Source organism: Prosopis cineraria, unplaced genomic scaffold (assembly GCF_029017545.1).
Source record: "Prosopis cineraria cultivar Desert tree isolate PC_DT_omini unplaced genomic scaffold, ASM2901754v1 PC3, whole genome shotgun sequence".
NCBI lineage: Eukaryota > Viridiplantae > Streptophyta > Magnoliopsida > Fabales > Fabaceae > Prosopis > Prosopis cineraria.
The window spans coordinates 39,801,653-39,866,817 of NW_026555334.1; the positions used below are offsets into that span (position 1 = coordinate 39,801,653).

At 34.8% G+C, this 65,165-nt stretch overlaps 5 protein-coding genes across 7 annotated transcripts; 3 read left to right on the forward strand and 2 right to left on the reverse strand.

Annotated features, from left to right (window-relative positions):
• Positions 1-9,262: 9,262 nt before the first annotated feature.
• On the forward strand, positions 9,263-25,792 carry LOC129307440 (protein virilizer homolog). Its single transcript, XM_054948401.1, is given in 30 exon segments — positions 9,263-9,519; positions 9,815-9,903; positions 10,074-10,197; positions 10,745-11,398; positions 11,510-11,875; positions 11,964-12,068; positions 12,241-12,423; positions 12,704-12,845; positions 12,982-13,163; positions 13,267-13,352; positions 13,448-13,496; positions 15,314-15,380; positions 15,482-15,640; positions 15,643-15,959; positions 16,062-16,161; positions 16,769-16,902; positions 17,444-17,511; positions 17,597-17,813; positions 17,989-18,204; positions 18,320-18,475; positions 18,562-18,615; positions 18,723-18,934; positions 19,015-19,084; positions 20,547-20,656; positions 20,658-20,834; positions 22,369-22,549; positions 22,627-24,003; positions 24,139-24,954; positions 25,057-25,128; positions 25,587-25,792. Coding segments are annotated over 30 exon segments (6,579 nt in total). The 5' UTR covers positions 9,263-9,444; the 3' UTR covers positions 25,608-25,792.
• Positions 25,793-28,948: 3,156 nt separating this feature from the next.
• Positions 28,949-32,341, forward strand: LOC129306580 (BTB/POZ domain-containing protein At3g05675). Of its 2 annotated transcripts, none has more exons than XM_054947257.1 (3): positions 28,949-29,198; positions 30,337-30,396; positions 30,636-32,341. In XM_054947257.1, the coding sequence occupies exons 2-3, from the start codon at positions 30,385-30,387 to the stop codon at positions 31,968-31,970; spliced, it is 1,347 nt and encodes a 448-aa protein (XP_054803232.1). In that variant the 5' UTR covers positions 28,949-29,198; positions 30,337-30,384; the 3' UTR covers positions 31,971-32,341. The 2 variants fall into 2 exon arrangements, with proteins under 2 accessions (XP_054803232.1, XP_054803231.1); XM_054947256.1 differs by having other exon boundaries at positions 28,949-29,161.
• A 126-nt stretch (positions 32,342-32,467) lies between these two features.
• On the forward strand, positions 32,468-34,464 carry LOC129306581 (dof zinc finger protein DOF3.5-like). Its single transcript, XM_054947259.1, has one exon. It carries the CDS (start codon positions 33,306-33,308, stop codon positions 34,191-34,193), a length of 888 nt encoding a protein of 295 aa, XP_054803234.1. The 5' UTR covers positions 32,468-33,305; the 3' UTR covers positions 34,194-34,464.
• Positions 34,465-36,856: 2,392 nt separating this feature from the next.
• Positions 36,857-38,651, reverse strand: LOC129307231 (E3 ubiquitin-protein ligase PUB23-like). Its single transcript, XM_054948126.1, has 2 exons — positions 37,260-38,651; positions 36,857-37,168 (listed from the first exon to the last, which is right to left on the reverse strand). Exons 1-2 carry the CDS (start codon positions 38,452-38,454, stop codon positions 37,104-37,106), a joined length of 1,260 nt encoding a protein of 419 aa, XP_054804101.1. The 5' UTR covers positions 38,455-38,651; the 3' UTR covers positions 36,857-37,103.
• A 13,127-nt stretch (positions 38,652-51,778) lies between these two features.
• Positions 51,779-56,431, reverse strand: LOC129306285 (BEL1-like homeodomain protein 1). 2 transcript variants are annotated; one of them, XM_054946786.1, is made up of 6 exons: positions 56,127-56,431; positions 54,924-55,023; positions 53,827-54,719; positions 53,123-53,496; positions 52,968-53,028; positions 51,779-52,872 (listed from the first exon to the last, which is right to left on the reverse strand). In XM_054946786.1, the coding sequence occupies exons 3-6, from the start codon at positions 54,676-54,678 to the stop codon at positions 52,066-52,068; spliced, it is 2,094 nt and encodes a 697-aa protein (XP_054802761.1). In that variant the 5' UTR covers positions 54,679-54,719; positions 54,924-55,023; positions 56,127-56,431; the 3' UTR covers positions 51,779-52,065. The 2 variants fall into 2 exon arrangements, with proteins under 2 accessions (XP_054802761.1, XP_054802762.1); XM_054946787.1 differs by lacking the exon at positions 56,127-56,431 and adding an exon at positions 55,254-55,421.
• Between the last annotated feature and the right edge of the window lie 8,734 nt (positions 56,432-65,165).

Below are 65,165 nucleotides of genomic sequence, written 5' to 3' on the forward strand. Positions count from 1 at the left end.
TTAATATATTATAAAAAAGATATCGCCATGTTTACTCCATACCATTAAAATTATCAATATAAAAATACTTTAGTTTTAAATAAGAATTGTAAGTATTAAAATTATAATTGATATAATTAATATAAGTATAAATTATATTAATATAATTAATATGTTTAAAATAAAAAATAATATATATAATATTCGGGACGGGACGGGACGTCCCGATGGTAATCCCGTGTCCCGTCCCGTCCCGAACCCCTTTCCTGTCCCGTCCCGTAAAGTCCCGTCCCGATTATTTTCGGGCCGGGACAAGACCCGTCCCGATATGATCGGGACGATACTGGGCCAATCGGGACGGGTCCAGATTGAACACCCCTAATAAAGACTGTACCATGAGTTTCGTGGGATCCCTAATTCTTCGACAAAATGTGCTAGGTTTCAAGAAAAAGGCTTCCACTATTCTGACACTATAAATAAAAGAAGAAAATATAGAAGAAGCAAGTCAACACTCCATCAAAGACTCGCAAATTTTACATTCGTTAGTCCATTTTAATTTTCAGTTTGTAATCTTTGCACATTTCAATAAAAAAATCATATACTTGTTCTATCAAAGTCTTGTATCTTTTTACATTCAAGTAAATTGTGGTAAAGGAGCTCGGGACCTTTTATTATCAATTGAGACTTAATGTCTTTGGCACGTCTAGTATTTATTGTTCACCACGAATAGAAGGTAAGTGCTTTCTAACTATTTTTCTATTTTATTTTTATTGTAAGGTTTTTTTAAATATTATCATAAAGGTTGCTTGTGGATTACTTGTTCAGAGTTATTTTTTTGTGAATTTAATAAACATTTTGTTTTCTAATGTACATCGGATGTAAACATGAGAAATCATCACTCGTCGTCTTTTTTTTAATTGTATCTTTGCCTTTGTAAACTTATCTTATTTATGATTTTGTAGAGGAACAAAATGCTATTGAAGAAATACGAGCAAAGAGGAAAGTTATTTGTATTTATGGTATCATACTACCTTTAAGGATGTAATCTATTGTGCTCAAGAACCTTTTGAAATTTTACATTGTATCAATCCAAACAATGATTGAATTTTAACTAGTTTGTAATAATTTATAATTTTACAATGTTTAATAAATTTATGCTTTTTAGCGTTTAAATTGTCTTAATATTATTTTGAATAATGACTTATTATAAAATTCATTCAAAATGAGTCTAATTAAGGAGGATATTTTATTTAAAAAAATTAAGCTACATATAAGAATGCTTCTTGGGAAAGCGCTCCTGTAGAGCTGCCTACTAGAGCGCTTCTCCTAAGAGCAAGTGCTTTTTGGAAAAGTGCTTCTATAAGTAGCTCTATAGGAGTGCTTTCCTAAAAAATGCTCTCTTAAACCTTTTTTTTAAGTTTATTAAGATGCTTATGGGAGTGCTTTTTCCATAAGCGCTCCCGTAAGTGTGGCTTATGAGAGCGCTTAGAAAGTGCTCTTGTACAAATGGGAGTGCTAGCTATAGGAGTGCTCCTAAAGACAAAAAATAAATGCTTCAAACTGTATTTTTTGTTGTAATAATAATATCAAAATTTCATTAATTTATTTTACAGAAAAATTGTTTAAAAATAATTAAAAATTTAAAAGTTATCTTCAAACCTCAAATCACCATTTCATATCCTTTGAAACATTTATTTATACTCAAATAAATATTTAATAATCAAAAACCTATCCTAATATCTCAGATTTAATGTAAACTCAATCATATAAGTCTAATGTTTAACTTATAGATTCTTAAATCTGAGTTCCAACATCAAAGAAATATTTTATTACATTTATTATACCTTCAATAACATTTACATTTATTTTTGAATCATCATAACCTTAAATTCACTATCCTATAAAAAAATTCTCATAAATTTTTTTTCACTATACATCAAAATAATACTACTGCTAGATAGTTTTAAATGAGTGAAAAATATTTATGAAGCGACCTTAAAAAATGAAAGTCATTTTATATGCCTAAATGATCTAAAAATTTAGAACGTTATCTAAATAAAATGAACAATATTGTATAGAAGTTGAAATGGAAAGGAGAAAAGGCGGACAAAAATTGTGAGGAAAAATGAGAAGGGGAGGAAGAATATTTATAATAGGACATGGATCCTACAATCATTTATTACTTATTATTTATTATTATATATTATTTTTTAAAACTAAGGGAGCAACAAAAGTCCTAACCACTTTTCCGTGGTTTTGACTTTTTCCCTTTATATATAATAATAATAATAATTAAAGTTAATAAACATATCTTATATAATTTTAAACCTAAATTTAATTCATATTTAGATGTCTAGAATATGTGATTAATTCTAATTAACTTCAAATATAAATTTATTTATTCTAATTCTAAATCTTAAAAGAATATGAATTTTTAATTTTGAATCCCAATTTCACAATATATTTATTATCTAAAAATTAGATTGTTACATTAATGCCACTAAATTACATGAAAATGACTATGAATTATATGTAAATTAACATATGGAGAAATTCACAAGCATATCTGGGGAATAATTTACATGTAATATGTAGCAAATTACATGAAAATTAAACACATAGAGAGCACACTATTGTCATTGTCCTTGAATTACATGAAAATGACTAAGCCATAAATTTTACACCTTAAATTAGATCTCTTACACCATAAGCCAGAAGCCTTGTACTAAAGCCATATCTCTTGCACCCAGACTAAAACCCTCACACTCAAGCCAAAAGCCTTACACCTAAAGTCATAACATATACATCTTAAATGAGAAGCCTTGCACCTAAGTCAGAACCTTTGCACTCAAAGCCAAAATATTTGCACCCTTTGGTTCTGGTACCCCAAATCAAAGAACATATTATGGGGAGTGAGAACAATATTATGCTCATGTTAAACTATATTCTACCCTATACAAAAAATAAATAAAGGAATACTCATAATAAGTTATCTCTTTTTAATTATTATATATTTTATAGCGAGCTATGTTAATAATGTAATATGGAGGACAACTAAATTGTCCTAGAAAAGAAAGTAAATGTGAATAACAAGAATGAACAACAATAATTGCAATGAATGAATATTAATTTCATTAGGTTTAGTTTATCTTTTTGTCAAGTACAACCAAAATGATAAACAAAAACTATAGGACATCCTATCTTAAAAAAATATACCATGAGGGGTTAAAAACAACATCATGCCTATGTTAAACTACATCTTATCCTATATAAAAAAATAACGGAATGGTTATAAGTACACTTCAAAGTACAATCACAATTTTATTCAATCTTCCAGATGAATCCCTTGATTAGTATTTCCTTATAGCTCACTTGATTTATGATATACATGTAAGAGCTTTTTAACTTCGACTTATTTTTTCTCCTCTTTAGACAAAACCTTTTGCTTCGGTGCATCAAAAATATTATACCTGAAATGAAAATTAATACCCATCACACATAGGTCATTCAAGCATTAAAACACAATACCCACAAAATTATTGAACATTATGTACTTAAACATCTATAGGACACTTAAATTTGAAAATAAATGGAAAGATGAGGGAAAATCAAATCATGTCAAACACATATTTAAAATTAATCCGGAGCCCAATTTCATGTCTAACAAAAAGAAAATGAACACATTATGAACAAGCAATGGCACTTTCATACACATATGCATACACTTCCACATTTTAGATTTATCTTTTGCTTTTAATCTCCAAGAGTAACATGCACTTGAACTAATAAGCATACGAGCTTTTATAAAGTACACGCATAAGATTGTGATGTCAGTTCTAAGACAATCAAAATTTAGCTCCTTATTTGGGCAAAAGCTAACAATGGAAGAGAAATCATCTATTCATATGGTGAGATTTTCATGCTGATATAAAGTGTAAAAGAGAAATACTTAGAAGCAAGTAAACCAAATGAAATAAAAACTGATAAAATTTTGACGTTGATGTGTAGAAATCCAAAGTCATATCCTTCTGATTGGTCTGTTCTATGTTTATCCTCCTTGGGTATTAAAACTTAAGGACAAGACTACAATGGAGCTAAGAGTGCCTTGGATATTGCTATTGCTTTTAAAGTTATTAGCGTTTAATAATCTCCAGTTGCTTCAGGAGCTTCAAGAATATCAATGCCAATCGATAAGCCTAGGCCAGCAATTATGTTTGTTGGAGCTACCATGCATGGCTACAAGCCATGTTTGTTTACCAATGGAATAGCCTATAAATAACAATTTAAAATAAATGCATAAATAAGACATGTAAATGAGAACATTGGCATCAATAAATTATATTGCAAATATGGATATGTTACATCTGTTTTTCTTATTTGGGATGAAACATGATGTGTTTTAGTATCCAATTATTTTACTAAGTTTGTGATCAAAAGCACAAAAAGACATAAATTTCAAAGTATATAATAATAACTATACTTTTACTAGAATAGTCAATACCATAATTATTTTCAAGTTTTAATTATTGTTAAGTATTTCCTAGAAATAATTCACTTTAAGTGCCTTTCTCTGAGGTAGCAGACTATACAAATGGACCATGCTATATATTTTAGTTCCATTAACCAGTACTTCTATGTTTAGTTAGTAAATGAACAAAATATGATAAAAATTTAAATAACAGTACCACGCCCTCTTAGAAGGACTACATTAGCTATATTCTTTCCTTCCATAACACGTTTAGCATTCACAGAATGTGCAACTAGAATCTTAGTTATTTCTTTAGAAAGCTCATTAACAACAGCTATAGTATGGCTTTCTTCTTAAGAATTATCTAAAGATTTTGCTTTTAAAAGTAACTAGTTGTCCTTCAATAGATTAGTTTTTGATATATTTCTCGTAACATCATAAATTTTAATTATTAGATTACTAAGGGATTAATTAAGTTTAATTATGGTAAATTGAGTGATTTGATGTGACATGTGGCCAAAAAGATATAATAAGCATATTTGGTTGTTATTTTAACCCTTATTATGGGTCTGAAGTGAAGTTTAGTCACCCAAGCACTAAAGGAAGGAGAAAAACATAAAGGATTGTCTCTGTGTCACATGTCGTGGCATGTAACACATCTACTGCGGTGCACATATGATAATGAATAAGGAAAGGCCTCTCTGTACCATGACTGCAGTGATGGCTAAAATTTTTGATAAACTGGTCATGAATAAATAGAAAATCAGAAGGAGAAATAGGAGAAAATGAAGAGCAAGCAATCAAACTCTGTTAAGGTTTGCCAGATTTGTAGTTCTGAAGTATTTTAGAGTTAGTAACCACTTGAGATAAGTTCCTAAAACCCCAATCTTCTTTTCTCTTCTATTTTTGTGAAGTTTTGATTAAGGTTTGACAATGAAAGATGATTTTCAGTCCAAACAGGTTATGAGTTTGAACCCATTAACTTAAATAGAGTTAATAGAAGTAGGTTAAGTTGTTTAAACCCTACATTGATAATTTTATAAATTTTTGGTGGGTGAGTTCCATTAATGTCCAAAAATAAGGCATTAAATGTGATTTATGGGGAATGGTTAAGGCATTAATGGCAATGTGGAAACTTATTAAAGCTATTTAATGCTAAAGAAAGTTAATACATCCAATAGGTAGGCCTAAATATGAGAAATATGGGCATTTGATATTTTAGAAGTGAAAAATGAGAGTTGAAAATGTATTGTTGACAATGTTAATGAGCTTAGAATTTAATTGCAGATTAAGCCTTTGGGCGCCATATTTGGCTTATGAATCAAGCTTGAAAGCTAATTATTGAGGGGTAAACTTTTTAATCTCTTAAAGGTTTAAGATAATTGAGAGAACCTTACTTTAAGTAGTTGTTTGTTAATTGTAAAATGTGCATATTAGCATGTATGATTTGATTTTGAATGCAAAAGCATGTCATGAGCCTTAATAATTGCTTGAGTTATGAATGTACATAATGTTTTATCTTGATTTGAAATGTAAAATTAAAGTCAAACACGATTTTCAAAACTATGAATATGTATATATTTTGGGACGAGAAGTGTGATGTCGTGTGATATGATAATTGCTTTATCGGTGAAGAAATTGATGATTTAGTAAAGTGAAAAATAATTGTAAAAATATTATGGATGCTCACTTCAGTAACGTATTATTGTGAACCCAATGTGCTAATAATGAATAAATGAAATTGTGAAATGAGTGAGCATCGTTCATGACATAATTAGTTGGTAAGAGCTTGCCTAGGGAGAAGGGTAGTTAAAAATTCATATGATATTTTTGACTGCCTTCAGATACACAAGAATATAACCTTGTCCCATAGTTTGTTGAGGGAATAGAGCCTAACTATCTCCACCAATTTATTAAGGAGGTCAACTTAGGGTATACGATACATTAAAGATTCAAGAGTGAGGGAAATCATAGTCCAAAAGTGAATCTTGTGATCTTTGATTGGGTCATATTTCATAATTGGTGAGCTTAGATAGTTCGATCATACGGATAGTACTTTGTTTAATGTTATAGCCCATGGTTTCAATCGAAGAAAATAAGAAGGGTATAAGGATGATTTGATCATACATATGTGTTTATATGATGTGTCACATGATTGTCTAAGTTTGTGGCAAGTCATGATCATAAATTGGGTCATTGTCGCATGTTAGTATGTCTTATGGCAATGTACTGTGTGATTTGAGATAAAATTTATGTATATAAGTTAAACGAGAAGTGACAATTTTGTGTTACATGTGATAACACTTAAGTTTTGAGAAAAATCAACTTCAATTATGTGCATTTATTTAATTGATATACAAATGTATAGGGTAGGTATACATTAGTTATTGAGTAGCTAGATTCACCCTTTTATTTCAATAATTTACAAGCTATAGCTTTGGTGCGGAAAGGGAAAAGACTCTAGAGGCGTAGAAATCTGAGCAGTTATATTGTAATGCCTCTTTGATTCATTTATTTTATATAATAGTTTAAATATTATTAATTAGGATACATTTTTGTTTTACACTTACATTACATAATTGTTTATGATGCCTGTAAAGTATTTTAAGCCCTGAGATTTTGTTTATGATAAATTATAAATATTAATAGGGCCAAAATACTAGTGCATGTGTAACAAATTTGTTTTAAACCTGTTATGGATAATTTTTGATAAAGTGCAATGTAAAACTCCCTTATGTTTTTTTGTATTAAAGGGTTGAGGGGTGAAAATTTTATATAATGGTGTATTTGTGTATGTGGTATGTTGTATGGTTAGTCCTATATCCAATAAATATAGCCTAGGTGTTAGAAATGACTTTTGGCATGTGTATGTGATTTTGGACACCATTTTGTTGTAAAAATTGTGAAATTGTATTTGAGCGTCGAACTTCTTGGTATGACTTGATTTAAAAGTGAAACTTGTGCCATTAGCTAGTTTATAATAAAAGCTTTTTATAGATACCTAAATTATCTTATTCGAATGTTAGATAGAGAATAAGACACACCGAAAATTGCTCATATCTGCTGTCATGAATGTGCAACAAGCCATAGTGCATGGTGCCTGCACCACAGTGCGTGGCAAGTTGCAGTGCATTGTGCACAAGTCGTGGCACATTGTTATGTTTTCAGAACTTTGGGATTTTTCAATCGTTTTTAACTCTTTTTACTTTTTTGAGGTATCTCATACTTTCGTAATATTATTTTACTCTGATTAGTTAATACATGGTTTCTAGAGTATTTTAAACTATGAAAACCTGGGATCTTATTTTCTTAAATTACAAACTTTATAATTTTCCTCAGGGTTGATCCCTTGATTATCATGGATTTGAAATGTTAATCATATTTAATAAGGGGGATATTTCATTTCCACTCAAATTTGGTCATTTGACAACCATGCCACATCTATGTTGTTGCATACCCATGACAAATATACTCTTAAAAATAAAAAATGAAAGTTATTATTTTTATTGAGCAATTCTACATTAATTTTTAAATTCTAATGTTTCAATCATTCATTAATCAACCTATGGGTTGATAGTAAAGAAAATATTAAACAAAATCCTTAAACTAGATAAAAAGGAATAAAAACCAATTACACGAGACTCCCCACTCTAAAGCAAAATTGAGTTTATTAATACATAGAATTGCGCTGCTATTAGAGGCTTTGTTTTGAAAAAGGAAGATATGAAAAATGATGCATCTTTCTATACGAAGTAATTGCATTCCGTGGAAATTAAATGTAAGAAAATAGCAATACCAGGTATCAGCAACGACAACAAATCAAAAGGATTGATTTTGGGCAAAGATTGCAATATGATGAAGCATCGGTCATCGATAATAGAATTTGAACGCTAAGCATAAGCAGATCCGGCATTCAAATGATGGAATGGCGAGTATAGATGTAAATGATGGACGACATGAGAACGAGCGGTGATGGTGGAAGAAGGAGCAGAGGCAGAAGGCAAGGAAGACAAGGGACAACTTCAAGAGGAGGAGTGATAATGGAAGGTAGACCGCTTAAGAGCGAGAATGGATTTCTGACATTGTTCGTTAACATGATGAACAGCGAGGAAGTATTCAGGTGAGAGGTATTAGGGCATTTTGGTCATTTGAACTAATTGCTTTATAAATAAAATATTTGGTTTGGTCCTTAAATTTGATCTGGTCCTTGAGCATAATTTCTGTTCTAATCAAGTCCCTTTCACTAAATTTATTTATTTATTATTATTTATTTATTTACGCACGCACACGATGTACCTTTCCACGGGCGCGCGCATATTTATAGAGATAAATATTTAATTAGATTAGGTGCATCATGTCATGTGTAATTTATTCAATAAAAACATAACATTTAATAATATTAAATATAAATTAATTTTAATATTAATGAGAGTAGAAGGAAAAAATAAAAGAAATCAAATTATGCTATCTGTTATAAAAACAAAATCAATTAAAAAAATTCCATACAAAATTTTAATTAAATTATTTAAATTATTTTAATTGAATATATTACAAAAAATATGATGCATTTAATCTATTCAAATATAAATATATATATATATATATATCTATATATTAGGGCTCGTTTGGGTAACGTTCAAAAACACGTTCAAACAATATTTAGAATGTGTTTTTGTCTAATCCAATAAATAATTAAATCTCCAAAATACACTTTTATAGGATATAAATTAAAACGCAAACACACCTTTAGTGTCCCTCCCTTTCATCTAAACAATTAAACATTGTTCAGATTAAAAAAAAAAAATTAAACATTGTTAACCGGAAGGACTGACAAAGGTCTCTTGCCCTGGGAAATCGGCGGCGAGACTGAATGGAAGTCATAATTCATAAATCTCCACTAGCGCTCCAAACCGAGGCGCCATAAACCCTAGACACCGAACACGGGAGATTGAGGTGCATGTTTCGTGATTAGGAAATCCAAAGATAGAGAACTCCACATGGGTCGACCCGAACCATGCGTCCTCTTTGCTCAAACTTTCGTTCACCCCCTCCTGGACGAGTATGTCGATGAGGTAACTTCGCATTCTCTCGTGCTTCCATTTCATAATTATTTTGAGCTTTATTTCATCGCTGAAGCGCCAATTGGTTGTAATGCCAAGTACGGTTTCAAATTCTGGTTAGGTTAGCTGCTACTCATCTCTTGTTACCCCGCCCACAGTTCCATGTGTTGAAAATTTATGAATAGCGAACTTCAATTCATATTTTAAATAGTGCTGTACTTGGGCAGTATTATCAGCTGGTTTTGCTAGATTTTAGTTGGCTGCCTTGGTGACGCCTCCCCCTTCCCTCCGAAAAATTTTCTTGCAGGTGATTTTCTCAGAACCCGTTGTCATCACTGCCTGTGAGTTCTTGGAACAGAGTGCATCATCGGTTGCCCAATCAGTAACCCTCGTAGGGTATGGGGTTTTTGTTTTTTGTTTTTGTGTGTTTTGGTTGTCTGATTTTTCACTTGTCTTTAAACAAATTTATTTAGTTATTGCCAAAGTCTTTTTTCCTATCACGCACTGCAAGGATGTTTCTGTTGAACATTTTGTAATCTATTTTCTTAATCTCTTGTGCTTTTCAGAGCTACTTCCCCTCCATCATTTGCTTTAGAGGTATTTGTTCATTGTGAAGGAGAGACGAGGTTTAGGAGACTTTGTCAGCCTTTTCTATACTCTCACTCTTCATCAAATGCGCTAGAAGTTGAGGTATTTACTGCATTTCACATCACTGTATACACTGACAGTGTTAGCCAAACACAATTGAAGGTTTTTCTATTTACCTGGATTTTCTAGAAAAAGGGGAAATTAAACATTCAGTCCTAGTTCTGACTCGTTCAACTCAATCTCTGAAGTTTCAGCCTTTCAATCCTTTGGTCCCTCGTATAGTCAAATACCCGGTCCATCAAGGACCAAGTTATAAACCAGCTGTACTTACCAGTGGATTAAATAGCTAAAATTTTAGGGATTTAATTGCACCGAGTTGAATTTTAGGAATGGAGTGTCAAACTTACGAAAACTAACAGATTAATTTTCCCTTAATAAAAATATAATGGTAAGAGGTAAGAGTATGGAGAAATATGACTTTGTCTCAAAACAATGGGAAAAATAGTTATATTATTCAGGTTATTTCCAAAATTACTTTACATGTTTTAATTAGTGATTGTTGGATTAATTACCACCTTGACTGTTCTTGATATTCACTGAGAAGCCTACTCAGCTAAATTTTTGTTGCATTGATTGTTCTCTTGACCAGGCTGTTGTAACTAGTCATCTAGTTGTAAGAGGAAGCTATCGGAGTTTGAGCTTGGTTGTTTATGGCAACACAGCCGAGGATTTGGGCCAGTTTAACATTGAATTTGATGACAGTGCGTTGACTGATCTCGTTGATTCTTCTGAAGGGAGGCTTGAAGACCTGCCTCTTGCATTAAATTCTGTGAATTCAACGATTGAGGAATTGATTTCCTCTTTAAATGTATTGAGTATTCCACTTCCTGCAGCAGACATCTCTGATGGGTTCAAGCTGTTTATACAGACAATGTTGAAGATTCTGGAGTTTCCAGAGCTTGGGGATGCTGGGCATAAAGTTGTAAGTACAGTAGTATCAGCAGTCTCTTCTTATGTTTCCACTGAAATATGCAATTCAATTAGAGGAAGATATCAGATGTCAGAGAGATCTGAGAAGTTTGGGGAGTTGCATAGTATTGTTAATGAAGCTAGAAAAGAGCTTCTTGAAGTCTATAAAATTCTTCAGAATAAATCAGGCAGTGCATCTTCTGAATGGTCATCAGAGGGCAGTTATTCTGAATCAGAGGCTGTTATGTTGGACTCCAAAGAGTTGGTGGAATTGTTTAATCGATACTTTCATCTTACCAAGGGATCTACACATGTAGATCACTGCCTTTTTCAGGTAATCTGTTATTTCTTCTCACCGTCTCCGAATTCATTGATAAAGTTAGAATCAAAGAAATGTACTTTCAACTTCTCTCATTTTCTTGCCTTTTTATATACTGGAATGCAGATTGAAAATGTCCTTCTAGGGTTGAGCTTGGCTCTTCTACTGTGTTCTGGTAAAGAGAGCTGTTTTCATTTTGTTAATGATGGGGGAATGGAGCAGATTGTGACATATTTTTCCAACATGCAAAATTCAACTACTACTATGCTCCTGCTTCTTGGTGTTGTGGAGCAGGCTACCAGGTATTCTGTTGGGTGTGAAGGCTTTTTAGGTTGGTGGCCACGTGAAGAGGAAACTATTCCCGCAGGTGCAAGTGAAGGTTATAGTCAGTTGTTGAACTTGATATTGGCAAAGCCTCGTCATGATGTCGCTTCTCTTGCAACCTATTTGCTCCATCGTCTGCGGTTTTATGAAGTTGCTTTAAGATATGAGGTATTGCTTTCACTGGTGTGGCTAATGTAAATGTTACCTTACTTTCTTTGACTTTGTCATTATCCTGTGGTAATATGATCTCTGCCAGTCTGCAGTTCTGTCTGTGTTGGAAAGTGTTAGTACAGTTGGAAGGGTTATGAATGCTACATTGAACACACTCACTACTGCTCAAATGCAACTCGAAAAGCTACTTGTAAGTGTTAATTAATTGACTTAGATCATGTTAACTTATCCTTTGTAGTAGTAGCTTGTCGTAATTTATTTCTTATCATCTGTAAATTTAAATTAGATCATTTATTTGTTTCATGCTAGAATTTCCACATGTGAAATTCTTTGTTAATGTTAATTGACAAGTACTAATGCAGAAATTGATAAATTCACGTGGTCCGATTGAAGATCCTTCTCCCATGGCTTGTGGAGTTAGATCATTATTTACTGGTGCAGCAGATGGATTGTTGTCATATAAAGCAACTTCTGGCCTAATCAGCTCTTCAAGTTGTTGCTTTTCAGATTGGGATATTGACTCACATTTGCTGGGACTGCTGAAGGTATATTTTTTAGTCAGGAAAATACATTGAGTACTATGAAACTGTTCCTGCTTTCCTCCTCTTCAGATTAAAGATGCAGCTTTTCTTAAATTTTGCAACTTCTCTCTTGCTCTGTGACCCCTATTGTGTGAATGTGGACAATTCTATGTCCATACAATCCTTCACTGTATTTTTAGTGTACTTGAGTGCTGGGATTAATTTGTTCTACAACTTTTCTTGTTATATGGTATATTGACATGTGCGCACGTATGTGCAACTTTACACCCTACATTTGAGACAGGAGCGTGGTTTTCTGTCCTTATCAGCTGCACTGTTATCATCATCTGTTCTGCGTATGGAAGGAGGATATGCTGCAGAAATATTCATGGATATGGCATCATCAATTGAAGCGGTGATCCTTTCATTACTTTTTTGTCGTTCAGGTGGGCTCCAATTAGTTTTAAGACATAAATACACATGCAGATGTACTTAGACACTCACTATTTGGTGGATCGTGTACTAGGAAGAAGCTAATGATATAACCAAGCATTTATATTATTTTGTCTTTCCCCTTTCTAGGCTTGACATTCCTGCTACAGGATCCTGAACTGTCGATGATCTTAATCCATGCTCTTAAGGGTGGTCATGTTGTCAACAGGGAAGATTGTATTCCTCTTCGATATGCATCTGTCTTGTTATCAAAAGGTTTCTCATGCAGTTCACTTGAGATAGGACTGATAGTTGAGATGCATTTAAGGATGGTTAGTTTCACTTAACAAATTTATCCTTTCCACATCTCTCTTCCTCCTCCTCCCCTCTTCTATTTTTTTCATCTAATTGTGGTTATTCTTATTCCTGGACTAGGTTAATGCAATTGATCGCTTGCTTTCGACAAGTCCACACACAGAAGAGTTTTTATGGGTTTTATGGGAGCTTTGTAGTCTCTCTAGGTGGACGTTAACTTATTATTATTTTTTTGGATTCATTTGAATCTTATATATGCCTGTAATGGGAGTTTCCAGCTGAATATGCTGACAACATGCAGGTCTAATTGTGGACGACAAGCTTTGTTTGCTTTAGGATATTTCCCTGAGGTATGCACACATTGTGCTGTTGGAAGCCCTATTATACTGAGTTGGGAAGTTCATGATATTTGAGTTGATAGCCTGAGGCACACTCATTGGATTTGAAGCAACGAATTATATTATTTTACAAATTTATAAATTATAAATGAATCTGCTTGGAACAATGATTTTATTCTCCCCTTTTTTGGCAACATCTTCTGTCGGTGTGATGTAGCTGAGTAGTGTAAACTAATTATATTTTTCTTATCATGTTCCTAGGGTCTATTTCTTTCTCTGTGAAAGTGCTCTTTTCATGATTTGAAATGCAAAGTTGATCCTTTTGTTTGAAGAATATAACAATGCATCATATGAAATAAAGACTTTCATTTATTATTTATCTGGAAATAAAAAAATATGTACATTCTTGGTTGTATATATCTGGCATAATCACATATTTTGATATTTGACATCTTGTTAGAATGTAGGCTCACTTTCTTAATACAAGTTAATTTTGACACTTTAAAAAAATGGTAGGAAATCGTTTGAAAGAGTTTGGACACTTACAACGAAAATCACGGGAGGCACCTATGAGGAAAGGGGAATAGATGACTTTGAGTCCTGTCAAAAAGGTAGAGCAAAGCTAAAGAGAACACTTTCGGAAGTTGTTGAGCGAGATCTTTTAATTAACAATATTTTCAAAAGCTTAATAAATGATAGAGCACAATGGCGGCATATAATCCATATAGCCAACCCCACCTAGCGAGATAAGGCTTGTTGTTGTTGTAATATTTTTATTACTAATTTCAAATACACCTTACATGAAAGATTTAGCTCCGTTTATTTACCCAAAAAAAAAAAAATTGAAAGATGCATCCTCTAATTCTTGGTTCAAAATGTAGGACATTTTGTAATAATTAAATCACTTTTTTCAATTTTATCCTTTCTTGTTTAATGTGGGGGTATTTAATGTAGTTGTATCATTATTAAAAGCCAGGATAAAAATGAAAGTGCATTTCATTTTTTTATGATATAAAAATTTTTTTTTTAAGATACATGAAACCGTTGAAAGTGTTTTATAGTAAGGACCAGAGGGAGTAAATAATTGATGAATTTTAAGTGGATTAACATTTGTGGATTTTTTTAATGCTTGTATATTCCTCCCTATCGTCTTTAGCATGATCTATGTGTTGTTACATTTAACAAATAGGATTGACATGTAGGGAAATGAGAGCTAATTGTCAAGGTGACAGGAGTATGTTTGAGTTAGAAGTATTTGGACCAAAAAATATTTGAGTTAGAAGTATTGGGTCATTATTTGTTCAAAATGCAATTGTGTTGTTGCTGTGGAACACTTAAAGCTAGCCCAAGTGGAAACTGACCCATGTTTTCCAAAAAACGGAAATCTTTATTTGATTGGATAAAGCTCTTATCTGTGAAAATGCTTATTTTCTGGGAAAAAATAAAAAACTTCTGGGGAAGCTAAAATTTAGCTTCTGAGAATTGCTGCTCTCAGTAGGAAAACAAGCTGGCCATAAACATCTTCCATTTTCAACTTATTCAAATGAGCCATCTTTATTGTTTTCCACTTTCAAATAATTGAAAACGAGGGATAGAACTTCCTGGAACCCATTTTCTATCAAAACAACCTAAGCTTTTAAGTTTTGATTTCTGGATGATATTAGTATTTTTTTCATCAATAGCAGAATATAGCTTCCAGCACTTTGAATGGAAGTTTTGTTATTACATGACTGGCGTTGATATTTGTGCTTGATGTGTTATATTATAACATATGAAGTTTTACTATACTAAAAGATTTTAATTTTTTTAATATGATTCTTTTCTTGCAGGCTGTTTCCATCATCATTGAAGCATTAAGTTCTGTCAAGGAACCTGAATTTGTTGGCAAAAATAGTGGTATTCAAGTTATTCTATTCTCTCTCTCTCTCTCTCTCTGCAGTAATGACAATTTCTTTAGAGTAAGTTTGAAATTCTTGTGCTTATCCTGTTGCACACAGGATCATCACCAGTAAACCTTACAATATTTCACTCTGCTGCTGAGATTATTGAAGTCATTGTTATGGATTCCACATCATCATCTTTGGGTTCATGGATTGGGCATGCCATGGAACTCCATAGAGCCTTGCATATCTCCTCTCCAGGGTCCAATAGAAAAGATGCCCCTCAAGGCTGCTGGAATGGATTGATGCTGGTGTAGTTTACCACAAACATGGGGGTATTGGTCTGCTCCGTTATGCTGCTGTATTGGCTTCTGGAGGAGATGTGCAGTTAACTTCGACTAGTGTCCTGGTGTCAGATCTGACTGATGTTGAGAATATTGTTGGCGAGCCTTCTGCAGGCTCTGATATTAATGTTATGGAGAATCTTGGAAAGTTCATATCTGAGAAGTCTTTTGATGGTGTTGCTCTTCGAGATTCTTCTCTAGCGCAGTTGACAACAGCATTTAGAATTTTGGCATTCATTTCTGAAAACCCAGTATGCAGTAGTTTTCTATTTTGAGTTGTTCCAAGGGTAATTAAAATTTTTTCTCAATACAACTTTTGTTTTCTTTGTCTTATGAGTTTGAAATCAATGCAGACTGTTGCTGCGACTTTATATGATGAAGGTGCAATAATAGTTATCTATGCTGTTTTAGTCAACTGCAGATTCATGCTTGAGCGGTCCTCAAACAATTATGGTGAGCCAATCTATGTTCTTGTAATGCTTAATGGTTTATATGATTGCTAGCTATGTGATACTTTGTGTATGAAATCATGATATGGTCAACTCTCTTATTGTTGTTTGACAACACGTCAGATTAGGTAGCTAATGTGATGAGAAGCAAGCAATCTAATGTATTTCAGAGGATAATTTTTAAAAATTTTATTTTCCTTGTACTTTTTTCTCTTTATTGATGGTTTTTGCCTTGTATTTTTTTGGTGAAAGTTATCTTTTTAGTGTTGATGTAGCTGGTCTCACTAAGTGGAATAAGGCTTGTTGTTGTATCTGCTTAGCATTGATTAAATAGGATATTCCCTGATATATTATATTTACTTTTGATCAGCAAGATAATTTTTCTTGATAGTTGTCTTATTGTTCTTTATGCTCACAAATATATGGACCACTATATATCTTCATTGGTATTCCGTATCATATGCAGCCCAAAGCCTCATGATTTTTTATTGATTGTCACCTGCCAGTCTTGTAGCTGCATGCTAATTTATATTCTATGGTTTAATGTTCCATACAACATGTTTCGCCCCACTAAACTTTATTATATGCAATTGGACAATTCTGTTGAACAGATTACCTTGTGGATGAGGGTACAGAATGCAATACTACGTCAGATTTACTCTTGGAACGTAACCGTGAGCAGAGTATAGTTGATCTTCTAGTGCCTTCTTTGGCTCTACTGATTATGCTTTTGCAGAAATTGCAGGTTTGTCTTGTGGAGGTTCTGTCTCTTCTTACCATGGTGCTTGTTGTAAATGATCTTGGTTGGAGTAAATATTTGCATTCAAAACGTGTGTTTTAATGACTATGAGAGTATTGCAAATTATTTTCTAGCATTTATTCAGTTTTAGTTTGATTATCACTCATGGTTGACTAAATCTTAGGTTACCTATGATTTCTGGTTATCTTTTTCAATGTTCTTGGCCTCTTGGGCATTGCTGTGGATCAGTAACACGTTTGCTGTTTTGTGATGTAAACTTGTGAAATCAAGAGGAGGGGGTTATAACATAAAATGGAAAATTGTTCCTTATATGTTGTTTCCGGTCAAAGGCTGCCTTTTCATCAATTGTTCTCGGTGAGGTTTTATTTCTAGGGTTCTCTAGACGTACAAGTATACACCATACATTTGCATTTTGACACTCTCCACAATAAGGAGACATGAAAGGATCTGATTGATTTAGAGATCCTTGTGCAACATGAACCATAGAGGAATTCTATTCTTGATTTTGTTTGGTTACAATTGATAGGAAGCTAAGGAACAGCATCGCAATACAAAATTGGTGAATGCCCTTCTACGGTTACACAGAGAGATAAGGCATGTTCTTAGTTTCATTTTGGTTTGATTTCAGTTTAAGAATTATGCTCTCATCTTTAAAGTGATTGAATTCTGTTGATTGTAGCCCCAAGCTGGCTGCATGTGCAGCAGACGTATCCTCTCCATTTCCTGATTATGCTATTGGTTTTGGAGCTGTCTGTCATCTCATTGTGTCATCCCTTGCTTTTTGGCCTGTACATGGCTGGAGTCCGGGTCTTTTCAATACCCTTCTTGCTAGTGTTCAAGCTACTTCACTGCTGGCTTTAGGTCCAAAAGAAACATGCAGCTTGCTTTATCTTTTGGTATGCAACAGTTATTGACTATACAAAACTTTGGAGTGAGGGTTATGGTCATGTTTCTTTAAATGCTTATACCATGCTCTAAAATTATTATTTTCCTTCAAGATGTGTATAGAAAGATACATGGGATACATATCTTGATCAATTCTTATGCTGCTATTGCTTTTTCTGTTGCAAGAGTGATTTATTCCCTGCGGAAGATGTTTGGCTTTGGACTAGTGGAATGCCTTTGCTAAGCGTCCGCAGAATGTTGGCTGTTGGGACCATGCTTGGGCCTCGTAAAGAGAGACACGCCAACTGGTATCTGGAATCTGGACGCCCAGAGAAGCTGCTTTGCCAGTTGGCACCGCACCTTGACAAAATTGGCCAGATTATACAGCATTATGCCATTTCTGTATGTAATTTCTGCTTACATAGTGAACTGTTTTTTTCTTGTTCTAATGGAGATGGGTTTGTTGATGCAGCTTGTAAATTCTTGTTCTCTTGTGTCATTCTAATTTCCTGAGCAGGCATTAATGGTCATTCAAGATCTGCTACGTGTTCTCATAATTCGTATTGCTTGTTTAAATACTGATTATGCATCTGGGCTTATAAAGCCAGTATTGTCATCAATTATTCATCATGTTTCTGAATCATCTCCCCTATCAGATGCAGATGCGTACAAGGTAAAAGTCCTTTTCAAGCTCAAAATTTGGATTTAGTAATTTATCTTGCTTGGCACCTTAATGAATAATTGTCCTTTACTTTTCAGGTTTCCAGGCTCCTTGATTTTCTTGCCAGCTTATTGGAGCATCCACTTGGCAAGGTGCACTTGTAGTCCTTTAGGATAATCACCACTTATATTGAGCATTACCATAGTAGTAACAGTCAAAGTTTATATATTACAATGATGGCCAATTTTCCCTATGTCAGGGCCTATTATCAAGGGAGGATGCTCTTCAGATGTTAACAAAGGTGATGGAGAGATGCTTTGGTGTTAATGATGTAGATAGAAAGCAAACTCCGGACAGTATAAATTCTGCAATGTGTAACTTTAATTTCTTCAGTTGGTGTCTACCAGTATTCAAGTTTATTACCCTTATTTTTTGCTTGGGAACTCCTCAACCTTTAAACAAAATGGATGGGTGAGTTGATATTATTTCCTAGTTACTGTTTTTTTTTTTTGGGCCTAACAGCTGAGCATTGAACTCTGGTTGTTGGCCAGTGAAACTTCGGAGAAACTGACTGCTGAAGAGTGTCCCCTGATTTTACGTCATCTATTAAAATGTTGTCAGGTGACTCTCTGAGCCTGTCCATATATGCTGCTAGATCTATCTTGAATGTTCGTGTTGGTCTTTATAATTTTTTTTGGGAAAGTTTATTTTTAGTCCTTCAAGTTTTAACTCGATTGTGACTTAGTCTCTCAAATATAACTCGGTGCAACTCAGTCCTTAAACGTGACTCACTTGCAACTCAGCTCTCAAGCTTTCTATCATTTTATATTTTTGTCTTTGTCATTTAAAACTCACCTCTTAAGTTATCCTATGTGGCAAAAAACGTTAATAACACTGTTAAAATTTTTTGCATTAGCTTCCAACTCAACTGCATGTGGCTTTTTTATAAAATTGAAAAAGAAAGGCTAGTGCTGCTGCTGTAGAGGATGGACGAAGAGGAAGGCAAGGAAAGTTTGAAGTGATAGTGCAAGGTTTGAATGTGGAAGCCTTAATCACTTCCTACTCGGTTATCCCTATGACTAACTACCAAAGTTACTAATTGAAGGAAGGATGGGGAATAGCCTTGAACAAAGAACATAAACGCATAAAATAGACTGAGGGAGAAGAACAGGAAGGTAGAAGAATGGATTGACAGAGAAGAAAAGAAGAGTAGAAGGAAACGTGAAGGGTGAGAAGGAAACAAAACAAACTCATGAATGACAATCCAGTTTGATGGAGAAGGAAACCTACATCTGAAACGATGAATGGGATCAATGGAGAAGGAAACCCAGATTGATGGATAAGATTGAACGGGATCTCTCACTAATCCAATAAAAACAAACAGATCCAGAAAAAAAAGGAAAATAAAGCTTTCCAATGAGCCATATCGATTTGCTATAGATTGATGTACCATTTATCTTTCGTTTATTGCTGGTGGTGGTGGTTTCTAAGAGGGAAGAATGATGAAGGTAACTGATGAAAAACGGAGGAGCAGGTTTGCCGGAAATGGTGGAGATCCCCTGTCTATTAGTTGTTTGTCGCCAATATCATTTGTTTCCTCGCCCATCTTGCTCTATGTCATTCTTGTTGATCTTGCTCTTTGCGTTCTGTTTTATGGAAAATCTCCAACTCCACACACTTAAAAAAAAAAAAAAAAATTTTCTGATGTGGAGTTTAGAGTCTAACATGGAACTGAGTTGAAGCAATTTTAATTTTGTCAAGTATCAGTTGTACCACATCAGATTACTCAAGAAAGAATATAAATCATTCATTAACAATAGAGACTAAAATTTTGAACATCTGAAAGTTGAGGGACTGAGTCGTGTCGAGTTATAGTTGAAGGATTAAGTTTTAATTGAGTTGAAATTTGAAGGACTAAAAGATTAATTTTTTTCTTTTTTTTATGCGTATGGATAGTGCTTATCATTTTGAGGCAAGTTGGGATCAAACTTAGAATATCTGTTTATCAAATATCAGTTTATAATCAAATCCAAGTGCTTGTATCAGTTGCTTCTTTTATGATAATTAAGGATTTTATTTCTAGGTCCTCCCTGTTGGAAAAGAGTTAGTTGCTTGTCTTATAGCTTTCAGAGAATTAGCTTCATGTAGTGAGGTCGAATTGCTTTTGGAGCTATACTTGAACCTGACCTGACAAAGATTTCGACTATTACGATCATAGTGAAGCAGAATGGAGAAAATGCCCTCCTTTACTTAGCTGTTTGATTATGTTGTTGAGATCAATTGATACCCAAGAAGGTTTACCAACTTTTGTAATTGAAGCTATCTATGCACTGTCAGTGGGATCTCTGCGTTTTTGCATGGATGGGGAAAGGTTAGTTTTATTGTTGGCTTCTGCATTGTTGCATTCAATTAACTTTACGTTCTTTAACATTCAGATCATCCAAAAAAATGTCGTGCATATTCATACTTCAATTTACAGGAGACTTTTTTTTGTCAATGTGGTTTCAAAGGCCGCATGAAATGAATTTGTTTAAATATTTTATCATTTCTTCCCTCACTTTCTCCCCTTCTCTAATTTCTTGATGAAAGTGAGGATGATAATTGCTTGTTTAAGGGGGAAACTGTCTGTGGAAATGTGCTCTATTACCATTAAGGTATTAAAAATAGGACTTGCCATTGAATTAGTTGAGGCACTCATTTAAGGTTCAATTTCAAACCATGGCCGAATTATGGTCAAATCAGTTATGAGTAAATTAACATATTCTAATTGTATGCTAACTATTTTGAATAAGAGAGGCAAAAAATAATGATCGAAATATATAAAAATTGATTTTAAATGAAAAACAAGAGAAGTAAATGAAAAAATGATTAAAGATAAGAAGTAAAAATATGATTTTTAAAAAGTTAATAAACATTTTATTATTTAAAAAATAAAAATGAAATAATTATTACATATAAGATATCTATACTGTATATATGTATTTTATAATTTATTTCATAATATATTGGTGCATTATTCTTGTCCATTTGCTCATTAATCTTTTTCAATGGTTGTAAGGTATGGGCATGCATCAAACATAACTTAGAAATATCATTTAATTTTTTTTTTTAAAAACGATTGATTGGTTCAAACTGGTTTGTTGGTTTTTCTTGTTTTGAACTGGTTACAAATTTCCCCTTAATTCCAGACTCAACTAGGCACCGGTTTTGCGGTTGAAACAGCCAGTCTGATCTCAGCTTTGATACCCTGATTACCATGGTGTTCTGGCCAGAGACATGGCTCATCAAAATTTACTAGCAAGTTCATTTTATTTATTGACTTGCGGATTAACAATGCATGTAATGATGACTGATATTTACATGACTCCCAAAACTTGAAAATACAAACGTTAGATGATTCCTGCCTGACCTGTTACACAAAGTTGGGGGACAGCTGTCATTTGGCCTATGCTGCCAAAAAATTATTGAATGTGCTTATCTTATCAAACACAACTTACTAAATGAAATTCTTCAGCAGAAGTCTTGATCTTTAACTGGGATTTGGTGTTAATGCTAATCTGAGTCAGGTAGTCAAAAAATGATTTACTTGTTATCATTCCAGAAGACTCTGAGGACAAATATTTGATGTGAAGAGCTAGATGCTAAAACTAACGAATGAACAATGCAAAAATTTTGAATCTACCTATCATTCACAAATTTCCTATTATATAAATGAAGGAATTTTTTCTTTGAAGGGTCCATATCTTACTATTTATATAATTCTGAACATTATTTATTTTATATCTTCAAATTGCTTAGTTTCTATCAATAAAAGGGATATGGTTTAGTGGATCATCTAAAGTATTGTAGTGCTATTTCTTTGGTATTTTTGAGCACATTGGACTTACAGTTTGTTTGTTGGTTAGTTTAAATTCCGACAGAGTTGTCACATTGAAGCACCTTTTTGGGCTTTCTGATGATATGACAAGATCAGCTGACTTTCCTGGAGAAAATATTAATTATGTGGTAGATTTAACTTCTCTGTTCAGCTCAAAAATTACTGTGGACAGCTGTTTGAATGCCTCCGACAGACAAATCATGTTTCAGGTACAACTTTTTTGCATCACACTTTCTCATGTCTTTGGGTTGTTTGTAACTTCTGCCTTTTTATCCTTGATTTGAAGGTTTCCAAAACTGTTGAATCATTGGCCTCAGTCTTGCAAGGGCCTGTTGGTTCAGGGAAGGTGGATGATGGTGTTTTGCCTCAAAATGATATTTTAGATTTTTCAAAGACAGATCTGATGCTTGAAAACAGTGTTGAGAGGATTGATGATCATCTTAATCTTGGCGGGCTTGGGGATAAATTTCTTTGGGAATGCCCAGAAACATTACCTGATAGATTAACACAGACGAGTGTTAGTGCCAAAAGGAAACAGCCTTCAATGGATGGGAACACTAGGCGTGCTCGAGAAGGTTCTCAGGCTGAGATTTCTTCTCAAAATGCATTTTCAAGGGGTATAACGCAGTCTTCTGTTTCTTCTGGTCCTACTCGTAGGGATGCCTTCAGGCAGCGCAAACCAAATACCAGTAGACCACCATCTATGCATGTGGATGACTATGTGGCAAGAGAGAGAAATGTTGAAGGTGTCACTAATGTAATAACAGTGCCACGAGCAGGTTCTACTGGTGGTAGACCTCCATCAATTCATGTAGATGAATTTATGGCAAGACAAAGGGAACGTCAGAATCCTTCTGTAACAGTAGTGGGGGAGGATGTGGGACATCTCAAAAATGCTGCTGTGAATCCTACAAACGGGGAGAAGTTAAACAAATCTAAGCAATTAAAAACAGATCTTGATGATGATCTTCAAGGAATAGATATAGTTTTTGATGGTGAGGAGTCTGACCCTGATGATAAGCTGCCCTTTCCTCAGCCAGATGATAATTTACAGCAGCCTGCCCCAGTTATTGTTGAGCAAAGTTCTCCCCACTCAATTGTTGAAGAGACAGGAAGTGATGTTGTTGAGAGTAGTCAGTTTTCACATATGGGTACTCCATTAGGTTCTAATGTTGATGAGAATGCTCAAAGTGAATTTTCCTCAAAGATGTCAATTTCACGTCCTGATGTGCCCTTAACTCGTGAATCGAGTGTTTCATCTTACAGGAATTATGTTGAGCACTCTGATGACTCAAAGAATGTTTTTCCAGCCAAGACATCCAGTGGATATGATTCTGCAATGGTGACAAATAGTTCAGGATTTCCAGCATCACTTTATAATAATCTATCCACAACATCAGTGCAATTGCCTGTTGATCCGAGGATGGCTTCCCAAAATTTCTACTTAAAGAACAGCCCCCAGCATGGTGGTAATGTTACAATTGTTACAGGTTCTCAAGGACTGTATGATCTGAGATATTTGTCAAACCAGCCTCCTTTGCCCCCCATGCCACCTCCACTAACAGCCTTACCTGTAATGTTGCATGCTTCTGATTCTATTCCGAGCCAGTCATCCCCATTTATTAACTCTCCAGCAGACACACAACGTCCTGTGCCATTTCAGGTTGGGAACTTTGCCTCTTGCATATATATATTTCTCTTATCTTCTGTTTTTGTTATATGAATCTTTTTTGCTTCCCATCATTTCTTTCTCATTTTTCTGCACCTATCACATTCATATTGCTTCTATTTTTTTCAGGGTCAGACAGAATATTCGTCTCCATTTATCAGTGGTTCATCTGCGATGTCGTTACCGTCTTCCCTTCCCTTATCAGATTCAAAGTATGCCAGGACTTCTGTGTCTTCTCCTGGTGGACCTAGTAGGCCTCTTCCCCCACTTCCTCCTACGCCACCTCCTTTTGCATCAAGTCCATATAATTTGCCATCTGGTAAAGCTTCTGCTACCCAACCTTCTGTATATACCCAGAAAAGTATTGGGACAACTGAAGTTCCGCAGGCATCCATTGCACCATCAAACGATGCCTGGTTAGGTAGTCAGTCTGGATCGGGGGTCAGATTGTCATCTTACCCTGTGAACCCATTAATGCCTTCCTTGGGGTTCAGTAGACCATCTTCCATTCCATTGACTGTCTATGGTAATACCCCAAATCAGCAACACAGTGAAAACCAGCCAAGCACCGTGCAGGGCATCTCCATTCCTCCGGCTTCCTTTCAGTCAATGCCTTCTGTTACACAGTTGCAGCCCCTGCAGCCTCCCCAGCTCCCACGCCCTCCACAACCTCCCCAGCACCTTAGGCCGCCTATTCAATCTTTACTACAGTTGGATCCTGGTATGAGTGTTCAAAGTGGGGTGCAAGTGCAGCAAATACAGATGCTGCAGCAGCCGCAGGCTTCTATGCAGACCTATTACCAGACCCAATCACAAGAGTTCTCACAAGCTCAACAGCAAAGGCAAGTTGAATATCCTCAACAGTTGGGGGATCCTCAATTGCTGGAGCAACGAGATTCTGGGATGTCTTTACATGAGTATTTCAAGTCTCCAGAGGCAATCCAGGTTTTTTTTTAATGCACTATTTTTTTTTTATGTAAGCGATAATCACATTAAATTGGCCTGGCTTTAGTCTTCATCATTGTATTGCTCTTTCTGATATGGCAGTCTTTGTTGAGAGACCGAGACAAACTTTGTCAGCTCTTGGAGCAGCATCCAAAATTAATGCAGATGCTTCAGGTGGTTATATTTATTTGTTTCTTATTGTAGTTCTAATTTCTTATATCTGCTAATTAGAGCGGAAGGGGAATGGTTTTATGCACCCAAGAAATAAGGGTCAAATCTAGTTATTTGCTCTGATACAGAAGAATAAAAATCTGCTGGCAATTTAACTCTTGCATGTCTAACTTCGTATGTGTCCGGATATTCGGGATAGTAGGTGATGGTTAATTGTGAAAAGTGGTAGTACTGCTTGTTGGTCTAAGTATTCACTTTGTTGACGATTCAGATTTTGGCTTGCTGTTGTTGCGTTTCCTGTAGCACTTGCCTTATTTAACTATCCCGCCGGAACGCATCTCATTTTCTAGCATGCTTCTAACGCTAGCTGAAACCGGATGAATTAAGTGCTGGGTGTTATGAAATTTATTGGAGGGTATTTCCTGCGATGCACTTGGACTGATGATGATGTTTTTATACAGGAGAGGTTGGGGCAGCTGTAGGTTGTAGCAGCATGATGTCTCGGTGGAAACAGCGACTTCTTGCATTATTCGCTCTTACAAATGCACCAAGTCACGTGATAAGATGTGCACGTTGTTTTGCACCAATTTGTACCCTTATATGTATATTTATTTATTGTACATAACTATTTCATTCCTCCTTTATAATATAGTTTTTTCTTTTATAATATAGTTTTTTTCCCCTGAAAGGCAATGGAAGAACCATACAAAAGAAACAGGGACTGCCAGCCTCTCAATCTAACTCCCAAATTTCCCTACATCCTAAGGGGCGTTAGTATGGAGGGGGTTGGTACTTGGCTTCCAAAAGATAAATTTAACTGACAGGTTTCAAAGAAATTTGTTGAAAGAATTAGTTGCAAATATTAATTTGAGCACTTATAAATGTGTCGATACAAATTAAGCATTTAAGCCATTGCCAGTGATTTGCAACAAGGGAATGTTTATAATTATTTAAAGCAAAATTTATAACTTATTCCTCAATAAAATATTTTGGGACTTTATTCTTATTAAATTTTTTTGGGCCCAATTGTCATTATCTTTTATAAGAGAGTTGGTAGAGATCATGAGGAAGTAGTAAAGCCAATTCTTATATTTTCAACTCAGTTTAGCACGAGTGATGTGGATTCTTATTCTTTAAGCAAGTGGTTTGACGGTTTGATTCTCAACATGTGTATATCCTTTGCCATCTCAATTCTGAGGAAGATTAATGTTTGTTGTTGATCGAGAATGCGCCTTGTCTTACTTTTTTTTTTAAGAGGCAGTTAGCATTTGTATTACTTTTTTTCTATGGATGTGATTCAAAACAATGTCCTGGGCCCTAGTGAGATTCATCTTGATTTCATTGATAAGGCTGTGTCTTTAAGTGGGGTGAGAGGTGTTGCTTTTGATTCTTATCGCTTCTGCAGGGTCCCTTGTGACCGCCACTTGTCAACATCCATCATCCTAACATATTCTGATGCCTTAAAGAATGCCATCGATTGTAGTTTTAGTGTTATCAACAGAGTCTAACTTTTTCATGAAACTTCGATACAATTTTCTTGAGAATCATGGATCCAACCTACGCATGAAGCTTATAGTTTTCAGTTTGATTGCCTATTGGGTTGGGAATGGTTATATGGAATGGGTTTGAGCATGAGTTTATATATTTCATTTGTGTTCGTACAGATCCAAGTACTACAGAAATACGGAGTCAAACCTGTGACTTTATGTACATTATTGTTGGGTAAAGCTGTAAATTTGGCTTCAAATTATTTTTTCAAGAGCATCTAGTAGCCTAAATTATTAAATGGTGTAAAATAAATCACAAACTTTTAAAAATGGAGCATCTAGTAGCCTGTCATTAACTTTAACTAACAGACGTTATGTGGGGTCTACAATGACATGTGGCACGATACGTCAGCATGATAAAGGTGCAAATTTAGTTGCAAACTATTTTGCAAGGAGCGTTGGGTAGCTTCTACTATAAAAAAATGGATCATTCAACACCTTCCTCTCAATTTTGATCAAACATTATTTATTTTCATACTCATGAAGTTCATAAAGCATTAATCTCTCTATCTTCTTGCCTTTGTTTTTAATCTCAATTTGAGAAGAAGAGGTTCAAAGAGTTTTTATCTAAAGATATTCACGAAGATGATACTAAGAAAGTAGAAGAAATAATTCATGACTAAATTAAGCTATAATTAAACTTTTTACATGCATAGTACAATTAAGCTTTTACTTTATTGACATCCCCCTCATGAATGTTTTCAGATAAGAACTCATTGAACCTTTTCTTTTGAAGCTTATATTGAGAACAAATGCAAGAAAATTGGAGAGATTAATACTTTGTGAGCTTCATAAGTATAAAAATAAATAATGTTTGATCAAAATTGAGGGGAAGGTGTTGGATGGTCTGTTTTTTTATAGTAGAAGCTACCCAGCGCTCCTTGAAAAATAGTTTGTTGCTAAATTTGCACCTTTACCATGTTGACGTGTTGTGCTACGTGTCATTATAGGTCTCACATAATGTCTGTTAGCTGAAGTTAACAACGGGTTACTAGATGCTCCATTTTTAAAAGTTCGTAATTTATTTTGTACTATCTGATAGTTTAGGCTACTAGATGTTCTTGAAAAAATAATTTGCGGTTGAATTTGCTACTTTATCCCATTATTGTTTGAAGAGAAAAGTATACAAGTTTTTCTATTCCTATTAAAGTTTCAATTTCATATTTTATTGGTGATAAATGTTTTTCTCAACAAATGTGAATTTCATATCTTTGTAATGACAACTCGAAGTGAATATTTTGCTGGAAAACATTTATGTGCTGCTTTTTTAAGCTATATTCCAAATAGCTCACCAAAATAAGTTTTTTCAAGATATCTTTTACTCGTATGTGTTTAGTTTAAATTCTCCCAACAACTCCCTTGACCCTTGTACTCTTGACAATTTTCTCATGGTTAGTCTGTAAGGTTCTCTTTAATTATTTGGGAAAATTTTGAAGAAATGGGAATGAGAAAATCAGAAAAAGGATGAAAATGATAAAAAATAAAATGAAATTTTAAAAGTACATTTGTTATATTCCAGAGTTTGAATACAATCTTGATAAAAATTTATTTGATGTGAAAGATTTTTTTAACACTATTTGATATAGAAGAGTTGAATATAAAAAAAAAAATAAATGATTATGTAAAATAATTTTTATAAGTATAAAATAATAAAATAAGATTTAGGATAAATTAATCATTCAATTTTTATAATTTTAATTTATTCAAATTTTAATTCTTAAAATTTGACTCGGTATATTTCACTTCTTTCTTATAATTTTAATTCAGCTAAAATTCAATTGTTGAACTACCTTTATATAGCTTAGTTCTTATGTTTAACTATTTAAAATATTAGTTTAAATATTTTAAAAAAATTACAGAAACTGAATTTATTTTTAAAATTTAGGAATCAATGTTTTAAATTATTAAAATTATAGATACAAGGTATATTGAGTTAGAATTTAAAAACTATCTCCTTTAGTTTTATATATAAATCACATTTTGAAAAGAATTCAGTATCTTTTTTTTAAATCACCTTATATAAAAAGATGGATCATTAATTGTTTCTTTTTAATTTTACCTTTTTATAATTTTCCATTAGCAAAGAATAAAAGTTAGGTGGAAGAGATAATGTTTTAAAGATAATATATTTAATAAAAAAAAATTGAGATTTTTAGTTATAGGCAACATCAATAATTTAACCATCTTTTATTTATTTTAATAAAATAATTAAATGTAATTTATTAAAATTAGAAGAAATAAATTTCAACCAAATCAAAACTAGGAAGAGTTGCGAATCGAATCGCACAAGATTCAAGTTTCGAGGCATTGACGAATTAATTTTCGACGATTATCAAATTCTTCCTAAAATAGTTGTGACCCCCATAAACCATTCTCGTCAGTCGCGGATCCATTTCTATTCTTCGACGAACAAGCATTTCCACACTCCGTCAGGAGCCATCCACCGTTGTCAGCCTTGCGTGGTTGTGCTCGGGCGAGCAGTGAAGAAGGTTCGAACCCCTGGGCCTTTTCTACTCCCAAAGTCCTGTGAGATTGATTTGTTCAAGCTTTGAATCTAGATTTCAATTTGTTCCCCGCGTCATCTGTTCCTGCGTGGCTGTTCTTGCTTTGTTTTAAGTTTTCCATTTTAATTTCTTTGAATCTGGTCATGCAATTGTTTGAATATCGACGCTTTTGAATTTGAAAATATTTACATATTCAGTTTTTTTACTAGTTTTTGCTTAAATGGTGTGTTATTTGCTATTTTACTTCTTCACTCTTCATTTTGATTCCAGCGACTTGTATGATTTGGATTGTGATTTTTGCAATGTTGGATTTGTTGTGTATTGACATTCTGTTTTTTGATCTTTTTATGTCACCATCAATTTTGGAAAATTCTCAAGATATTTGTGGTGTCACTGGTGTGTGATCTTGTAAGTTGTAAATGACTTGGCTCGAGTTATGTCAAAGTATCTGGAACACAAATTAAACGTGTACTATATCAACTATGCATATTTCAAAGATTTCACCGGGGGCAGATGCCCTCACTGAATGTAGTATAGGTCCGCCTATGGTTTACTCTAGTGAATATTTGTTTACTTGTTCTACTTTCTCCTCACTCTGTGTACGTAGCCTTTCTTCAGTTATTCTAAATTTCCAGTGTCTACTATTATAAGCAAGGAATTTTGTCTGCTTGATTACTTACCGTAAAGTAGAAGTTTTATCAACGAGGTTAATTGTTTTTATTTCAACATTGTTATTTAAGAATAATTATCTGAATGTAGATTTATGGTTTTTCATCTATCCTTCGGTCTTGAGATAAAAAGGCAACAAAACATAGTGCTTTACTAATTGAGAATGTGAAAGAGGTTAGATGGTTACAGGAGCTCCTTATCTGTGCAAGGAAGCCAATATTTACATTGAAAATTTAGGAGTTCATACAAACATTTACACTTATGAACTAGTGCCTAACATGCATTTGTTTGTCCTCTTTTTCGAGGCTTGTCAGTCTGACATTCTTGCTTGATCAAGTAACTAGACTCTGGTATCATTCTGCTACATCTGACATTGATGGTTAGCTGAGAATGTTTCTCTTATAATAATTAAAAGATTTGATAGGTCTCTTACTAAGGTGATTTTGTGCTACTTACATGGAGGTCAAACTCTTATGATTTTATAATTGCAGCTTCAGGTGCTATGATTTGTGAAGAATTGGCTACTGTACTTGACTCCAATGGAGTCTGCTGTATGTTCTTTCTTCACCCTATCTCCATTTACACTATTGTTAAACATCAATGGTCCATCTTTTCAAAGCTCTGCCTTTTCAAGGGTCAATTGACTCGTTTTGTGTGCAATTCTTGAAATGGAATGTTTCAAGGATAAAATAGCACATTTGTAATGTATCTCTTCCATCTCAAATTTTTCTTTTCAAGTATCTGGTTTCAAAATCTTTTTAAGCCTACAACACTACTGTCTTTTCTGTAGGTTAGAGATGCAAAGATTTCCTGCACGCTAGGTGATCGATCCACCAGTGACTTAGTTGTGAGGTTACGCACACAGGATGGTCGAGATGATTGGCTTTACTGCCACACAAAAATTCTTACAGAAAAATGTACATATTTTAATGACAGGCTGTCTGAGAACTGGCCAACGTGTCAAATCATCGATTCACGCAGTTGTGTTGAGGTCTTCTGTCAGGAATCAGATTTTGATTACCATGTGAATCTTATACGCCTTCTCTATGTTGTCATAGATGGTTCTGTTGATGACCTGTGGCATGGTGTTAGAAATGCCCTTGGCATTCTCCAGGTGGCAGTTGAGCTTGGATGCCCTGAAATCATTACTGCTTGTGTCAGCTACATAGAAGCAGTTGCATGGGAAGAGTCTGAGGAGGAGGAGATTTTAAAAATTGTACCTCGACTGGGATTACAGGCTGAGCCTATCCTAGCTAGACTTCAACCAGTCAACCAGTCAGCAATTGTAAGCATTTTTATCTCAGCCATTCACTTTGCTACATCATCTCCTCCACCATCATTGAATGATCTTAAATCTTCAGCTCAGGAGCAACTAGAATACATGCTAACTGAAGATGATGATGCCCCTTTATTGACAGCTGATGACAACATAAAATATGAGGTGAAAGAATGTGTAAAGAAACTTTTTGCCAGGTTTAACAATTCATTGGCAATTTTGTTGTGTGATTCCACAGAGTCACTTTCTGAGGCAAGGAATATTCAGTTTTTCCAATCCTATTTGACCGATTTATCATGGGCTTGTCAGATATTGAATAAGTTGGAAATAATGAGGGAATTTGTGGAGAGTTGGTTTGATGCATCCGAAAAGATAGTGAAGGTGCTTGAGCTAGGGATTTTAGCAACTGAAATCATTGAGATAAAGTTGCGAGCCATAGAAGTGACATCAAGGGTTCTAGAGGCGATTGGTTATGGAACTGTAATATTGCCAACTGCCAAACGCCTTGAGATTGTGAAAGTGTGGCTTCCGTTTGTGAGGATTACTAAACCTATGATTGATTCTGTAACAAGGAATAGTGATAATGCTCTGGCGCTCAAATTTGATGGTGAACTGTGGCAGTCCCTTGAATCGACTTTTGTTTCTATCGTTCTGGCATTGCCTTCAGGGGACCAAGCTGAGGTTTTAACTGAATGGTTAGCAAACGACTATGTTCGGTATCCGGACCTGACAGAAGCTTTTGAAGTATGGTGTTACAGATCCAAGGTTGCAAAGAGAAGGCTATCGTTGCTGGGAGATGAGCATGGTGCAAGCAACTCGCAGTTTGATCCAGGACGACTTCTCCAGTGAAGGCATTTAGAGGAGAATGTTATCCTGTCTTTGCCCCAGAGCGGTAATTTCTGAGGCATCTCATATTTATTGTAGTTCCAAGTGCTAACTGTATAGAGTGTAATTCTTGGAAAGAATGATGTGCCAAAGTAAGCTTGGCCTTGATGTATAATTTACCTTTTCAGATCATGCTACTTGCGTGAGTTAAGAAGTGAGTATGTATTCGGCTCCAGAAGTCAGAGACCTTATCTTGTGAACGAGTTAACTAGTGTCTTTGTAGGTCTTTTTTGTTTGTTTGAAAAGAGTATCTGTAGTGGAAAAACCATACATGAACTGTACAAGTTAAGAAGACATCTCTCTATGAGGAAATACATCAACAGGCTTACTGAACTCATGCTAATGTAAGATCAACATGGCCTAGCTCTATCCACTACGCTCTAAAATGCCATCTGAACCTGGATCAGGAGGCCTGCTTGGAAGGGAGGGCTGTGTAGTTTCATTTATGCCTCAATCTGGATTCTTTTCAGCGAGTTGTATCGTAGGTATCTGCTAAAATTTAAAAATAGACATTATCATATTGTAATTAAAATGGAAGTTAAACAAATCAGAGGCGTCCAATTATGCATTTTATGCGCGTAGACCGTCAAGCTACACGAGATAGACTGCAATGTAACCATTGAATTATGTTTAATTTCAGAGACATGATATAATGAATTCACTGATGAGGATAAATTACAGATTAAACCTAGCAGCCTTTTTTTTTTTTTTTGAATTAAACCTAGCAGCCATTGAAGGAGAAACCCAATGGAAAGTGACTTCTACCTTTGCAAAAAAGGAACAGAGCCCCCACCAATCATTGAAGGAATGGTTTTAGAGAAAAATGTGCTAGTAAGTACCGCGCAAAGATTTCATTTTTCTTAAGTTGCAAGAAAGAAAGGATCAGATAGCAAAGACATTTTACTCTTTCCTACTCAAGAGCTGTGGTACCCAGAATTTGCATCTGTAGTGAAACTGTTTGTGTAAATATGGAAAGTAATAAGAGGAGGTAACTTGGGGGAGCGTTTCTATTGGTTGCAAGGATCGGGGGATGAGTTTGTGTTTGTAGGGATGTGCTTCATATTCTCGTATTAAGGCCTTGTCTGCTGTGGAAAGGAAACTCGAAATGAAATTGTGAAACCGAGGCTTTTGCTTCCCCAGTCACCCTCATCTCCGCCAATATGAACATGCCACGTATGCCAAACACCGACACCGAGTATTCGGAGCTGTGACACACACCTGGCCAACTTACCCTCATGCAACCTCATGTGATGATGGCTTGGAAGCAGCAGACATTTCCAAGATTGGCTCTCATATATCATGTGCATCTCGATACTAACTTCAACCCAACGCTCAATAGTCAATATAACTCTTTCTCCACCTCTTGACCTTGTCTTCACTTCGCTCCCTGAGATAGAATTGCTTCTCAGGGCTGTTGATTGGGGCAGATGCAGTCTGCTGAAGGTAGAGGAGGTGATCATGGAGGGTAGTGGGTGGAAGCCTAATATAGAGATATCACCGAACTGTCCCAGGTGTGGGTCTTGCAACACCAAGTTCTGCTACTACAATAACTACAGCTTAACTCAACCTCGCTACTTCTGCAAGGGCTGCAGAAGGTACTGGACCAAAGGAGGATCGCTCCGCAATGTTCCCGTCGGCGGTGGCTGCCGGAAGAACAGGCGTGGCAGTAAGACCTCCTTCAGACAATCATCCATGGATGCTCTTCCTCCCAAGATTTCACCTCATGATAATTGTGATCCTTCAACAAATCCATCTTCATGTGGCTCCTCGGGGCTGTCTGATGCTCCAAAAATTGATCTTGCACTTGTTTATGCGAATTTCCTCAATCAAAAGCCGGATTCACCAGCACCAAGCGTAGAAGTTGTGGGTTTGCCCCGAGATGATCAACTTGGTGTTAGTGGGTACTTGACAGAATCCCAGCTGAGTGAGAGCAACCAAATGTACCTGTGCGGGTTCAACTCTGTGCCGCAAAATCAGGCAGATCATGGAATTGATCAGCGTTGTAATAGACATGATGCTATGAATTTTGAGTTGCCACCATTGCCAGGTGAAGAGGCAGCCTTCAATGATATGATGTGGTCCAAATCTGGCCCGCACTCCTCACAGCCCCCTCTTTTTGGTGTTGATGCTCATCACGCCGACTTCTTATTGGACAATTGGAGCCCCTTCGATTTATCCAGGCCTTAGACACAAACTGTTTCCCTTCATTGTTACCCTTGTTCTGCTTTTTAATATGTATATGATGAATGCATCATGTGTAATTCAAAGACGTAAACAGACACAGTACCTCTTCGGTGCTAGCCACATATATATGGGGAACCTCTGTTCTGATAAGCTCTAAGAGCTCTTGAACACATTTTCTCTATGTACCTCAGTTTTGTCTTGTACTTTCTGGTGTTTCATGATTCTGGGGACAAAGCATTTCTTCATGTTCACTAGTTGAAGTTTTTTTATACCATATTCATAGTTATTCAGGTCTGATCTTGAGTGAGCTCCAGATCGATATGCCATAGCTCCTCGATCGGAAACATTACTTGATGATCTAGAAAGAAATGATATCTTAATACGTGCATATATAACAAAAGATTACACGATATTCAAAATATTACAATTTTTAGAATTTTAAAATATAGATAGAGACGTGTATCTTTAACTCTGCATGGACACAAACACGTAAATCAATGATGAAAATACATTATTTTACCTAAAAAAATGAGATATAGAATAACAGCGTCGTGAGTTTAATTTATAGTCCGCGAACTGGGTAGGCTTGAAGGCAGACTTTTAAGCTTTAATGTTACATAAGCCTAAAACCTCAATTTGACTAGTATTCGGATCCTTTTACAAGTAGTATCCCTGGAAATTTCATACGTCAACTCTATGAAATAATTAATAGGATCGTCAAAACCTGCTTGCTGGTGGTTAATCATTAAGGTCAATGTACTGAGGTTTTTCTCATTTTCATGTAATCAGTTGCCAATTCTCAAGAACTCCTTTCTCTCCCTTCTCTCTCTAAATCTAAACTCGATTTAAACAGTAATTGCCAAATCGATGATGTTAATATCTAAGATATATGCCAAATTCATGAGCCTTGTAAAGTAGCGAGCTGGCCACGTACGTAAACCAAGCTCACCAGAGACGACCAATTACGGTTTTTTTTTTAAATAATTTTTTTGGTTCACGGGAAAATATTCAAAGTTTGAAAGTAAAGACTTGGAAAAGAGAGCAATCACAGACTTCAAACTGTGTGCAGCACGTGATCCCAGAAAGCACATGATCCAAGAAACTATACTCCCACGTACTATCAACTTCGAGTCAACAAATGTCCATAGTTTATATAATATATATATATATATATATATGAGCGCACAATATTAAAGAAAAAAGATATTCATTTGGCTGCCCAGTCGGTTGAGGCGAAATTTGTTTGTTCGTTTTTTTTTTTAACAGTTATATGTACGATACCTTAACCATGATTATATTATCTTAAATCAGCGGAAAACCGAAGAGCCCAAAAATAATATTAAAATAAATCAACAAGCAGAATTGATATTTTATATTGGTTGATTTGTAAGAATATTTGTCATCGATAGCGCGTATTAAATGACCCGCATGGCTTCCTCGTTATTCAACGTTGATCCAGGCGCTCTTTATGTTTGTTCCATTTATTACGTATTTTCAGCTGGTCAAGCATCCGCGCGCTCGCCATAAAGTTTCTCAATGCAATTATGTATTCATGGAGTTATTTTCTACAAGTGTGTACCGCAATTTTCTTGACGGAACACGCACAAAACTAATTTTGCTTCTTAATTAAGAGAACAAATTATACTAATTTTCTCTGGACAACCACGTGTCATTCACATTTGTGCACGTACGTAGATATAGATTTCTGCGTCAATTGGCTGCGAAGACAAATTATGTAATAAATCATCACCTGCGTGCATGGGTGAATGTGAAACCCCAAAGTGGTGAAACTTGTAAAACACATATAACCAGAGGGGCAAAAGCTTTTGATGTTGCATGTTTGCATATTTTATTTTCGTTCAATTTTCTATCCCGTTCAACGTTCATAGTTAGCTATTGCTGTGTCATATATTCCAGAACTCTCTCCCTAATTTCTTTTTAATCATTTAAAATTTATCTCATCAACTGTTCTTTAAATCGCGAGGTTTGATCTCGCTACTGATTATATATATTTGATCAAATTTTTCTCTTTTTCAAAAACTAAAGTGGCTAAATTATAACCATTGTGTGTTATTAAAAAAAAAGTTCCAAAACTAATATGAACATATGGTATATACTGATTTTAAATAAAAAATACCTATTGGAATCAGATCCCCCTCAAATATACCAATGCATACATGTTATATTATTTTTTAATTAAGAGCTAAACATATTTTTTTACCAATGCAGAGACAGTTAAATTTACGGTTTGAACTATAAAATATATAATAGAAAATGTAATAAATATTTTTTCAATAATTAATTCCTTCCAGTGGGTATTTCAATTCTACTTTGATATTAAATTTTGTGCATATATTCTCACAATGGCCAGAAGAATTGTATTTTCCAAATTTAAGTATTTAGTGTAATTGTAAAATATCACCAAAAAAATATTTTAGTGAAAAAAAAAGAACTCGGTTATAGTCCTGTTTTTAAACAAATGGATAACCAGAAATTAATAAACTAAATGGATCTTGTTCTGGCAATAGTACATTACACGCGCACATCCCCAATCACAATATAGAACATTTTTTAAAAGTTTTGTTTAGTTTAAAATATATATAATTAATTTTCTAACTATACCCCTATTTTATTTATTATTCTTTTTAAAAAAATGATGTATTAAAATTTTAATTGTCATTACCAAGACACTTATATAGATTATTTAATGAGGATATAATTGAAAAGATGTACTTTTTTTAAAAGAAATTTAAGTTTCAATTAACATTTTTTATAATCATAAATTAGTCATCAATGCCCTATGTTGTGATTTGGAAGTAGTATATGTTACATTTGACAGCTAATTAACCTTCCCTTAATGTTGGATTCTCTTAAACTTGAGCAGGGAAACCCAACTTGATACCTAGCCTTCCCTTAACGGGCCATGCTTGATGCCCGTGAATGATTGTTTATAATCTGTACTCCCAAACTATATGTTTCTGTACAAAAGAAAAAAAAAAATTGGAATGACTTGAAATAGAATCAAGAGAGGAAATCCAAATCTCGTGGGCGATCAAGCCAAGTACGAACCCAAACTGGTGGGTATGCATGAAGTATTATTGCACGAATGAGCAAGCAGTTTGAGAATCTCTCTAGCTTTCTCTTTCGTCTTGCTTCCGCTCTCCACTTGCATCACCAAACACAGCTTCACCACCACACCCACCTGTATCATTTCCTGCACAACACTCGGAGTCGCCGAGAACATTGAAACAGACAGCAGAATCCTCACCGCCCTCTCGTTCGCCATCGTCGAAACCCTCAGAATCTTTTTCGACACGACGGCCAGCCCTGCCCCGTGGCTCAGCAGCTCTGCTCTTCCCTCCGCACACCCACACAGGATATCCAACACCACCAGCATCATCTCACACACCTTCCTCTCCTCACAATTCAGAAGAAGTTCTATTAATTCCCAAACACACCCTACTTTTACTGCCCTGTACCTGTTTCTCCCCCAGGGGCAGAGTTGGATCAGTGTTTGCAGCGTCGCATATGTAGCCTGCTGGGAGATTTGATCTTTAAGAACTTGTACCAATTCAACGAATAATTCATATCTTATGTTGAACAAACGTGCAGAATCAGCCACTTGGAACATTGAATTCAGTAAAAGAACCGCGCAGGCTCGTGACTCGAAGCCTCCCCTCTGCATGACTGAGGTTAAGGAATCAATGAACCTGCCGTTTCTGAAGGCCATGAGAGATTTTAAGCTAGCTTCGGACACGTGGAGGCTGTGGAGAATGCTTAAGGCCTCGTCCTGGTTAGGCTCCTCCTGGGACGAGGCTGCGGATATAACAGATGCTAAGAACTCGACAGCGCCAGAGGCTTCCATGCAGCGTCTGTTAGCCTCGCTGTCGGAAGCGATACATTTGAGTTCTCCGAGACACCGAGTGAGGGATTGAGGTGATCGGGAAGCGTCCCTGATAAGCTTGGTAATCTGGGTTCTGGTGATTGGAGGCTTGGGTGTGGGAATCCTTTCGATGCCGTGAGAAGCGTTCACGGTGCACCAAGCCTGAATCAATCGGCGAAGGGTGTGGTTAGGGGTGAGATCGATGTCATGCGACAGGGGTTGTTTAGTAACTGGGCAGGTCATGTTTTTGCCGGAGAAGAGCCATTTCTCAATACTCTCACGGTCGTAGGTGACACCGGTGGACACAGTCACGGGATCCTTCATGATTTCGAATGAAACGGGGCAGATAAAGAAGGGTGGAACGTCAATCTCGTGATCCATAGGATGGACGAAAAGGCCGAAAGAATGGATTTTGGTAAGAGATAGAAAGACAGAGGTAGAAGGAGAGAATATGAGAGAGCTGAAAATGGGTTAATGGTTGGAGTTGGTTGGGATTTAGTTGGGAGAGAAGGAGAGGGGGAAGCGGTGTTATATATAAGGGAGGGCGTGTTAGGGCAGTGTGGAAGTCGATAAACGCAGAACAAACAAAAAGCCTCCGGAGAGAAAGAGGGAATTGAATGACTATTCAAAGGGAAGGGCTCAAGGAAGGACAACTGTACCCAGTCATCATGCGATGTTATGGGGATGAAACGCGACGGTGTGGAGGTATAATAAAGGCACACGTGGATTTAATTGGGAGACCAGGTTGGCTAATTCCTTTGACTTTCTCTCTCTAGACGCCGGTTTGCCATTCCAGTTGGTTGATGGGTTCTTCAAAAGTGGGTTTTGACTGCGGCCGGTGGATCCTATTCAATTCTGCAAATTCCTCCCTGCTCCTACTATTCACTCTATTTCTTTCTCATTAATTGTTCACACGCTTCCCTCATCCCTTGCCTGTGAAAGTTACATTCTTCAAATGGATATTTGGACAAGATCTTGAGTTTGGGAAATAGAGTTTTGAAAATTACCAAAATAAACCAAACAATGGTTTGGTGAAAGTCGATTTAGTAAAAAGTTTTTGAACGGTTAAGAGTTAAATCCGAAATCCCAGTCTATTATTCACAGAGATTAATTCTTCTATTGAATATTATAATTGCCAGCGGACTTTACATGTGCTTCTATATTTTTATCATGGGATGACGTTTTTATAGGAATGCAAATAAAAATTCTGACCGTAACTTCCTTGTTGCAACATGAAAATATGTTTGATGCTATATAACATAAATATATTAAAAAAATTAACGTTAATCATATAAATATAATGTACAAATTAAAAGAACTGTTAAAAATCCATTGATATCTTCTAAAGTAAAAATAATTACTTTTATTCTAATATTTTAAAAAATTTATAACACTCTTGATAAAAATGTTATATTTTTTAAAATTTTGATTTATACAAACTATCAAAATAGTATCTATAAAAGATAATTAAATTTTCAAATATTTTAATAAGTATCGTTGATTTTTTTTTGTGCTTGTAATTTTATGTCATTAACAAAAAAAAAGATTTTTTTTTACATTTTAAGAATTTTTATCTAGCAATCGCTTGCATCAAGGATCGATTTTATTCTCTACATGCAAGAGAGATTATCCTTGCTGTTAGCAGGGTCTATTTCTAGTGTTCACCAAGAAAAGACACAACCAACTAGAGCAAGGGAAAAACAAACAAAAGATAACAATCAATAAAAGTTAGTTCAGTTAAAAAAAAAAGATTTAACCATTAACCCATAAGATCAGGAAATTAAATCTCGTTGTCGATGTGAGGATCTTATTGATGAGTAATTTATAGATATTTTTATACGTTTTTTAAATTTAAAAGCATATTCTAACCTTGATAAGCTCTTGAACCCAACTCATTTAAACTTTATCCAACTCCCAACAAATAAAACATAGCATATACTCTAATGAACCTGCATCACAAAACTTCATCGATATATTCTCTTTCTTATTCCAATTTCACATTTTCATTTCTTGCGGGGGACTTTACGTTTGAGCATCTTAATTATTTTTCAGTAAATTTTATTATAACTGCCATATGAACAGATTACTAAATATCTTAGATGCACAAAGTCAAACAAGTGTGAAAGAAATATTATTACGATAAGGAGGTTTGAGCTGTGTAAAAAGTTATGGAAATATGCCTTTGATATTAACCGCTGCTGAATTGAGTTACAAGAGAACGCAATCAGGTTAAACTTTATTATAAAATCAAAAGTACGTAGAATGGATTAAAATCTGGAAATAAACAGAGTTCCCGAGTGATGAACATGAACTAACAGAAGATTTCCGTTTCCCCACTTTTTCACGCGACACTGATTAATTAATTGCCCAATTGAAGAAAGGGAAAGTGGATAAGAATAACCATGAGCATTGATTTTGCAATGCACTTTACACAATAGCCGTTCTTAATTTGTGCCCTGGAGCCAGACTTTCAAATTAAAACGCATCGCTTTCTAATAATTTGTACTGTCTTTCATGGAATAAAAGTGGATTCAGGCTCGTTTCCCACTACAGATAGAAAGTGTTGATTAACCCATTAATCCCCGTCCCATCCCTAGCTAGTTGGTTTGATTGACAGCCTATAATTGTCTTGCCCAACAACTCGGCTTTCCTACAGTCACAACTCTAAAATGTATATGCATGGTGCATGTAAACAGTACGAAAATAGTTCTGATTTGATCCCATTTATAAATTATATTTTAAAAAATTTATTTAATTTTATTTATAAATTATGATGTAATTTTATAAATAATATTTAAAATATATTTTTATAATTATCCTTTATAGGAGAGAAAAAATAATGACATTACTTTTTAAATTTATTATATATGAACATATTTAAAATTTTACACATTTTTATTTTTTATACTTTTTTACATTGCTATTGATGCGTTTGATGAAAATAACTTACAAAAAGGATTGGAGAAGTAATTAACAAGGACTCCCTCAATTTTGAAATGATTGTTATATTTAAAATTATTATGCGCACAGATTAATAGAATTATTGCATATATTATTTTTAGTAGATTTTTCGATAGAAGTATGCATTAATAACCTTAAATACAGAACTAATTGATATTTATTAAAAATGTCAAAGAAAACCAAAACTCTAGACTGATAATTGTTATGAGATGAGGTGAATGCACCAAAATAATACTTCCTGCTGTCTTTTTTTTCCATAAGGACACGTTAATTAAAAAATTAGTTGATAAAGTTTTTAAAATTTTAGAATTACCTTCAATGAAATTCATTAATTAGAGGAAATTGTTTAGTTAGTTATAATTTCGGCAATGAGCTGTAGCTCAAACGGCATGATCTTTCCCTTGATACAAGGGGTTCTAAGATCAATCCAAAATGGTTCAAAACGAGAAAAATTTGTGTGACATGCAGGTCATGTGTGTTGTGTGCAGTGTGCAGTGCGAGATAACCTGGTCTGTGTGGAAAAAATTAGATGTGCTATGAAAAAAAATAGTTATAAATTTATTTAATTATAAGTTAAGGAACATAAAAACACAGGATATTAAACAAATTCCAGACAGATAATTTTATATAAAAAAATCATGAAAAAGAAGACTTGTAATAAAGACCAAAGAAAACGCATGAAAAATGGATAGCTTGCAGCATGTATGCATGATGTTGGAGGCTTTATGACCACGTATGTCTACTATTCTCACATAACCACCCTCCATCTCGCCTGCCACGATCGCTTTTTTTTTTTATGGGTTCCATTATTAGGAAGAAAATCCACTATTGATGGACAGATGTAAAGCAAAATGAATAAATAAAGAATGGAAAGAAAGATGGATGAAAAAAGTAGCGCATGGAACTCGTGTAGAATCAATCGTCGGCCATGAATTATGTCACGTGCGGAGTACCCAGGCCTCGTGCCATTAAAACATATAATCATATATATATATATATATATATATCCATTTAATCCCATTTCTATAGTTGTTAAATGCTCAGTTGACTTGCCGAGTTTAACATTTTTAAGTTTTTAGCTTACAAAATTATATTAACTTATTTATAAACTCAAATTAACTAAAACTCAATTAAATTTGTAAGTTAATTTTTTGAGTTTATTGTTTTTAAGTTTTTGATTTATACAATTATATTATATCAACTCAAACCAGATGCAATTGGTTAAACTTGTTAAACTTATCAATTTTTAATTAAATTGAGTGAATTGTATAGAACTAGTTTCATGCAAGCACAGGATACAGTTAAAAAAAAAACTCAAAAAAATTAATATTAATAAAAAAAGAAAACAATAAAAATAAGTTGTTTTATTTTAAAATTTTTATATTGAATATGATAATCTATCAATATATGTAGATTTAATTTCAATTATTTGTATTTAAAATATATTTAAATTAAATTATGATGATATTTTATATTTTAATTATTTAGTCATATATTTTTAATGATTATTTATTTATAAAAGTAAATTCTTTTGAGTTTAGGATCCAAATTTACATTCTTGTTACAAGTTTGACGCCTTTACTTTCTCCTACAATTGAACAAATATTTTTATTTAAGGGTTCGATTCATAATTAATCCATATGAAGGGAATCTAATTGAAAAGAACGTATTTTTTTTACCCTATATATACCTTGAAAAGCAAGTCAGTTTCATAATTCAGTTCAGAACAGGCGATCAGGCTGGGGCCATACTTTGCGGGCGTTGCGCCAAAACCACGAAACGATGAAGACGCGTACGACACCACAGTCCAATCTATTATATCTGTGATTAACATGCATCCCAACGAATTCTTAAATTCGACCATGACTACACAATCTACATGTTCTGATCAGTTAAAATTTAATCACGTTCTTAATATAAAGCTCACCGGCTCTGTTCATTATATTCTGACTCTTGCATTCATATACACCTGAATACAAGTAGGCTTCTGTTTTTTGTTTTTTGTTTTTTGTTTTTGGTACCTCCAAAAACCAGCTTCACCGCACTGCAATTCACCCATCGTCACTCCCGATTTAACAATTTATTATGAGAATTGAAATTAAAATTTAACGATGACAGTAGGTTTGTAATATCTGTTGTGTAAAAAAAGTTAAATATAAAAACCTGGCGTGGCGTTTATCGAGTAAGGGCTAACTGTAATTTGCTTATTGGTGGCATGGTGCTTTACCAAGTCAATCGTCTCTTCAACAATGTAAAGTCAAGGGAGCCCCCAAAAAAAATTGCTAAATTAAGAATGATGTGCATGCTGACGTTTCGAATATGGGTTCCTGGACCACAAGGAAGGCCGAAAGGAGTATTATTTTATTTATATATATATATTTTTTTGGGTTTCCCACCTTACTTTAAGCGTTGAATAGTACCGTATTGTAGGAGGGGCTTTGAGCAATCCTCTCTTTTTCTCTGTTTGTTTCCCTCTGCTAATTTTTTTATCACGGTCGATTTGTTAATTAACTAGCTAAAAACGGGTTTAATCAGTGAAAATAAATTAAAAATTAAAAAATGGGGAAAAAACACGATAAATCAAATGTAGTATACTATCACCGTTAATTTAATATTAAAATGTGATGAACCCAGCATTGCAAATGATGCATGAAAAGGATAATGATTAATGAACGGGGATCATGTGAGTGGTAGATTAAAGTGCCACGGTTGTTATGACAATACGAAAAGGATGAGGAATGTGGGTTGTGTCATGTGTGATTGGACGTGCACTTTTCAAATGTTATGAACGCAACATGCATGGCAGACGATATATATTACCTTGTCAGAAAGTGGAAGACTTTACTAATTTGATTCCAGCGTCCATCTACGTGGCAAAATGTGGACTTTTATAGTAGGATCCGCTATACGAAACTCTTGTTATTGTTTCTACGGCTGAGGTCGCACTTAGCTTGCTAATAATAATTAAATTGGGTGGAATTCAAACAAAAGCACCGATGAAAAAGTCAATTCCATCTAATACTATTAATTTCCTGCATTCTATTCCGAACACCCTGTCTTGACTTCAATAAGTAAAAGCTCCATAACTCGGTCTTAAAATTGCATCTATTAATTATATAATTAGCCACATCTTTATAACTATATATACATGAAAAAAATATAATCGGCGTTATACTTGGAAGGAAATTATGCCCGTTTTCGGAACCTTTTTTTTTAATCAATAATAGTAGTAATTAAGTAATATTTATATTTAATGTGATTAAACTGTTTGAATCCTCATTGTAAGAGGTATCTATATTTATATCCAACATGCCTTAAATGGGATTGTATCTAATAAGAAAGTACCTATAAATAATAATAATAATAATAATAATAAACTCCTATACAGTTAGTTTTATGAGGAGATCAAGGTCTGAGAGGTTTGCATTTTGCAATATTGAGGAGTAATTGCATATATGGAAAGACTGTAGAGTATTGATATAAGAGAAATTAAGTACTTGATGAGGGAATGTCTTTGTTTTTTTAAAAACGGAAAAAAGAGCGGGATTTTCGATGTCTCTATGTCGATTTTGTAAATTTCAGGTAAAAAATATGGATTGCAAATTTTCTTGGTACTTAATGTAATTTGTTAAAGTAAGCATGTATATGTAATTACATAGCGCCCGCAAATTTGAGCAAACTGGTGGAATTTGATTATATGTCCAAATATATCTATTTGGTCTACCAGGGGCTTTGAAAACTGGAGTTCAAGGTCAACCTCGATGGAATTTGATTATATGTTGAGGTCAATGTAGCATGATTGGGATGGAATAGAATATTAATTAGGGAAAAGGACCATTAGAGGCTACATAAAAACATTATTATAATTACAGACTTTGGATTGTTGAAATCTAAATTTTAATAATAAATTATGGTCTTCAATTACTTGTAATAAAATATCGTTTATTGACTGGCTTAAGATTCATAATTAATTTTTATAAATTTCCAAACAATTATAAAGATTTTCCAAGCATTTCAAGCAATTTATCTATATATTGACAGTAAAAAATTACAAGTAATCAACTCATGTTTCATAATTAATTTTCAAAATTTCAATTAACTTACAGATAATTTCAAATATATTTTATAATTTTATTTATATATTGACAGTAAACAATCAAGATTACAAGTGGCTCGTGAATTCTCAACCGACATTACAAATAATCTTAATTACATTTTGATGATTTCCCAATCGACTTTTCACATTCTTTTAAAAACAAGTAAAATCATAATCTATTATTAAAATTTCAATAACTCAATGTCTATAATTATAATTAATGGTCTTATGGGTTCCATGATTATCATTTTTCCCATTAATAATTTCTACGCATGCAGAGTAGTATAGCATTATATACAAAATAAAAGCTGGCCCCCCATACTCCCTGTTCGGCTCGTGTGAAAAATAATATCCCCACGATTTAATCTATAAGCTAGACTGGTAAACTAATATGTTTGTTTAATTTATAAATCTATAAAATTGATGTGAAATTGACTTATAAATGTTAACTTATTGATATTATAAGAGAACGGCTTGTAAATGTAAGAAGTTTGGACTGTAAAACTTGAAGATTTACTCATAAATCTATGATATTTGACTTATGAATATTTCATCCGTTTCAAATTATAAGATACGTTGAGGAATATTAGACATCCCAAAATATAATACACTTAAAAAAAATTTTATTAATCATACTTTTTTTAATATTACTCTTTTTATTATATTTTTCTCTCATATTCTTTCATAAATTGAATATTACAGGAAGGATATTTTTTAAAAGTTATATTTTTATTTTTAAAAATAAAATTATAAAGTGTGTTTGACGAACTTTATTAATATATATATATATATATATATTTGTACAAAAATGTCGTATAATTTAGGATAAAGAAGTTTATAATATGAATAATTCAATAAATTTTGTTTTAAAAAATTATTTTTGACTAGTCAACACTAGCTAATCATCGGTAAGGTCAATCAAAGGATTGAGAATTAAAAGACATTTATATCATTTTATATGATAAATTAATCACAACCAAATCCCATATGATTTGAGTGTATTCTCACAAATTCCTTTAATTTGTTTGTAAATAAGTTTTTTTTATACTGGACTCATTTGTAATTTTCTCTTAAATATATTTATGCTTTATATAAAACATACAATTATTTATAAAGAATCGCAATATTCATGTACTATAATTGAGAGTTGGATTTGAGTACGGTAAATTACAATCTAAGTGGGTATAGAAAAGGGGTGAAATATGAATGAGATCGTATAACTTCTGCCGCGCCATTGAATAGGATTTCAATTTTGGGGGAAATGTCAGTTAGAAAATTTTAAAAAGGGGAAAATAACAGGGCAGGGGCCTTCTGCATGGCCGGATCTGTGGGTTTGGGTTGTTTAGTCTAACGTCCTACTTTCGATTAGTTTGGACCCGAGTCCATGCGGCCCGAAACCCCTCACCCGAAAAGTTTTTTTTTGATATACTTGTTTGAGGAAAAAATCGTACTTTAGTTTTTTGGCAAACACGTGATTTGCAATTAATTTGTCTGGATTTTGTTTTCTGTTTTTTTGGCTTGTGTATGCGTGTCTCGGATTATGATACTTGGTCTTGAGGATTTATCTAACTCTATCAAATAATTGTTTGGGTGAGGCATTAAGATCTGATAACAGAGAAAGAAAAGTAAATAGTTGCCAACACGGAGCATATATAATTCACACATTTTCAAGATGCTGCACATACCACTTTACCGTACTATTCACAGCCGAATTGTATGTGACTCTCCGCCATTTTTTTTGTAATATTTCTCATTTTGCATTTGGCTCTTGCGTTAGTGTTGTTCCCTCGTTCTAGGTCCTTGGCATAGGTTAGACTGATTGGTTGCGTGCATCTGAGACTGTGATGGTCAGCTGAACATGTTTTACTGTGATAATAACTGTAAGATGCAACGGATCTTTTCAGTCTAACTGACGTGATGTTGAGCTGCTTCTCTGTGGACCAAACTCTTCATTGTTTGATACAATTGCTGTGATCCGGAAGGAGTTTGCTTTTATGGGGTCAAGTGGGGGCAACTGTTCTGCCCTGTCATCAAACATCAGTAGTCCAACCTTACGCAGCTCTTTTTTCTCAATTCCCAGGCTTCAATGGCCTCTCACGTACATGCTTATGTCTTTCCTTTTTCCCTTGTTCGATCACCGCGCAATTCTTGAAGGGACCTGCTGGTTTCAGGATTTGGATTCAATCAGTGACCGATCCAGAAATTTTTAATTTGTGGAGGCATCCTATATTTACATTTATAAAGATACACTTGTAATAAAAAAAAAAAAATACATCATAATATATTACAAAATAATTGAATATACATAACAAGTTTTCCCTTTAAGATTTTTTTTAGATAATTTTTTTCTATGAGGTTTCATATTTTAATAATGTTAAATAATTTTTTCATTTTTAACACTATCAAAAATTTCTTTTTCTATATAAGTAACCAAACAATTATTCAGCAGTTTATCTCCCATGTGGTTGCACTTCTAATTTTTGATAATACTCATAGCAGAAAAAGCCCTTTCAACTGTTATAGTTGCCATTTATAATATCAAAGCTAAATCCACAAGTAAATACACCAATGAATATACAATATGCTTCTTAGATTCCACAAGTTTTATAGAAAGATTAATAATTCCTCCTAATTCTGAAAACACACTATTGGAGGGTACATCTTTGAAATAATTTTGAAGTTGATTATTTAATGCCAAAAGTTGTATAGGTGAAAATTCAGCAGAATAAAATTGAGCCAAACGAATTAACTTCTCCTTATGAAATGATGAAAATAAATCTTTTGGATTTAAGCATGCTATACGAAGAAGCAATTCAGTATTTACTTCTGTAAAACGATTGTTCAACTCTTGAAATTGCTAATCAATGACTTGATAAAATAATTCAACTTGAAAGTGATGTAAATTAGAAACTTTCTCCATTCTACGCCTTGATCTTCCTTGTATTTGAAAGACACCATTCATGTCTGAAATGATAACATCATATTTTCCACAAAATAATGAAACTTCATTGAATAAAGAATGCCAACTATCATCCCTCATGACTTGCAATCTTTGTTTTGACACTGCAACCAACTTCATAGCATTTACAATGTCTTGATCTCTTCTTTGTAATGCTTGAGACAACTCATAAGTAATTCCCAAAATATTTTTCATCAAGTGCAATATGAAAACAAATTCAAATGATTGCATGGAATTTAGCAAAGCACATGCTTCAGCCCTTTGATTTAAACTTATGCCATCTTCTTCAACAATTTCAAGCACATCAATCATAGAGGAGAACAAGGAAATTAGACTAAGCAATGTACCATAATGCAAACCCCATCTAGTATCACCTGCCCTCTTGATTGTTGTTTCTTGATTCAAGCCACGTCCACTTGAGATTTCTTACCTTTGCAAAGCTTTTAATCTTATCAATTTTTTTTTCATGAAGAATATCTCGTCTCTTACAAGAAGCTCCAACAACAGTAGACATATTATTAACTATGCTAAAAAATGATGCTATTTCAACATGCTTTTTCGCTATTGTAATAAGAGCTAATTGGAGTTGATGGGCAAAGTAATGAATATAAAATGCAGTATTATTCTCTTTCAATATCAAACTTTTAAGACCATTAAATTCACCTTGCATGTTGCTTGCTCCATTATATCCTTGTCCACGTAATCTTGACAAACTTAGCCCATAGTCTGTAAATAATGACTCCAAAGTTGATTTTAATGACAAAGCATTAGTATTAGAAATTCGAACAAGACCGAGGAAGCACTTCATAACTTTTCCTTGCTTGTTAACATAACGCAAAGTCGTGGCCATTTGTTCCTTGGCAGAGACATCTCGAGATTCATCAATCAAAATTATAAATAACTTATCTCCCAGATCATCAATTATAACTTTAGTAGCTTCACTAGCAGCAGCTCTAATAACATCAGCTTATATTGTAGGAGCTATTAATTTGATATTTCCACGACCCTTCTTCAAAACTTTGTGAATAGTCTTATCATGATTAGCAAGAAAATCTCAAAGCTCAAGAAAGTTTCCTTGATTATTGGAAGACAATGACTCATCATTACCCTGAAAAGCTAACCCTTAACGTAACAAAAAAATTGAATACAATCAATTATTGCAGTCAAATGAATCTGATAGTCCTCTTTCATTTAATTAGATTGCCTACTTATAGCAATATCAATATGTTGCTTTTGTTTCATTAGAACTTCACAATTTCTCCAAACTTGTTATGAAAACTATTTGGACCTCCAACATGAACTTGAAACCTATCAAGTTTTTTTTCAATTTATGAATCCTTCTGTTATAAATGCTTCACCATTACCTTTGTATTGTCCAACATCTAATGTCATAAGATAACAACATAAGTAATAAGCAGCATCTTCCTTTTGACTATATTTTAACCAATTGCCATATTTTGAATACCAATCTAGATTAAATCTACGAAAGGTATTCCCAAATTGTCTTTGGAAAAAACTAATCTCTTTTGGTTGACAAGGATCCTTTTGTAAATAATATCTTCTAATTTCATCTCTATCATTTGGATGATAGCAAGACATTTTTGGTCTCAATCCAAGATCATTAGGAAGCTTTTTAAATCAAATTCCAAAAATTTTGGATCAAATGTTCTATCTCTACATTACCATGAGCTTGAAAGATTGTTATTCTGATGATGTTGCTTTTCTTTTAAAAAAATTTTCCATTATAAGAAGCCTAAAAAATTCAAATTTCAATTTAAATTATTATAATGATAGTATGACATAAACAAATCAATATAAAATAGAAAAATAAAATAAAAATATGCGGAGTGTTGTTCATAATTGTGCTCTCACTATTTAGCATAAATTATTCAAAGCATTATTATCCCTCTCATTTGACCATTTCAGCATTTCAATAGAGTATTAATTATAAACTAATAAATACAAAGTTGGTGGTCCCAAAAGATGGCCTTCCTTGTGTTCTTGTGCAACTACATGGCCATCTAAAGCAAAAAGCCAAGAATCACATACTCACATATCTATTTTTTATTCTTTTATTCTCTTCCACTTTTAATAATTTATTCATTCTGAAATTCTCAGTAAAGCGCGATGATCATTCTTAAAATCAAAACCAAATCAAGCTTGGGTATAAAGTACTCTACCAGTTCCAGAGCACCAAATGCAGAACCAGAGAGAGGCAGACAGGTAGTCTCGGTTGTTCAGCAGAGACCCAGTCGCCCGCGGAGGCTCAGGCAGGGGCAGCGAAGATCAAGTTGTAGAGCAGAACAGCAAGAGTCAAATGCAGGATGAAAAGTGAGTCTGCGTTTTGGGATTTTAGGGATTTTTTTTTTTTGTTGTTTCTGAAGCAGTAAAGCTTATGAGGGAAGATGAAATGGGTGTGAAAAATAAGTTTTAATTAAAAAATTAAGAGTATAAAAATAATAAAAAAGTTGAAGGTATAAGAGTAATATTATTAATCATTGGGGGCAATTAATACCTATTAAATAGGGGCTTAAAATACGTATGCTTCTTATATTTTTTTTTTTAAAATATTTTTTTAGTGGGGGCAACTGCCCCCTCTTTCATCCATGTAGATCTCTTCTTAGATTTAATGAGTGTTATTAATATAAGTATTGAGTGTTTATACGATCTAAATTTTTAAAATTCAGATCAATAGCTATAAATTTATAATAAACAAATGAGTTTATTTAAATTATTGATTTAAATTTTAACAATTTAAATGGTACAGGCATTCAATGTCTATATTAAACATAATTACTGGATTTAAATTTCTAATTTCGTTAATCGAAGTAAGGTGCACGAATGTTTTTGTCCCAAAAGTAAAAGAGTCGTTTTCCTGTGAATCCGTTATATTAAAAGTGTGCACTTCATTTTTCCGTGCCTTTCCGATTTAAACTCATCAAGGAGCCCGACTACTGACTGTAACGAAATCTTTAGTAAATATAGCTGATGGAAACAGACACCCAAACCAATTTACCAATTCATTCATCGATGCTCTTTCATGAAGCAGGCGAAAGAGTGGAAAGTTTTGTTCCGGCGGAATTCTTTGGGCAGTTCCATAGTGCTTTAGACAGACGAATCAGAAATTATTGTATGAGAGCCATAACTGAAATTTTCTTTAAAAGTAAGGGCCTAAAAGTGATTTCAGTATTTTTCGTAAACAAAACTCACCCCTTTATGAAGAAAATTTTGAAACATGGGGGGCTACAGCCCCTGCACACCCCCCTTGAATTCATCACTGCTTCAGAGGGTTGGCTCTGTCATGGTTTTGAAAGCTGTTTTACTTATAGGCCTCATTGCAGAAAGTGGATGCTCGTTCTCAGCAAGCCCGTTTTGGATTTTGATGGACACCCGTTAAATGTGGTCAAATTATTTTTTTCTCCTCAGTTTAATAAATAACCGAACATCTATTACAATTGAGTTTAAAATGTCACATACAACAGAATTGACATTGCAACAAACACAAATAAATAGGCTTTTCAATTGGCTTATCTTAATGGAATTCCACTTAAAAATCTTTTTAAATGTGACAATTATGGGTCACCCTTTAGCAACGGGAAGATAAAATTTATATCGTGGTAGTTCTAACTATAAAGTTTTGAATTGCCTCTTTTATCTGGGCACCAGGCAAAGTTAAGGCGCCACACACATTTTCAATCAACATATATTTATATATATCGGTAATTTTTCAAAATAAAACTTCCTGACAAAAACCTTACAAAAATAAATATACATGCAACCCTCAACCATATACTCTCAAATTCTAAGCTATCTAAGAACTCAAATAGTTCGATGCAGGGTATAAACCTATACTAAATCAAATCCTGTTTCTTTACATTATTACCAGGGAGGATCCCTTATTTCCCAGCCATGATCGGCTGTGCTGGGAGAGATTGTGAAATCCAGTGACAGTATTATGTATCCCATGCATCTCCCTTTAGGTGACAAAGTCTGGCAACAATTGTGCAGCAAACCTCTTTGGGTTCTGCATGTTCATGTTCTCATACACAGTTGATGAGTGAGTAGTGGAAGGATTTATGGCTCCATACTCGTTTGATTCAGCCATATCCAGTCTTCTTCCCAGTTGAATGTTCTGGTTTGGGAGAAAACTTTGATGGCTACTTGACAATGTGTCACAGTGGGGAAGACCAAGAGTCAGGGAAACCCCGTTACCTGAAAACCTTGGTGTAAACTGCTCTGCGTCAAACCTTCCAATCTCCCCAATTGGGTATTGTCCAAAACCTCCGATAAAGTTTGCTTGGGTTCCCATGAAAGAGAATCCATCTTTTCCCTGCCTTTCGTCTCCAAAATTTATAGAAAGCTGCTCATTATTGGCCTCATTTGTCTTCATGTCCATGTTTATTGAAGTTGGGAAGTGCGGAAGTTCTTGGTTTCTTGGTTTCTTGGGACTTCTCTGTGTGATCCCTTCCAGCTCTGATGATCCCATGAAGCTGAAACCAAACTGGTCTCTCATATTATCCTTACCCGGCGATAATATTAATGGTTTAGAAACTGAAACTGTGGGAGTTTTCTGGTTTGAAGGCCTGTCTTGGTTGGAATTGAGGCTTCTAGCGTCCGTTTCAGCGGCAGGGCCTTTTTGTTGTGGAGCTGCAGGATCTTCACCGCTCTTGCCTGATTTGTCTTCAGATTCATTCTGTTCTTGCTCCTTCATCTCCTCCGTGTACATTTCTTCCACCATTGGTTTCCAGAGCCGAACTCGAGCATTAATGAACCAATTTGAAACCTGTGACAATCCGAGCCACGTTAAGTCACTTGATCAATTCCACAATCAAGAGAAACAACGGTCCTTCATTAGAGCAAAAAGTGGTTGATGCGTACCTGGCTCCTGGTGAGGCCTGTTTGTTTAGCGAGCATATGCTTATCTGAATCCTTGGGATAACTGGAACGAGACATGATATTTGGTCTCAGCATAAAATTGAGAAAAGCCAGAATCTGCGAAGTTCCATGTAAAAAAAGTTAATGGGGGTGCTTACGGATGGAGGAAGTGCTCAAAGAGCCAAGCACGAAGGACAGAAACAGATCTTTCAGGCAATCCTCTCTGGGGTCTCCAAGCATTTTGCTGGATCATTCCCAACTGTTGGAGAGCTCGCTGTTGGCGCAGGTGATGGTCAACGAACTTGAGTCTCGAACCTTCAATCTTGGTTCCAAAGCAATCTTCTTCTCCTAAGCTCTTATTAGCAGCTCGAATTTGGGCTGTTATGGCATCTTTCAAGCACCTAAACTGCTTGGAGATTGTTTGTAGCGCAAGGGCCGTGTATGTTCTGGCCGAACCAATTCCCGCAGCTTGCTCGAATGACGAAATCACAATCTGCATCTGCTGGTGGTACTGCCTGTACCTCTGCTCCACCTACACCAAAACCCCGCTATTAATTAATTTTCCAAATCAATCTTGAAACTTGAACGTCGGTTTGCTATTCCCTCCCCATTAATCATTATTATAATTCGTTCATTATTAAACTGCGTGATCACTCTTAGACTCAAAGTTATAACTATAGTTACTGTTTTTTTAAGGCTGAAAAATTAGTGAAATTGAAGCTCCATTAATTTAATAAATCTATATCTGAAAGTAAGGTTCTTCCAACCTCCAAAAAAATGGTCCAACTTATGGAACTCGTACTCCTCCTTTTCTTTTTACCTCAGATTGAGCACATCAACCAGAAAACAGATTGAAGAGTACCTCGTCAAGCATGTTGATCAGCTTAGCCTTCTTCATCTGAATTTCTTGTCTCTCCGCAGCCGAAAGCTCGGTGGCACGCTTAAGGGTTCCTTCTCCACCAGCAGAACCGTCGCCAGTGGCGGCTGTCCCGGATGTCTCCCCGGTGGTCTTAGTTTGGGCCCCACCGCCTTTCTTTCCCAGTTCGGTCTTAATGCCGTTGTTGACATTGACGGCCTCGTCGAGAAGCTCCTGTGCTGCTTTCAAGTACTTGGAGCTCAGAATCGCACCCTGAATCCCCGAAAAACCGTTCGCGTTGGTCACCCCAGAATCCGAAGACGACGACCCTCCAGACCCGCGAACATCTTCCCCAGACATAGCAGGCGCTTGACCCCGTGATGTTGCTTCACGATCGACACGAAAAGACCCCATTCCAGCTTGCTGGGAGGACAGGCTCAGCGACAGTCCCTGCTGTGCACGTGGAGTCTCACGCGCCGTCGCGTTTGGGTAGATTGGGTTCCAGAGATTGCACTGCATGCGAGGCACAAATCCATGCAAGGTGGAGCCATCTTGATGAGCATGCACGGAGTGTTGCTGGCTAGGGTCCTGGGAGGAGGAGGCGGCGGCGGCGGCGGCGGCCGGCAGAGGGATACCAACGAATTGTTGGGTGTGATTGGGTGACACGTGGTGGAGGTTTTGGGGAGTGAGCGAGTTGTTGCCAGCTGCGATGGAGTTGAGGAAGACCAAGTTGCTGGGGTGCGGCGGGGGAGGCGTCGGGGTGTCGGAGTAGTGGATGTAGCCGGGGTTCATGAGAACCAGAGTTTGGAGGCCATCGGGTGGTTGGATTTCAGAATTACCAAGAAAGTACGTCGCCATCGATTTTGGGTGAGAGACTAATTCTTTTGGTGGTGACTTCACTGAAAAGAGACTACGTTAGTTAGGTCAGGCTTTCAAACCTCACATCCAAAACACACCAAATTACCAATAGCCAGACATGAAACGCACACAATTAATAAAAAAATGAAAGCAAAAGTTCACAAACTCATGACCTTCCTCTATATTTTCAATGGAGAGACGAACACGAGCAGATATACAAGACTGATATATAATATGCACTATACCTTCGACTTCGAGAGAATCTGAGTAGTTGTAGATCAACCCATCAAAGAGCTAGCCGTGGAGAATCGATACTTAATTCTCGGTTACCTTCTCAAAAGAATCCTGCAGGGAAAATCATAGAGAAGAAGATATAATGAATCAGCTAGGTACACCAGGATCGAAATTTTGTTTTCCGTAAAACCGGCCACCAGCCTCTCTCTTGGCATTCAAAATTACTGGATTTTCTTTCAGCCAGCTTTATAAAGAGTTATAAAAGCCTTTTCACCCAAAAAAAAAAAAAAAACAAAGAAAGAAAGCTTTGCTTTCGTTTTGTGTATGGTTTTATACATAACTGCGTAGAAGCGTCCATGAGCTCGAACGAGAAAACGAAGAAACTGGAAGAGGAGGAAGAGGGAGTGCAGGTACCAAATTGGGTGGGTTTTATGAGGGGGAAAAATGGAGGACAGAGAAAGCAGATGGTATAGGGATTGACACCGACTAAGAAAAAGGGAGAGGAATTGATTATTTATATGAATAAATTATGATGGGAGTGTACAGGAGTATCTGGTGTGTGATGAAAATTAGAGTGCACACGTGCTTCATGATCGTCTCCGAACTGCAAAGCAAAAGGAAAGCAAGATTTCAATTGCAATGACCCTAAACCTATGAGGAATGGATTTTGAGATATATAGATATGAGAGGAGAGTGACAGTCACACACGCACAGGACGCCGACTTACCCACCAAAGTATTACAGTTATGTATATAGCTAACAAACAGCAAGAGAAAGGATTCATCAGAGGCGTGGAAGGGGGGGGGGGTGGGATGCAGCAACCTTAGCCTGTGCACATGTATGTGTACCCTGAGATCTATCTATGTTTGGGATTTTATGAATCTCCTGGCTCACAAAGGGGAAAACTGTGTGTGTCAGAGTCGAGTCTCTCTGCAACTCCACCTCCACTCAAAAGGGGAAAAAAGGAGTTACGAGAGAGGTGAGATTAAAAAGACATGTCAAAAAGATAGCCGTCTTTATTCAGGGCCTCATTATCCACACATTTATGGCCATTTTCATGGGATAAAGAAAACAAACACTGTATATTTTTTATATTTCAGCATACAAAGGGGAAATTCTGGGCAAGGGAAATTAAGAAGGGGTCTGGAGTGAAGACTGAAGTGTGCACGGACATGTGTTCATTCCTTATCTTTCCGTGGCTTTTTGAGAAGTACCTGGGAAAGGGTCGATACACGGCAACTTCTTTCGATTTGACCCTCTCTCTTTTCAAATCACTCGAGCCTTTGATGAGCATCCACGAACTTTTTCAAGAAAAGAAGGGGGGGGGGGGAAGAGAGTCTTGGGTCGATGCTGAGAAGCGTGTATCGGGGAAAATGAGAGAGAGAGAGAGAAGGCGAACAAGTTATGTCAGAAGGTACGAACAGCTGAGGAACGAGGAAACGTCAAAAGCTTAATTATTTTTTTTTTTGAAGAGAAAAATAAGAGAGAAGAAAAGAGGACGACGATGGGGGAGCAGGGGCAGAGGGGTGGAGCCATCTCATTGCTCATTTCTCCATTAAATATCTGGTTGTCGTTTTCACAATTTTCATGTTTTTCTTTTCAATTTATCCAAGGATTTTTTGTGGTTGGATGCCTGAGTTTCAAGATAAAGCAATTAAATTACTAAGAAACCAACCACCATAGCACCAACTTTAATGCTTTCAAAAGCTGAAAATAAAATTAATTTTCGGTAGCATTTGGCAAAGAAATATCTCCTCATCTTTCCCCACGGCAGTCTAATTTTATATTTATTTTGAAAAAAAAAATAGCATATCGATAGGGTAATTGGAAAAAGCCAAGGTAATTGAGAGAAAAGCAGAGGGGGTCCCAATCAAAGTGCATATATGATGTGTCCGTGAATGATAAGGCCTTCAACAAGTGGTCCCACCTTGGCTCTCATGCATCAGACCGACTGACGGCATCGCCAGCTAGGCCCTAATTATAATCGCAATAAAGGATTAAATCACCTATTAAGCCCATAATTTAATTAATTACACTCCTTATCTTTTGGACATGTATACGTATATCTTCAAAATTTTTCATTCTTTGGCCAAAAACCACCCGCTGATTTCAAGATTATTTTGTCAACATTTTCGTCAACAATCTTTGATGACACCCAAAGGATCACTTTTCATGCGGGACATTCAAATGGAATAACTGCAGAGCAGTTCTGCAATTTGTTTTCTTATATATATATATATAAGGACAACTTTAGAAGGATACGAAAGACCGAATAAATAATTGATAATTAACCTTTCCCATGCGAGTGAGGTAATGCCATCATTCATTCATTTGCATGGAAAGACAACTAATGGCAATTAATTATAAATATCCTGAACATACAACTAACGTACGCCCAATTTTCTACATCTCCGGCTTTAAAACTTCTCCGTCCCCATCAACAGAACCATTAATTATCAGAATGGCCATGGACAAATTTTAAGATCTACGATTAGCCTTTATCCTAACTAGCTACAAAATCTGTCTAGTTTTAGTTTTTTTTTTAAAGGATAAATATCGATTGAAATTACGAAAGGAAACAATTAAAAAGTTGAATTAATTGCATTTTAGGCGTAACTAGTCGACTTAAATTCCATCCATACACGACGGTCTTGATTACATATTTTATACATGTGTCTAGCTGGATATTATATAATAATAACCAAGCATATGTAGTCTACTTTAGACTGACATAGATGTGCACCCGTGCGTGTGATGGGATATCATATCGATTAATTGCCTGTTAAAAGGAGCAATGAAATAGTGAATTGCAAAGCTTATTGAATGAGATAAGTTGTGTGAGTGATAGAAACAATTAAGAAGTCTTGGCCAAAATTTGACTGTGGTTTAGTTAGGTTAATTGCTGTGATTTTACTGCAATATTAAATTAAAAAGGCAAATGATCAACTACCTAAAAGAAAGCATAGCTAACTGTCATTTTAATTAGGAGAGTCTCCGAATTGAATAGAAACTTGCGTTGGTGGCGTTGAATAGCACTAGGATATGTTGTTTGTGGAGAAAGCAAATCACGCAGTACTAGTTTATTCACCATAAAGGGACAGGTTTCAATGAATGCGTCCTTTTTGGTAATCAGGCTGTCCCTCTCGCATAGACCAATGCCAATAGTATTTATCTCTTCCTTGTCTTGGATTCTTTCAAAGAAACCTCATTGGTGCTTTTTGTTCACACTTGATTGGCCATTAATGGCCTGTTTTTTTCACATCCAGTAAAAAGCACATTGGATCTCCCTCGGACACTTGTAAGAATGACGGAAAAAAGGACGTCATTACTTACTTATGATTATTCATATGTGTGCATGTCAGAAGTATTCCTGCTGGTTGCTTCAATATGTGTACTTTGACTAAAGGAATCATCCGTTGTTGCGTGCCATTATCCTTCCTTTTCCTTCCTTTTTCACTCTCAAACCCAAAAAGCGTGGCTTATTTTATTTTATTGTGACCTACTGATGTAAACATCAGAAAAGGTCTATTAATACGTATGTATATGGTCTATTTCTCAAGGTTACTGAATAATTTGGATAACTAGTCATAGCAAATTATTAACGGTGCCCTGCCGATACTTTAAATAATTATCAAGGGTGCCCATAATGATATATGTGAATGTGCATACCTATCTATCTGTAGTTCTCTATATGTGAATACATGATGATCTTATAAAGGCCGGTTAATTTTATCACATTTAGCAGCGACTAGCTTTATGTCTTGCAGGACGCTTGTCCCCTGAAATGAGTCATGATTTGAAGAACATTGGGAAAAGTAACAATAGAGCTATTATGGGATACCAGAATGATCAAAGGGCAAGGGTAACCATAATGACAGTGACACAGAATTCAATTATCTTGGATGTTTCCCACTGATTATTGAAATTATATATATAATAGTTGAACAATCAAGAAGTTAGAACAAAATGTAGAGATGTTAAGGCATGATAAGGTCATTGAATATAAAATCACCCATATTTTAATTATTGCAATATGAAATAGGTCAGTAAAACATGTACAAGGCCGTACTATCCAGAAGTGGCTCACATCACATCATAGTAATAACCCCAAATGGTCTGTGGCACCTTGTGGTACTACTTCACTATGCGTCCATCTATGTGGGAGACTATATATATATATATAAAAATATTGTATGTAAAAGGGGGATTTGGTGGTGAGTGGGAATGGACCCTTATGCGAGTGACCCTATCTATTTCTATATTATTATCATGGGAATCCATCGCTTGTTTACTAACAATCATCTCACGAAGAAAATGACTCGAAAACAACATAACACTAACAATTCCTGCCTAAACCTGCGTGTAGTTAGTAAGTGTCAGAAAAAGGACAGGAAAAGGATCGCATCGGTCGAAGTGGATGAGGAAAAATGGATATTCTTACGAACCAATCATAAGAACCAAAAACCAGCTGGCCAACTGGCTGCTACTCTCGTTTATTCTGGCAGTCCCCTAGCCTCAAAATCATTCAAGCTAAACAAACCCGTGAAATATGAACACAATCTTCTTGATTAGTCTTATAAATCATCTTTCTCTTTAATTAATTTCTCTGAATGCACTGGACTTCAAAAGTTACGAGCAGAGATACAATATTCTGAGTGACAAGAGGGACAAAAAAGACAAGCACCACTTTGGAGTAATCATTCTGAGTGGTAGTTGATGGATTGTGATCGATGGAAAAATAAAAAAAAATAAAAAAAATGAGCAGCAAATAGTGTGATTGGAAGATTGACGATGAAGGATTTTTTGGGGTGTTTGGGGGAGGGGTGTTAAGTGTCAAGTGCTTTTTCAAAGAGTAGTGGTCTAGTGGACCACCTCAAGTTTTATTTATTAACAATCAAAGAGGTTGTTTGGGTAATCGATCTCTGCTATGCGATTCTCGTTCGTTTGATGCATACCCATTTTGAAAAAACGACCCCTTATTATATATAGCCATAAAAGCAATGGGGCCACCGTTTATACAGACTAATACTCCAACTGTAGCCACCACCGTGTCAAGCCCCCACATATATACACATTTGCCAATCTACATACCACCACGCATAACGGCACAACAAATAAACACATTATGTTTTCATCCTCTTCTTTATTGTTTTGGAATTTCTTAGGTTCGTCTTCTGTCTTTTAATGAAGAAGCCAGCTTTCACAAGTCCCAATTAACCTCCGCTGCTTTGCATCTACTTGGATCTCTATGTAACTTGAATGATGAAAACCATGTCAGGTTCGTTGAATGAAACCTCTGCATTAATTCTTGTTCGCTTTTTTTGCTCTGTACTACTCTAGTGTACGTGTCCATGCACAAATCCAACGGCTTAGAAGTACGTGAAAAATATGTAATCAGTGAGACTTTCTCATATCATGTAAGAATTAACTAGATCCAGTGTTCAAATATTTACTACAGTGTGAATGGTTATTTATATTTGCTTTGTTCTCTAGGGATGTCACTGTGAAGCTCGATTACTCTATAGATTATGTGACTCTGAAATTTAAATGGTCGAGTAAGTACTGGTGTACATGTCAATCGCTGGTGGAGAGAAGTTGGAGAAGACAAGCATGGGACCGGTTTTCGGTTTATGTTGCGGTTCAAGGAGGGCTTGCACGTGATATTATTTTATTGGACTGCCCCATAGATATGACCCCCACCTTACTTTCAATGTGTTGACTCCATATAGCAAGTGTCGATCGCTTCCGCCAAAATACTGTTGTTACCCACGGGCATGACACAATACAATATGGTCTGGTTACTTTGTTTGGGAATAAAATAAATACAGCTCTCATTCATGCCACCTCTTTCCTAGCTTTTTCATCACTTTTGTTCCTTTTTCCTTGTTTCCTTTCCAAATTTTCTCCCCTCATAATTCGCACGCACACACTTCCTCTCACTTTTAAAAAAGCCGGATAGAAATGAAGGAGGTACGAAAGCATTTTTCCATCTCAATTCAACGTCTTTTGACACTAGTCTCTATGTGACAGTGCCCTGTCCAACCTTGTTATATGATGCTGAGAGTCCCTTGATTTATATTTCGTGAGGCAAAGTTTGTTTGGAAAAGAACTAAGCAAAATTTTCATTGTTAGAAAGAATGATGAGAATGGATAGTAAAACAAAATTTATACTAAATACGTATATTAATATTTTTAAAAGAAAATGTAATTCTAAATATTAATTAAATTATTATATAAATAAATTAGATGAAAAGTTTAAAAATATATATTAATGTCATTTGTATCATAAATTTATTTTTATAATAAATATAAGAGTAAACACTATTTTTAAATATATATGTTTGGAAATTTTAATGAGAGTGGGGCAGCAGTTAATTTTTTTTATGGGGCAATTGTAATTTTAAAGGGGGCAAATCTAACTTTAACTGAAACTTGGGTAAAATTTTTGCTTTTTCAATGGGTGCAATTGCCCCTCTTTATCTAATGTGGGTACATCCTGGGAATAGAATGAATGAAAGAAATAAGGATAAAAATGAATTAAATTACTCTCTCTTCATGATAAATATGATAAAATTTAATATTCTATGCATGTCACAAATGTGATAATTAATACACTCTACAAATTTTATGAACCATGATTTTCAACCTCATGTAATAAATTACTCTTTTTTCTCATGAACATACATGGTTGACTTATTTTCCATTCATATATTAATGATTTTATTTTTTATTTTTATTTTTTTAATCAATTCCATTTCTTTCCTCTTTAGCAACCAAACAAGCCCTGAGTGAAAACAATGTTAGGGGTAATGATTCAGAATAAGTATTATCAAGTGTTGAAATGGGGTCAATAATTTAATTAAGCAGGTGATGGAGACGTCACAGTTAATAAACTAACAAAATTAAGTAGAAAGCATTTGGTTTGAAAGACGAGGGACAACGTCACAACGATGTATTATAATAATAATAGTAATAATGCATTCGGCATTCACACAATCATGGATTATGCAGAGCAGTGGATGATGAGCAGAGCAGGTACCAAACCTAACAAAATCGCCTCTACATGGATCACTATCAACTAGGCATCATAACTAATTAAACACAAGCCTCGGCATGTAGTGTGATCGCTTTCAGTTATCAGGATGGATCTAAGATATTTGATTCAACATATTTGTTGGGATTCAATGATAGACGTATACGTATTGATGTGGTGTGTTTGGTGAAGGGGTCGGCGCACACTTATCAGCACTGGGAGTTAAGGGAAAAAGAAAAACGACGATGGGCTGATAATAATTTAGAGGGGGAGGGAGGGGGCCCATGACAGTGGGAAGAGAACAAATGGCGGGTAAGTTGGAGGTCACTCGCCAAACCAGTTGTCGTGGAAGGCCGTAGAAGCAGTGGTCCAACGAGGGAGTGGGATCCAGTGCAGTGAACGGCCGACCCCGGCTCGGCCCTTCCTCATTTTCTCTTTATCATTTGGGAGGGGTGAGGGTGGGTGGGCCCCGGCAATTGCAAATGCCACGAATCAAGGGGTCCCACGTGGGAACCGAGGTCAAGCAACCCCCAATCAAACAAGAGGGCGAGGTCCTTGGGCAACTGCCCCCGCCTTTTAAATGCAGCACGTGTCCCCCTCCTATTATTCCTCCCCATCTCCCACCCTCCCATTGCCTTTAAAATTAATCATTTAATTCTTATAATTTTAATTTTTTAATTTAATATTTTAATTTTAATTTATTATAATTTAATTTGTAAATTTTTTATTCAATTATAACTTAATTTTTAAATTTAACTTTTATAATTCAGTATTTATATTTTTAATCATTTAAACATCGGTTCCTATATTTTAAAAAAATAAAATTATAAAGATTAAAATTATTAACATTTATTACTAATATTTAAAATTACTAAACTCTTTTAATATTTATAAATATTATAAATATCAAAATTTTAAAAATACTTTTAATTTTTATAATTTTATTTTTTAAGATATGAGGACCGATATTTAAATAATTAAAATTATATGGACTAAATTATAAGAGAAAAAGTTTAAAAATTGAGTTATAACTGAGTTAAAATTATAAAGAGTAAGCTATAATGAATCAAAATTTAAAAAATAAGTTATAATTGGATCAAGATTATAAAAATTAAATGATAAATTTTTTCTTTTCTCATCATCAATCACCAAGCTTCCATGTCCTGTAAGATCTCAGATCTTGTTTATGATATCGACCAATCGGACGGTGACCATTAGATGCAGGAAGCGTGAACCATACTCCCTCCATCCCTATATATAAGAGATCTTCTAGAATTTTTTTTGTCCCTAAATATAAGAAGTTGTTAGCATATTTTAAATGAATAAACCATTATACCCTTATTAAATTTGAAAAAAGGATAAGTACTCTCATTAATTTACATTAAAAAAAGAGATTTATTTTTTATTTACAATAATTAGAGGTAAAATTAAAATGTTACTATTCTTTTAATTAGATAATCAATTTTTATTATTTTGTGTGATTCAATTAAAAATATCTTATATATAAAAATAAAGGGAGTATTTGCAAATAATGCTGTGCATGGATAGGGCTCCATAGTGACGTCACCCTAAAAAAATATATGGGATTTGGTGCTTATCTTAAGATGAGCACCGTGGTGCTCAGCACCAAAACATTGTCGCTTGGTAGTGTTTTTTTTTTAAACCATAAACTCATTATAATACTAATAAATAAATATTATAAAATTATTATGTTGATATTTAATAAAAAAATAAACACTAAGAAGTTAAAATTAAACTAGAGTAGTTTAAATAAAAATTTTAGTTTGAACAGTTCAGAATTGCATTAAAAAATTAAAAAAAATGATTTGAAGAGTTTAAAATTGGGGTTGAGTTTAACAAAATGAACTAGTTTTTTACACTATAACAAATCAATATTTAAATTTTTGTTAAGAAAAGTATCTATATTTAACACCCAACCATGCCTTGAATAATATTACTTTTCATACATCGACAACTGTGTAAAATTAATAAAATAAAAAGATATTCTATAAAATATTTTTTGTCACAATTCTAATTTTTTCAGTACAATTCTAAACTATTCAGATCAAAATTTATATATGAATTGTTCAATTCAAATTTTAATAAGTCAAGCTATTTGAGTTCAATTTTAACATTTTAATATTTATTTGTTTATTAAATATTAAAATAATAATTTTATAATATTTATTTATTAATACTATAATGAGTTTATGGTTTAAAAAAAAGAAAAAAAAACATTGCTAAAGGGCAATGTTTTGGTGCTGAGCACCACGGACTGAAATTGAGTCCAAAATATTCGTGTGAATTTCGTATGAATGCAGCGTGGTGAGCACACGTTCACATCATTTGTGTGTGGTGTTCCGCTGTCCTCATGAAAACATGTGTCTCCATGCATCATTCCCAAGCCCAGGCATCCCCCAAAATTAAAAGGTAAATAAACCTTACAGCTATCCCATCCCTGCTTTTATACTCAACCAGTTTAAAAATATGTGAACCACGCAGAGGCAATTCTTAACAAGATATGGAATGATCGTTTTTAGTATTATTGTTGATAACGTTTTTGTATTATACAAGGTGCATATGGGATGCATGGATACAAACATACATACTCCATCGAGTTAACACAAAAGCCATCACTTTTTTCCTTTTTTCTCCTTTTGACTTTTGAGGGTGGAATTGCAAGAATGGGTGAAGGACAAATGATGAGAATGAAGGCAGTCTCATTTTTACTTTCCCGTTCCAGGTAAATCACCCAGCTATCTTACTGATGTAGATCGTCATTGTGTAATAAGAAAACCTGAGTCTTTTTCCTATGCTCCAACCCTAAGTTACCCCTCTCTCTCTCTACACACACATGCATATGCATACCTATCATCACTAACATTTAAAAGTAACCCACTGACATAGAGCCAATATCTAAGTACAAGACCACTGTAAATAGTCCGATCCACAGCTATACTTTATATACTTTTAATGCTGGAGTGGATGGGCCTAAGTCTATCGCTTCTACGCACAGTTCTAGTCCTTTTTTCATTCAAGACCTTCCCATTTTTTATTGCCCTGCATTGCCTCTGTCCATTAGCTTATTTTGATCGAATTTCATCCTCTAGCCTTTGTCATCCCTATCCTCAAATGAATGAAATCGAGCTTTAACATTTTACTTGCACCACAGGGCACTGTTATTATCTAGTCGGGCATTGAAATTAAACCTCTGCATAAT

Excerpts from the sequence above, each read along its gene's own strand:
- LOC129306581 (XM_054947259.1), top strand. The coding sequence starts at position 33,306 with ATGTGCATCTCGATACTAACTTCAACCCAACGCTCAATAGTCAATATA.
- LOC129307231 (XM_054948126.1), bottom strand. The coding sequence starts at position 38,454 with ATGGATCACGAGATTGACGTTCCACCCTTCTTTATCTGCCCCGTTTCA. Across the intron at positions 37,169-37,259 it reads ATGCATACCCACCAGTTTGG|AAACATATAGTTTGGGAGTA; the intron begins GTTCGTACTTGG and ends TCTTTTGTACAG.
- LOC129306285 (XM_054946786.1), bottom strand. The coding sequence starts at position 54,678 with ATGGCGACGTACTTTCTTGGTAATTCTGAAATCCAACCACCCGATGGC. Across the intron at positions 53,497-53,826 it reads TGATCAACATGCTTGACGAG|GTGGAGCAGAGGTACAGGCA; the intron begins GTACTCTTCAAT and ends GTTTTGGTGTAG. Across the intron at positions 53,029-53,122 it reads TTTGAGCACTTCCTCCATCC|TTATCCCAAGGATTCAGATA; the intron begins GTAAGCACCCCC and ends GTCTCGTTCCAG.